This window comes from Miscanthus floridulus, chromosome 2, assembly GCF_019320115.1.
Source record: "Miscanthus floridulus cultivar M001 chromosome 2, ASM1932011v1, whole genome shotgun sequence".
In the NCBI taxonomy this organism is placed as follows: Eukaryota; Viridiplantae; Streptophyta; class Magnoliopsida; order Poales; family Poaceae; genus Miscanthus; species Miscanthus floridulus.
Window position 1 is genome coordinate 35,726,869 of NC_089581.1, and position 72,089 is coordinate 35,798,957.

Below are 72,089 nucleotides of genomic sequence, written 5' to 3' on the forward strand. Positions count from 1 at the left end.
TATGCCCAGTTAAGGACTTTAGGTGGCTTAATTAAGTACTGACTGGGGTTCTTGCATCATATTTCTCTTTCGTCGCTCATACGGCGTGCTATTGTATGAGTGCCACTTGTTTGAGTGGTAATGAATGGATCATTTGCCTCTACGCCTCGGTAAGTGTGAGTTGTGAGAGCATGATCGGATACACCGCCGATCTAGGGTAAATGCTTATATGATGCTGGAGTAATTACATGTTCTACGCATGTTTTACAAAGATATCTCATGTATGGGTCTTCCGTCTGTGGAGGCGATGCCGTCAATAGGACGATGGTTCGGGTAGTTACTACCGTTGTACACGTATCTGGGGATTCATGTAGAGCGTGTAGATAAAACTTTACTGCTTTTATGCATTCATTGGGAATTGGGCTGAAATAAATCTTCTGCAGGTACATAACAACGCTATCGTGTAGAACGTATTAGCTACGTATTTGAGAGATCGTTGTTATGCCACCGAATTCGTCGTTAGAAATTATTTATTTCCTAAGTTTGTGAGAACGTACGGCACGTACATACATCATGCTACTTGTGCATTTCATGCATGTCATGCATTCCTCCCCTTATAAATTGATTATCTCATTTTGATAAAAGTTGTATCATCTAAAATATGTTTCCCCGAGGTAATAAGAGAACTTTTGCTACAGATGGCCCGCACGAAGCAGATCGCCCATAAGTCCACCGGAGGAAGAGCACCTCGACGTCCGTTGGCCCTGAGGGAGCACCGCACCACGGACACCTTCTTGAGCGAGTTTGGCATGCCAACTTTGCTTTGGAGAGTGCTCCATGATGTGGGGTACCCAGAGGGTCAAGAGCCGGTGTACTCTTGGAATGAGAACCAGTTAGCAGATGATGGACTTGCAGTGGTGGAGATCACGGTTCCTGCTCTCAGTGATGCTCCAGATTGGGATGGTTGGCATTTGGAGTTTGAGGGTCGCACTCCAGCTGAGGGTGCAGAGGGAGCAGCCTTCCGTGTCATCAGGGACATTATGATCAGATTTCCCAGTGAGCTTGCAGCAGCTTTAGCTGGTACTTTTCCTAGGGATGATCCTCGTGATGCCATTTGGGTTCAGCCTCAGGGAAGTGCATTGGTCAGAGGTCCAGCTGAAGGACAGGCTAGCGACAACCAGGCGATGAGTGCTATGTTCGCCGCCATCAGAGCGTATGAGGGTCTCGAGAGTACCTACTGGACTTTGACTGGCTTGCGTAGTGAGGATAAGCTCAAAGGGAAGAAGCAGGAGAAGAGACAGGCATGAGCTATAGCTAGCTTGCAGGAGCAGTTGGCTGATATGAACTTACAGCGAGATCAGGCGGTCGAGAGAGGTGATAGAGCTATGCAGCGAGTGCATACGTTGACTCAAGCCAACAACAATGCAGACCGCATGATTGGACAGTTGGTTCAGGAAAGGGATGAAGCCTGGAATGCAAGAAACCTTCTGTTGCAGAGAGTCGATGAGCTAGAGGAATACAACGGCAACCTACACGAGGAGTTTCACGCGCTCTACAATGGGGTTGGCCCATATGCTCCACCGAACGCCGCTGGCATGGACATCGACGACGACAACCAGAACGAGCCTGTAGTTTCACCGGGAGGCGATGGTGACGTCTCCGATCCCGACGATGGCCCCGAGGAGTAGGCTAGTTGCTTTACGTTAGTATCTATGTCTTGTCGCGATGACCTTTCTTTTGTTGGCATGTAATCTATCGTATGTTGCTTCGAACGTATGAGACTTGGCATGTGGTTGGAACTTGAGTTTCAAATGCGATATCTGAACGCATAAAAAGTCCAGTGTATGTATGCTGGCAATGTGATTTTATGGACGCGATGTTTGCCGTTTAAGTATTTCGATTAAGTGCTGTTGTTTTAATTGGAATTGCGATTGTTGTGCCTCTGTTTTATTGTATGAATTTATTCTCTCCAGTAAATTCAGTATGGCATAAGTTTTCCTTCACTCGCAATTATTACAGCTTCACTCAATCGTTACTTGTTGCTGAAATATGCAGATGACAAACACTCGCCGAACCACGTATGAAGCCGCTGAGCCCGGTGCTAACGGTACGGGGACTGGTGGTGGTGGTGGAAACCACGGCAACAACAATGAACCTCCCCATGAACCGCATTTGCCACCTCCTCCCCCGTTTATCCTCGAGATGTTTCTCGCACAGCTGCTCGGGAGTCAGCGCAACACGGAACAATCCCAGAAGAACATGGAGGATTTTCTGCGCACCATCGCCAACAACGTTCAACGTGGTAACAATCAAGGCGGTGGCATGGGAGTAAACCAATATAGCAGCTTCAAAGATTTCATGGACACCAGGCCACCCGTATTTAAGGAAGCCACAGAGCCACTCGATGCTGAGGAATGGATCAACACGATGGAAGATAAATTCCGTGTGTTGAGGATGACTGAGGTTCTAAAAACAGAGTATGCTGCACTTCAATTGCAGGGACCGGCGGGAATGTGGTGGAAGCACCATCGCACCACCTTTCCTCCAAATGCTCAAATTTCTTGGAGAGAGTTTGCTGAGGCCTTCCGTGGAGTCTATATTCCACCAGGGCTGACCGAGATGAAGTTGGGAGAGTTTCTGGCATTGAACCAGGGCACCAAGACCGTGACACAATACCTGCATGCTTTCAACAACTTATGTCGCTATGCTCCCGACATGGTTGACACAGATGCTAAGAGAATAGCCAGCTTTAAGAGGGGTCTCAATCCAAAAATGATGAAGCATGTTGGTACCAACAACCGCGTCAGATTCAATGACTTCATCAGCGACTGTCTAAAGCAGGAGAAGAATAACAACGCCAGCACCGCCGCCAAGACGCGCAAGAGAGCCTTTAAAGGTGGGCCGTCTCAAGCTAGTGCACCTATGGGAGGTCGTCCTCCTTATCGCCCATCGGCACCTGGCGCTAGATTCAGGCCACCTCAGCCAAGAAGCCAGAATTTCCGTGGACCTCAAAAGCCGTACAAGATGGCAGTACAGCCCAACAGAGCAGCCGCAACTGCGGTGCAAGGCAGTTCTAAGGGAGCTGTGGGATCTGCCGGGACAGTAAGAGGACCCTGCTATAACTGTGATCAACCCGGTCATTTCTCGAAGTTTTGTCCGTACCCGCCTAAGAAGAAGCAGCAGACTTATAATGCTAGAGTGCACAGTACAACAGTGGATGAAATCCTAGAGGGAGAGCCCGTCACTGCTGGTAAGTTTCCTATCAACGAAAACCCTGTAGTTGTTCTATTTGATTCTGGATCATCACATTCTTTTATGAGTCAAGCATTTGCACAGAAACATGAACAACTATGCACAGAATTGGGTTATGGTTACTGTATAAGTTCAGTAGGGGCTGATGTTTTGACCAACCGGATGGTTCGAGGGGCAACCCTTGAATTAGGTAGCAGGAAGTTCTGAGTGAACTTGATAGTTATGCCTGGGTTAGTCTTGGATGTCATTATAGGAATGAATTGGATGAAGGATTGGGGAGCAGTCATAGATACGGGAAGTCGAGTACTTACCCTTAAGGATCCACTAGGTGAGGGTACTTTCCAAGTACCATTGCCTCGAAGAACAGACCTTATAAGTGTTACATGTGCTACGGCAGTCATTCCTATTCATCAGATTCCGGTAGTGTGTGAATTCCCGGACGTATTCCCGGATGAACTACCTGGTCTTCCGCCAGATAGGGAGATTGAGTTTGGAATTGAGCTAGTCCCCGGAACAGCTCCGATTTCAAGGAGACCCTATCGGATGCCTCCAGATGAGTTAGCTGAGCTAAAGAAGCAATTAGAAGATTTGTCAAAAAAGGGGTTTATTCGGCCAAGCAAGTCTGAATGGAGATGTCCAGCTTTGTTTGTGAAGAAAAAGAAAGAGGGCACGTTGAGAATGTGCGTAGATTATAGGCCACTCAATGCTGTGACCATCAAGAATAAATATCCCTTGCCACATATTGATGTTCTATTTGACCAATTATCCAAGGCCAAGGTGTTCTCAAAAATAGATTTGAGATCCGGTTATCATCAGATTAAGATTAGGCCACAGGATATACCAAAAACTGCATTTTCCACCAGATACGGGTTGTATGAGTATCTTGTCATATCTTTTGGCTTGACGAATGCTCCTGCATATTTTATGTTCTTAATGAATACAGTTTTCATGCCAGAACTGGATAAGTTTGTGGTAGTGTTTATCGATGACATTCTGGTATACTCCGAGAACGAAAAAGATCATGAAGAGCATCTGAGAACTGTCTTGACCAGACTTAGAGACCATCAATTGTATGCTAAGTTTAGCAAATGCGAATTCTGGTTGAAGGAAGTTCCTTTTCTTGGTCACATTTTGTCAAAGAATGGGGTTTCAGTTGATCCAAGTAAGGTGCAAGAAGTCATGAATTGGAAAGCACCGACCACAGTTCCTGAGATTAGAAGTTTCTTAGGATTAGCGGGTTATTACCGTCGCTTTATACCAGATTTCTCAAAGATCGCCAAACCGATGACGAGTCTCCTACAGAAGGATCACAAGTTTGTGTGGACAGAGGAGTGTGACGCAGCTTTCCACACTTTGCGGAAACTGTTGACCACTGCTCCGGTTCTAGCACAACCAGATATTGAGAAACCATTTGATGTGTTTTGCGACGCATCGAAGACTGGATTGGGTTGTGTTCTTATGCAAGAAAGGAGAGTCATAGCTTATGCATCACGTCAATTGAGAAAGCACGAGGTCAAGTATCCAACACATGATCTTGAACTTGCTGCAGTTGTGCACGCCCTAAAAATTTGGAGACATTACCTACTTGGTAATGTGTGCAATATTTTCACGGATCACAAGAGTCTTAAGTATATCTTTACCCAACCAGAGCTAAACATGAGACAGCGTAGATGGTTGGAATTAATCAAGGATTACAACTTGAATGTGCAATATCATCCTAGTAAAGCCAATGTAGTGGCCGATGCTTTGAGCAGAAAGTCACATTACTTGAATGTGCAGCCATTACTTGAAGATGGGTTCGATCTAATGCATCCTGCTGTGTTACATAGTATTCAGATTAGTTGCTCTTTGGAGAGTAAGATAATAGAAGGCCAGAAAACTGACAAGGGGATATTCCACATCAAAGAGAAAATAAAAGAAAAGCCATCTCAACACTTTAAAGTGGATGAACAGGGCGTGTTGTGGTTTGACAACCGTCTTGTGGTTCCCAAGGATCGAGAGCTTAGAAGTAAACTCATGGATGAAGCTCACCTTTCTAAGCTATCTATCCATCCCGAAAGTAGTAAGATGTATCAAGAACTAAGATCTCGTTATTGGTGGACCAAAATGAAGAAAGAAATTATAGCATATGTTGTCAGATGTGACATATGTTGTCGAGTGAAAGCCATTCACATGAAACCTGCCGGTATGTTGCAACCCTTATCAGTCCCTAGTTGGAAGTGGGACGATATCAGTATGGATTTTATCACGGGTTTGCCCACTACTCAAAAAGGACATGATTCGATTTGGGTAATTGTGGACCGTCTTACCAAGACCGCTCATTTCTTGCCTGTCAAAACAGATTATCGACCACCTCAATATGCCGAGAGATATATCACAGAAATTGTGAGGTTGCATGGTATACCAAAGACCATAGTATCTGATAGAGGCTCACAGTTCACGGCCTACTTTTAGGAACATTTACACAAAGGCTTAGGAACTAGTTTGATTCGCAGTACCGCTTATCATCCTCAGACAGATGGTCAGACTGAACGAGTGAATGCTGTTTTGGAAGATATGTTAAGAGCCTGTGTATTGTCTTCTAAGGGATCATGGGAGTCATGGTTACCGTTAGCTGAGTTTTCTTATAATAATAGTTATCAAGAAAGCATCAAGATGGCCCCATTCGAAGCTTTATATGGTAGAAAATGTAGAACACCATTGAATTGGGTCGAACCTGGAGATAGAAGGTATTATGGCATTGACTTTGTAGAAGAAGCCGAGAAGAAAGTTCATATTATTCAGCAGAATATGAAAGCTGCCCAATCACGTCAGAAAAGCTATGCAGACAAAAGAAGGAGACCCCTTGTATTTGAAGTTGGTGACTATGTTTATCTAAAAGTCACACCAATGAAGAAGAAAATATTTGGAATCCAAAGAAAGCTTGCCGCGAGATTCGTAGGACCATACAAGATCTTGGAACAAAGAGGTCCGGTAGCGTACAAGTTAGAGTTGCCTGAGACAATGAGTACCGTTTTCCCAGTTTTCCATGTATCACATCTCAAGAAATGTTTGCGTGTTCCGGAGGAAAGAATAGAACCTCAAGGTATTCAACTCAAATCAGATTTGGTGTATCGTGAACAACCAGTCCGAGTGTTAGACACTAAGGAACGTGCTACTCGGAATAGTGTGGTGAAAACATACAAGATACAGTGGGATCATCATGATGAGGGAGATGCAACTTAGGAAACAGGAGAGTATCTACAAAAAGCTTATGAAGAATTCTATAACAAATGGTTCGTAACCCAAATCTCGGAACGAGATTTTTATAAGGGGGGAGGGCTGTAACACCCCTGGTGTTATTCTTGCCTAATTTCACTTGCATTTCATATTCATGAGCATATATCACTTGAAACATGGGAAACATGACTTTGAAACAAGAGTACCATTTCAAGTGTTTTTCATCGTTTCAGTACCTTTAGTGCTTGTTTATTGTATGACCAAGGTGTGGTATGGCTAAATACATTATTAAACATCTTAGCTATGCTTAGAAAGTCATTAGGAGCAATGTTCATGTTGATCATTTTGCCCAATTAAGATTTCAAATCATGGTTTGACTTGTTTTGACCCTAGGACTTTTTGGTTTGACTGTTCAAAAAGTGCCACTTAGAATGTTTGCATGTTTGAGCAACCTAAAACAAAGTTGTAGCAAATTATATGAGGAACAAAAAGTATTTTGTGACCAAGTCATGAAAATGTGCACAACATGCTCAAAATGGTCCCACAAGTCAGAAATTGGGTTGATTTCAACACTTAGAAATTTCTAAGTATAAATTCCAGTTTTCAGTTTCTTGAACACGACTTTGGCACGAAATTACTCTCTGTCCTTTGCGAATTAGGTATTGATCATTTAAGATGAATTACAGATGGTACTTAGAGCTACAACTCTTGTGTAGATGGTATGAGCTAATACTTCACGGTTTAGTAGAAAGAACGTTGTCAAATTGCGTCGTCAGGCTCTGATCGCGGGTCTGATGGTCGTCTTCGTCAGGCCGAGTGGCCGACCGCCGTCAGGCCAAGTGCGCCAAGTGGAGTCCGTACGCCGTCGCAGCCCCCGCAGGTCAGACCATCGCTGCCACGACATCGCCACGCGGCTGTTGGCTCGTCTATTTGCCTCGCCTACGCCGTGTCTCGCCTCGTCAGAACCCGTGGAAGCCGAGCGCAGCGCCCTCTGATTGCCGCCGAGAGCGTTGCGACCACCATCTCCCTCGCCACTGCATCCTTGCCGCCTTCAGCTACCCCACAGCGCTGCCGTAGTTGCCTTTAGCGCGTCCACCTCGCGGTTGAGCCGGTGAGTCTTAGTTGAGCTCGCATTTTTCTTCCCCGCGTCGAAATGCCATTGCCGCCGTGAACTCCGTCGAGCTCCCGTGCGCTCGCCGCTGCGTTTCACCTCGCTACATCTTGCCCACAGTTTTCCCACCATCTCCTGTACCTATTCCTCCCCATGGTCGAGCCTATCGTGCTGTGTCGTTGGCGCTTACGCCGAGTCCACAGCCGCCATGCTTCGACCTCACCGGAGTTGGGCTCACCGTGGTCGGAGCATTGGGGGCGTCTCCTTTCTCCTTTCTCTTCCTGGATAGCGTCACCATGACCCCGTGAAGCTCATACCGAGCTTGGTCTGGGCAATGGGGACTCGCCGTCACCGGAGTTCCGCAGCGACCTCGCGCGCAGTCCACCATTGCCGATGCAGTCATAGCTAGAGAGTGGTAGCGGTCGGGAAAAGGGTATGGGTAGGTGCGCATCGTTACTAGGAGCACGCCGGTGCCATCGGGTTCGCCGGGGGAACTCGCCGTCGACGAATTTCGCGGCTGCCGCGCCGGCGGGTGCCGTCTCCCCTGTTTTGTGTCATTGACACGAGGGTCCCGCGCGTCAGTCGCTGAGCCGAAGGGGGAGCCAGGCTTGGGCTGCGCTGTGTCATGGGCCGTCGGGTCCCTTTGGGCCGGCCCAGTAACGCTTAAGAGAATTGATTTTTTATTATTCTTTATTATTGGAAATCTGAAATGGTTTGAAAAATATTTGGATGGTCAAACTTGCTCCAAATTTGTTGAAACAAATTTTGCTAGGTTCCTTATCATCAGATCTACTTGGAAAAAATTATTGCATGTCATGTTTGGGATACTTTTCTGTAGGATTTTATTTAATCATGGATATTGCTGATAACTTGAAAAATATGTAGAAAAATCCATAGTCTGCAGAAAAATATGATTTCAAGTTTGTTAATCTTCTTAGGTCATGTACTTCCTAGGAAAAATATGTTTCATGCATGTGCTGTGGAAAAATTTTGAGGTGTAATTCAAGTGCCTTTAATGGCTGATTTTTGTTATTTTTGCTAGAGAGCAAACTTTGTATAAAACATGCATGTGATAATTTTTGGACAGTCATTATATGCTATGAAAAACCTAGGAAAAATATTAATTCTGTTGTTTGACACTTTTCATAGTACAAAGTAATTTCATGCTCATTTTTATGCTATAGCTTGTCATTTTTGTGTAGGATAGTTTACTTATCCAAATGCCATGAAATTTTTATGGTAGTCTGTTTAGGGTAGTATTATGCTACTGTAATTTTCTTAGATTTTTAGGAGCATCAGAAATATAGGTTGCTACTCAAACCTATTATTAATTAGGGTTTAAGCAAGTGTTGCTTTAAGTGTGATTAAGAAATTAGTAAATCTTTGGTGTATCTTTGAAGCATTTCATAAGATAGGTTAACTTAACATATTAGTAGTAGAAGAGAATGCAGTAGATGACATGTGCTTGTAGTATAGTTTCTTGGATGATGTTGACTACCTTGCATTTCAACATATCTATTGCATTCATCTCCTTCGATGCACCGTTTGCATAATCACTTACGCGCATTGCATCATACAGGATCGCAAACCGAGAACCCAGTCGTCATACCCGAGGAGCCAGAGGAGCAGCTCGAGGTGCGGCAGCAGGAAGTGCCAGAAGCCGACGAGGAGGACGTTGAGGAACTTCCGGAGTGCCCCGATCACCGTCCGAGCTCCTTCGAGAGAGGCAAGCCCTGGAGCATTTTTTTTCTCCCGGTTTGCAATGATTTAATTAAATGCTTTAATTGATGCATTACGTTCAGGAGTTGTTTGCAACCGTTGCTGCATTATACCTTGCTTACCTTTGTTATACTATATCCTTGTTACCCTGGTATCCGCAGTCGAGTCAATGCTTAGCTGGCTTAGACCGGTAGAAGTCGGGTGATTTCCTGTCACCTGCGAGCTATAGGTGGTTACCTAGATCTGCTTGGATGACTATGAAGTCATGGTATAACTAAGTGTTAAATGAAGTTGAGACCGGACGGAGACTTGCAGAGTTTTGAACTGTAGTGTTTCCGTCTGTGTCGATTAAGGACCGACCGTTGTTGGGCTTCGAGTCATGTTGAACGCATGCCTTACATTTAGCTGGCCGGATAAAGTACCTTCCGACCGCGAAGCTGGGAGATTTTTCGGGCTGAGTGGATTGCCCGCAACGCACTGTGCCGGAGCAGGTGTGGTAGGACACGGGGGCGGGATGATAAGGCCAAAGTGCAGTCGGTCGGCCCCCGGGTACATGTGGTTCCTGGCAAACTCGAGATTCCTGGAAAGTTGACTCGGTGATCAATATCTCACTTTAGCGGGTGAGTGAGGTTTGTGTAAGGAATAAATCACCAGCTGGTTAGGAATCGATTCGAATCGCCATCGCTCCTAGATAGTGAGCACTTGACTTGAGTTACTTCATCGTAGTAAATGTTATGGAACACTGGGACAGTTATAATGAATATGACAGTATGGAAGTTGTTTAATGATCATTGGTTATCATTATCTGCTTAATCACATGGTTACTCTAGTATAGGTGCAAATCTAGTCGACAGGTTAATAATAATTAACTTAGCAATAATGCTTTTAGAAAGGTTCTTGAAATGCTAAAAATGCTTCTTTTTGCAAATGAGTCAGCTACCCTACTATAAAGCCCTTCATAATCCTTGGTGTCATTTATTTTCGGTTATGTCGGGTAAGTCTAGCTGAGTACCTTCTCGTACTCAGGGTTTTATTCCCACTTGTTACAGATGGGCAGATGTATTACGGCTACTGTATCAACTGCCTGTATCCTGCGATGGGTGATGCTTAGGACCATGGGCATGGTCATTCCTTACGTCTCATCTGATGCTTTTGTTGGAGATGATCATTCGCTGGCACTATATTTAAACTCCGCGTGAGTGTGTGTGTGGTTTGAACAAATGACTTTCGCTACTTTTATTCGAACTGGTTTTATAATAACTATGTTGAAACTCTGATGTATCCGTGATGCAAACTTTTATGTAATATGTGATGGTGACCGCTAAACTTATTACGATCATGGCTAGGACACGAGTTGGTTTGAAATCCTTCGTGATTTCACGGACTACCGGGTTATACGGGCTTAAGTTTGCTCAATCGTCTGCTCTGGTGGATGATTTTCTTACTTAATTTCGTATAATTGGTCGGTTCTATTACATGAACTAAGTCATGTATGGATGTCAGGACTCACTATTTATTGAATACTTGCAGATTTAGTACTCACTATTTATTCTGAGCTGCTTAAGTTATTTTGAATGGTGTCACTACTAACTATTTCATGTATCCAATTTGTCAGGTACTTGAAACAACAATGGATGTGAGCAGCTCAAGCAAGTCAAGTAGCTCCAGCAGTTCAAGTAGTTCCAGCAGCTCTGATTCAAGTGACGATGAAGTAACCAGCATGCTTGTGGATGATGAAGGTTCTCATTTAACTAGTGGTATGCTTCTTTTTGCTCTGCATACTGAAAAATATCTATCTAGATCAGAGTTCAGAATACCATTGGTACCTGGGATAAAGTGGGTAGAGAGAAAGCTATCAAACAGAGAGAGCTGCTACAAAATGTTTAGGATGACCCTAACTTTGTTCTACAGACTCCATGAAAAGCTAGAGTCTTATGGCCTGAAATCCACTAATAAGTGTTCCTCTATTGAAGCATTAGGAATGTTCTTGTGGATGGTTGGAGCACCACAGTCAGTTAGGCAGGCTGAGGATAGATTTGAGAGGTCACTAGGTACAATTCATAACAACTTCATGAAAGTGTTGAAATATGTTTGCAAGCTAGCTGCAGAAATCATCTGCCCAAGGGACCCAAGTTTCAGTGATATGCATCCTAGATTGCAGAATCCTAGATTCTCTCCCTTTTTTAACAATTGTATTGGAGCAATAGATGGCACTCACGTACCGGTAATCGTAGAAAAGGATTTGATGGTTCAACACATGTGCCGCAAGAACATTACAACCCAGAACGTCATGGCTTGCTGTGATTTTGACATGAGGTTTACATTTGTGCTTGCTGGATGGCCTGGTTCTGTACATGACATGAGAGTATTCAATGATGCTATGGACAAATGGAGCAATACTTTCCACATCCACCATCAGGTACACATTGTTGTAGTTGAGGTAGTTCTGTTTCCTATTTGAGTTAATGGAAGCTAACCACAGTTCATAATTATGCAGAAAACTTTTACCTAGTGGACTCCGGGTACCCAAACCGTCTGGGATACCTTGCACCGTTCAAGGGAACCAAATATCATCTTCCGGAGTACCGTGACGGCCCGGAGCCCGAAGGTAAAAATGAAATCTTCAACTTCACACATTCATCGCTTAGGAATGTGATAGAGAGGTGTTTTGGAGTACTGAAAATAAAATGGAGAATTCTGCTAGGGATCCCTGCTTATCCTCCACATGTCCAGACCAAAATAATTGTTGCTTGCATGGCACTACATAACTTCATTAGAGCTAGTGGATTAGTGGATAGGGGTACGTCCCACCTGAAGCGTCATACTCTCAGCCACGAACTACTCCGGCACCGTCAAGGGAAGATGCAGAAGTGATGAATGCGTTTCGTGAATCGATCGTTGTTGGGCTGTATAATCGTTCTTTGTAATCGCTCGCTGTTGGCACTTTGAACTTGGTCTGTTAGCAGTGTTTGTGAACTGTGAACTGTGTAAAACATGTGTAAAACATGTGAACTGTGAACTGGTTTATGAACAATTTAGTACATATGAAATGTGAACTGTGTTTGTGAAATGCCCTTTGTGAACTGTTAAGCTGTGGTCGAATTTTATCAAAATTGTTTGATTTGTGGCATGGAAGAAGGCAACATCGACATTGTGAACTGTAGCTTTGTGAGCTGTTGATTGTTGACTTGCATGGAAGAAGCAGCATGCATGCTTGCATGGAAGAAGCAGCATGCAAGCCACTGTGAAGAAGCAGCAGCATGCATGGTGCATGGGGATGAGGGCAAATCTGTAATATTTGTATTCTGAATTCTGGATTTTGGGTTGAACTAAACATATGTATGAGATTTTTTGGATTCTGAAAATTGAATTGCCAAAAAACCAGAATTCTGGATTATGGATTCCCACCGGAAGTAAACAGGCCCTTATCTTCTTTCCATTTTCCCGCGAGGATTGACATGTGACTACAATCAACATTTTGTTACTGCATATATGAGGATTTGAATTTTCTTTGGATACAAATATATCTGAGCAGAATTTACGTTTCAGACTGCTAAGTGGTCAGGCGCTTTTGAGGTCTCTTTCGAAATACAGAAGTTTCTCCCAATCCTGAGGGGATTAATTGATTTTCAGTGATAATACACTACTGCAGAAAACCTTGCTCAATAATCTGTGTTCTTGTTTGTTGCAACTCTGTCGTATGTTTGCTCATATATGCTCGTTTCCTCGGGCTTATCGAATCTTCTTTCTCCAAACAATAATTTGCCGCACACGAATAAACAGAAATCTTCAGATTCCTTTTTCTCATTTTTGTAACACTCAAACACGAGTACCACCCGCAGAGCGCGGGAAAAAAAAAAATCAAACAACGGTTAGGCCCACATTCCCCACACGTCATCAGCCAAGCCGCCCAATCCGCATCTGCCTGCCAGCTCGGACCCACATGTCATAGCCTGCCGGCTGCCGTCCTCCAGCTTGGGGCAGCGCAACTACCCGCACAAGCCTCCCTCGCCCCTCCTCGCATCATCCGCCGGCCCACCTCCTCTCCCTCCGCCGCCTCCGATTCTTCCCCCACTCTCCGCAAACCCTAACCCCAATGGCCGCCTCCGCCAGGACTACCAGCTCGTTCCCCTACCTAGTCGCCGCCTCCTCCCCCGCGGCCCACCGCCACGGGGCCAGCCACCGGATCCGCGCCTCGGTGGGGGAGGCGGCGATGGACGTGGTGTCGGAGGCGGAGCTGCGGGAGAAAGGGTTCATGGGAATGCGGAAGACGAAGCTCGTGTGCACGGTGGGGCCCGCCTGCCTCGAGGCGCTGCCGGCGCTGGCGCGCGGCGGGATGGGCGTGGCGCGGGTCAACCTCTGCCACGGTGGCCGCGAGTGGCACTGGCACCGCGCCGCCATGCGCGCCGTGCGGAGGCTCAACGAGGAGGAAGGCTTCTGCGTCACGCTTATGGTCGACACCGAGGGCTCCCAGCTCCTCGTCGCGGACCACGGAGGCGCCACCTCAGTCAAGGCCGAGGTAGGTTGGTCACTTGGTCTCCGCTACTCTGCATCTGCATTGCTTCTCATGATCTCATCCAGTTGTTGCATTGTGTCATTAAGGTCCCCCGCACCACATCTGATCATGATCGTGATCTCGTTTCATCTATTGCATACACGATTTCTGTACTGTCTTTGTTGTTGTTGACCTATGACTATGTGGTTGTGCAGTGAACCGGTTGTAAGTGTGCACTGCTTTCATTGATGTGAGTATGTGACCCATACCCATTTGTGCGATTAGATTGGAATCATCCCCCGTTTGGTTAGGATGGTCATATTCTTGAACTGTTTTGCTTCTTGCGACATGATGATAAATTGATAGTGGTACAATGTGAGCCTTATCCTGTTCCAGTTCTTTTGATGTTTGATTGGATTCTGTTTGAGGTCCACTTGCTTTTTATAAGGAATACCATATATATTGATGGATCCTTTTTGTTCCATACTAAAAGGATTTCTCATTTCTGTACCTGCGTGATTCTGAGATACTTGGACTATTACTGGATTTCTACTAGACTGACTGCTAATGAAGCAATGATATGTTGAACTTGACAGTACAATTATGCTGAGGGTATTTGATGTACTTGATGTTTTGTTATTCAAAAGTAATTGCTATTTTTCTCTGTTCCTAACTGCTTATACTTTAGTATTGATAATACATTGGTTCACCTTCATCTTGATCTTTTTTTTTTAAACGAGAATTAACTCTGCTTATAATAAAGCAACAGGTAACAAGGTCTGCTGGGAAAACCAGCCACATTACAAGTCCAGGCTAGCCAAAGCTAGCAACCACAATTAAGGAAAAGTATCACTACTCTCGCAAACAAAGAACTAAGCCACTAGATTTCAAACACATCAGTCGCCGTCGTCGTCTTTGGCTTAAAGTTCTTCATCCATCCCAGTATAGCTTCCAGCTTCATCTTGATCTTGCTCAGTCATATTTTAGAAGTTTTGCACACAGACATTAATTCCCAGAATCTCACTCAAGAGATCAGATGTTTCTGAATCCTGACAAGTAGTGGGGAAATAGCAACCTGCATACATGTTTTGTTTGCTCCTGCCACACCAAAAACGTGATTGGTGAATGGTGACTGGAATGGCCCAAGTGCCAGTCCTGAAACCATTTGGTCTAAGTAGGTAGCTTTAGCTGTCAGAATATTGGGTTAGTATTAAGAATTATTATTTTTTGGTAATTACTGAATGTGGGGGCTGGCAATAGTAGGTTGAGAAATTCTCGTGGCAAAGAGTTTAATAAAGGTTTATCCAGAGTATACTGTCTTTTTTAATCCAGAATATTTTATCTTTATTATAAAGTATAGCAATATGCATGTACATTTGGACGTGCATCTTTCATCTATACCACCAGTTCGTGTCAATCACATGTAGAACCAGACCCCACAACTCATTGGCATAGCTTGGCAGTATATATGAAAAGTGCACTGAAATGGTAGTACAGATGAAAATTACCCTCTATTAATATGAATGTCATCCAATATCTATTGAGATATATTGGAGCTTTATTTTTTGTGAGGGAGATATATTGGACTTGTATCCTTATCCATTGCGTATCATGATATGGAATTGTGGACATTACACTAAACTAAATTACTGAGGCTACTATATAGTAACTGTGACACCATTCCCTTGTCCCTGAACTATATTACTGTACACACAATAAGGTTTTAATTAAAAGATACTCTTCACTGATTTGCCAATCATCTTCTTGGATCTGCTGAGAATTAGTAAAAGGATCATAGTATCTGTAGTGGTATGCTGCATCTTTGAGAAAAAATGTGATAGTTTTTCATCTTTCCGTGGTACTGCAGGATGGGTCAGAGTGGATATTTACAAACAGAAGAGCTGATGAAGCCCATCAGTTCACAATGCATGTGAATTTTGATAAGTTTTCTGAAGGTCTGAAGATGAGAAAAGCTTTGTTTCTCGTCTGTCCATAATATGAGTTCTAAACATTGCTCATTAGAAAACAACTTTCTCCACATTTGCAGGCATTTCGGTTGGTGACGAGCTTGTAATAGACGGTGGAATGGCAACATTTGAAGTTACTGAGAAAATAGGAAATGATTTGCGCTGTAAGTGCACGGACCCAGGTTTGCTTCTTCCTCGAGCCAAGTTGTCATTCTGGAAGAATGGAAAATTAGTTCAAAGGAACTTTGGCCTTCCTACGTTGTCAACAAAGGTTATTTTGGAAGAAAAGACTTGATATTCCTGCAATTCATGTATTAATTTTTTTATAGTTCCCTTCTGAAGCAACATTTTTCTTGACATATTAAGAATGCAGCAGCTGTTTCATGGACCATTCTTTTTTTGACTTATGGTCCATAGTTAAAAAAACAAATCCTTTTGACATGATGAAATTTCTGGCTAACTTTATGTGAGTAATATCATCTAATACCTTCCCAACTTGCTTGGCATGAAAAAGTTTTGTTGTTTGTGATATGTATATAATCTCCTAATCTCTCTATCATTCATTGGCCACAACTATGTATTTGCTGCTTGCTGAGTGCCCGTATTATCTTGTAGGATTGGGCAGACATCGAATTTGGGATAGCTGAAGGAGTTGATTGCATTGCTCTATCATTTGTAAATGATGCTAATGATATAAAGCAGTTGAAGGCTTACCTCTCTAGAAGATCATTAGAGTGAGTAGATAGCTGCCACTTACTTCCTAATGCTCTAAAATATTCATAGAGTTATTTGTTGCTTGATAGCTGCTTAAAATATACATAAGGACTGTAGAATGTAGGTGGTGTCTGGATGCTGAATACAAAAATGCTTTGGTGAATTAAATGAAAACTCATGTTTGCTATAACCTACCATTACCGAATTGAAATCTAAACAAAGAAATGTAAGCATCAAGTATGACTTCCAACAAATAAATGATCCATTTCGTATCTAGTGAACACTGCATCTAATCTGGAGAATGTGAAGCTGGTGTAGCAATATAGTTTAATGTTATTGCTATAGTTAGTTGTTTACAAAATATACAACTGAATACTAAATTGAAAATTTTACCTGAAATTTTGGCTGATGTATCTGTGTCAAACTTAGCAAGTGAAACCACCTCTTCAATAAAAACTCAGGAATAAGGTTTAGATATATTTTGTGACTGCAGCTTGTACTTGTATTACTGTTGATATTATTTAAAGCTGCCAATCTTATGCATCTGGTTGTATAACAGGCACATCAAAGTATTTGCAAAAATTGAGAGTCTAGAATCTCTCAAGAACCTGAAAGACATCATAGAAGCATCTGATGGAGTTATGGTAGCACGAGGGGATCTTGGAGTTCAGATTCCTCTAGAACAAATCCCAGCCATTCAAGAGTCGATCGTTAAACTATGTAGACACCTGAAGAAGCCTGTGATAGTTGCTTCTCAGCTTCTCGAATCAATGGTTGAATACCCAACACCAACTCGAGCAGAGGTAACCTAACTATAATACATCAGAAGAAGCATAGATCTCAACACATGTTTTCATTCCATTTAACTTTTGCCTTCAGCAATCCACCTGAGCCTTAAAACCAAACTTTGGATCCCGTAGTATCTAGTAATATTACTGCTACTGATGCTTTTTTTTCTCTCTTTTTTCCCCTTTTTGTTGGTGCCTCATGTTGGGTTTCATCTATAACGACCCCTTGCTTGGGGTAGGCTTCAATCGTTCTATCTGACCATTTCCTATTTACTTCTTTATGAAGGTGGCCGATGTTTCTGAAGCAGTGCGGCAATATGCAGACGCTGTGATGCTATCAGCAGAGTCAGCTATAGGTGCATATCCCCAGAAAGCACTATCTGTACTTCGTGCGGCCAGTGAGAGGATGGAATCATGGAGCCGTGAGGAAAACATGCAGAAACTTCTTCCACAACATCAGCTTGCAATTGCTCTGCCTGACCGGATCTCAGAGCAAATTTGCAACTGTGCTGTAGAAATGGGTACTTAATTTTTCTTCTCTTTCAAAACATTGACCTTTCTATTGAATTCTCACAAACCTTATTTATTCTGCAGCAAACAACCTTGCTGTGGATGCCATATTTGTTTACACAAAGCATGGTCACATGGCATCACTTCTATCACGCAACCGGCCCAACCCCCCCATATTTGCATTCACTGATAATGCCAATTCAAGAAAGAGCATGAACCTCTACTGGGGAGTGATTCCGCTTCATATACCATTGTCAAACAGCATGGAAGATAACTTTAATAAAACCATCAGCCTGATGAAGTCAAAGGGTTCTGCGAAACCTGGAGACACGGTCTTGGTGGTCAGACTCTGATCTAAACCGATCTTGTGCTGCCACCTCGGTGTTCCAATCCATTCAGGTCCGGTTACTGGAGTAGGTTCCGTGTAAGATCCTAATGTTCACGTCTTGTTTCAGTACGGGGGTTGCTGCAAATGTCTCATACGTGTCTCCATTCTTCAATAGGGAGAGCCATTTGACTGTTATACATAGTAGTCCATGTAAATGATTACTGCCTTTGTCGAAGATCCTTTGTTCTGTATTGTGAAAGGATAATTGAAAGGAGCCAGTCATGTTTGAGCTGTGTGCTTAGCAGTAAGTATATCGTAGTAATTGTTTTCCAATCTCACGTCGACACAAACGGAGCATGTGGTCAAGTATTATTGATTATATTTGCGATGTACGTGCAAATGTGCAATCACGCTGTGAAAATATGGAAAGTTAGGTACTAAACATCATGGCAGCAGTATGCAACTCTGGATCCCCACAATATTTTTGGAGTGAACAAATTTAACATCAGAATATATTCTTTGAGAGTTGGATGCATATAAAATTGCTATGAATTCTATATGTTTTGGTAAAAAAAAAAAGGGAAAATAGTGTTCTTGCCTCTTACAGAGATGTGCAATTGTGATTTTGCCCTCGTTTTTCTAACTTTGTGATTTTGCCCTTAACTGTTCACAAGTCAACGCGATTTTGCCCCTGGTCAACGCGAATTTGCCCCTGTTTTTACCGTTGACCAGGGGCAAAATCGCGTTGACTTGTGAACAGTTAAGGGCAAAATCACAAAGTTAGAAAAACGAGGGCAAAATCACAATTTCACAACAAAGTAGGGGCAAGAACACAAGAGCCCCAGAAAAAAAGATTACTCGACTTCAGTTTTTCTATTGCCAGCATTCCTTTTATCCTACTCCCTCCAGTCACAAAAACATGTTATTCATGATAAGATTTGGCCAAACCTTGTAAATACTAAAAACATCATTGTTTTGTTTGAATTTTGAACATGTAGGTTTGTATTCACATACTTGCAAAATCTCATAGGTTTGAAAGATTTTAAGAATATACTCAAAAAGTTGGTGATAAAAGATTGCAATATTGTGATAAGTATTTTGGCCGGAGCTAATGTTGTAGTCGTACTTCAGAAAATGTAAATAACAGGCTAAGTTTAGAGATCTAGTCACTGAAGCTTTCGTAGCTCAGTTGGTTAGAGCACCCGTTTAGTAAGCGGGAGGTCTTGAGTTCGACTCTCAACGAAAGCAGTTTTTGTTGACTTTTTTTAATTTGTATCACTCAGCACTTTTTTTATTTACATCTTCTTTCTCAACTTGTATCATTGCCTGGTTTTCTTTGTTTTTGTTTTTTTTTCAATTTTTTCTTTATTTGAATTGAATTTGTATCACTTAGCAATTTTTTATTTAAACCTTCTGAGCTTGTATCACTGCCTGGTTTTCTTTTTCCTCATTTTACCAAGCTCGCACTCTAACAGGGTTTGTTACTAATTCATTTGTTTCTGGTGAGCACTTCCTTGTAAAAACATTAGTGAGAAATCCTTGTCTGAACTTCGGAGGCATGGCAATGTGTTTTTTCCTTGCTGCCAACTACAGTAACAGCACACATGTAGTACTAGCACTGCTCTTTGATTGCAGATGCCATAAGAGCAGATAATAATTAGCTTATAGCCAAACAAATATTGACGAAGGGAGAGAAGAGAGAGAGAGAGAGGGGAGCTCGGTTCTAATGCGAGTAACAAGCTAGTGACAGAAGCTTATACAGTGGCGGAGTCATATTTTAAGTGAACGTGAGGAGGATTAAAAAAGAGAAGGTGAGACATAGATAAAAGTAGCAATAAAAAAATTTATAGACAAATAAGAGACTAGTGTTGTATAACTTAGCTAATAGCCAAACAATTAGCTCTTTTATCGAGCTTACTCTAGTAATTGCATCTGTTGCCTGCATATTTGAGAGGACAGCGTGCTCCTTCAGCTGCACAGGAACTCTGGCACAAATGGCAAGTGGCCGTCCCATAAAATTGGTACTTCCCTCCGTCTACAAAAGAATGCAATTCTCGTTTCTTAAGAAGTCAATCAGTTTGATCTTTGACTAAAATTATATTAAAATTTACTAAAATTCCTAATATAAAATTAGTATCATTAGATTAGTCGTAGAATATATTTTTATAATAAATTTATTCAGAGACATAAATATTAATATTATTTATTATAAATTTAATTAAACTTGAGCTACTTTAACTAGCACGGATCTTATAATTATATTCTTTTTTAATGGAGGGAGACTACCAGTAAATCTGAATCTCTATCGTCTGACCTGTTTGTCGGAACGGGTGGTTGAGGCTGCATGGCCCAAAAATAAGTGCCCTGTCAGCATTATATTGTCTGGTGCGGAAGGCATGCATGCATGCTCCACGCACTGCCACTGACTGAGACTGACCCCGGTCGATGAGCGAGAGCGAGCCGAGCCACTGCATGTGTGATGTGTCTCCGCCCGATTGCTGTTGGCACAGTACCAGCAACAGGAACAACACTTGGCGTGGGGTTGCAGCCAGTTGCAGACCGAAGCCCCATAAAGTGCGCGGCATCGAATCTTGAGGACACTTGTCTCCTCTTGTCTTGGGACAATGCCATGGTGTCGGCTTCAGATACTGAATCCAGCAATGCATCATCATGGAGTGTATGTATACTGATAAAAAAAGTCCCAGTATCCGTATACATGGCAGGGCTTTCGTGGACGAAATGTACTGTATATTTGAGCTAGCAAGCTGTTTCTGTCAGCGGATATCGTTCGAAAGGAACGTGGAACGTGAGTGTTTATTTTGTCGAACCAATCGCAAGAAACTGCGTCCTTTCACAGTCAGCAAAAAGATGCAGACACACGCGTGCGCGCTGCGCCCAGCTGCGACAATGCATCAAGAGCTCAGCGGCACACTTGCAACTAGAAGATGCTGAAATCTTGTTAATATATATAATAAAACCCCAACTTGGACTATTGAAATGAATGCAGGATAATATCCACGGAACAAGCTGCTGATGAAGCCTTTTCGAAATGAAATATATATAAACCCCATATGGACTAGTTAATGCTATAGCTGCAACCGTTGTGATATATGCATGTTGATTTGTCTGAGGTCGACATCATATGCTGCTGCATTGCCTACCAAATCCGATTTGCTACCTTTCCTGTAGACAGAGATCGTGCCAACTTCCATCTTCTTCTCTATTCAATGAAATTAATTGATAAAAATCTGGTGCAGGTTGATTCTTAAAAAGAGTGACAACTTTCAGCGAATCAGCTCAGAGATAATCCTTTGGTTCAAAGCGGGTAATTAAATAAATAGAATAAGATCAATATGTACGTAGGAGTATCCTCTTAAACAAACCAGAATAGCAATCAGAAGGAGACAGACAAGCAATGCAATGCAACGTTCTCACTTCTATATAAAAGCCATTATTTCACAACTGTTAAGGATTACTTCAGGAGGACCTTATCAATAGTGCTTTGATCCCTGCTTAGTGTTTACAAAAGATACTTGGAAAGGTTGGTCTATTTCTTCTTTATCTTTGTACATGCTATTGCTTCTACAATTCACACAAGTCATTTCTCCCCCCTCTGAAGGTTCACTCCAGGTTTTGACTTAGTAGCCCCGAAGTCAAAACTACCATAACTTCTTTCTTACAATCCGATTACTACTTGATCAAGAGATAGGCACATTAATTAATTGTTCAAGAGATTTACTAAAGTTATCAAGTACATTAGTGTTATCTTCTAGGTGCAAATATGCAGTGGCACGTTTTTTTTTTGAGAGACTTAGCAATTAAACTATTACTACACTTAGTTGTCTTTTAAGTATTACTAACAATCTATAAGGTCAGTCTCCGTGGAAGTTTTATATCCTAGTTTCCAACACTCCCATATATATTATTTAGAATTAGTGCAGAAGAGTTTCATCCCTATGAAACTCTCTCTACTCCCATAAAACTTTTATCATCGATCTCTCTTCATAAATACAGTGCCAGGTCAGCATATTTAATGCTCATTAAAACTCTATAAAACTCTCACTGACTATGGATGTGTGTACTTCCTTTAGACAATGGTCAAGCTATTGATATATATGCGACACTTTAGGCTGATGTTGCAAAACAGCTAATGCATCATTTAGTTTTGTACCGCAAGCTTTATCAAGGTACTTTCATGATATACTATTTGTAGTTTTTTTAATATTCTGCAATAGTGCTAAAAATGTACGATCTCCAGACCATCATGTTGATTTCCAAAATTGTTGCTCAATGTACTACTCTCTCCATTTGAAATTGTAAGTTATTCTAGTTTTCCTAGATATATAAGTTTGTTATTAGAGTAAAGTCCATTAGCAGGTCCTTAAACTTCTTTCCTATGTCATCCCATCCCTAAAATTACGAATTGACTGTTTAGGTCCTCAAACTTATTCATTTATGCCATCTCGATCCCTAAACTCGTAAATCGACTAGTTAGGTCCTCAAACTTATTCATCTGTGTCATCCCGGTCCCTAAACTCGCTAAATCGCTTATTTAGGTCTTCAAACTTGTTCGACTGTATCATCTAGGTCCCTAAACTTGTCAAATCACCTGTTTAGGTCCTCAAACTTATTCAGTTGTGTCATCTCGGTCTCATAAATATTGTAAATACTGTAAACTTATAAATTCAATATATATTTATAGAGCTGTCCAAAAATTATAAATTTAATTTTGTTAGACTCCTTGGTAACATGTACTTCAAATTAGAATAAAAGAAATCATCATATACTTTTTATTTTTAACTATATAGTTAAATGACTAAATAGGCACGTATATTTTTATAAATCCTAAAAATGCATGTGTCTATTTAGTTATTGAACTATATAGAGTTAAAAATAGAAAGTACATGGTGATTCATTTTATTCTAGTTTAAAGTACATGTTACCATGAGTCTATCAAAATTAGATTTATACAATTTTTGGACAGTTCTATAAATATATATTGAAGTTACAAGTTTACAGTATTTAGGGACCGGGGTGACACAATTGAATAAGTTTGAGTACCTAAATGAGTGATTTGCATGTGGGACCTAAATGATACAGCCAAACAAGTTTAAGAACCTAAACGAGCAATTTGAGAGTTTAGGGACCAGGATAACACAGATGAACAAGTTTGAGGAACTTGAACGGTTGATTTGCAAGTTTAAGGATCGGGATGACACAGCCGAATAAGTTCGAGAATGGGTGCACTTTACTCTTGTTATTACTATGTATTTAGGTATAGTATATATTTCTAGGTAAATGGATATATAAAGCTAAGCACCTAGAAAGTTATAACGACTTATAATTTGGAACGGAGAGAATATTTTTCAATAATTTGCAGAGGAGGTCAGGTTGATGCCCGCACCAGCAACTTGTGCAAAGAACATATATATGAGCTCTAACATTTTCGCGGAAGCAAGAGAGACATGATCAATTTGACTTGATCGAGCAACGAGAATTGACAAGTTTGAACAAACTAAACTCGGACCGGCCAGATTAAATAAGCTAATACTACTAGCTTCAAGGTGTGTGTGTGCAGTGGTGCAGAAACAAACGTTCGACACACCAAATTATTCACATCGAAGAGGACCTGCGTGCATGCATAAGATGCATGCGATAGGACGCCAAAGTACTTGTTGATGACATACACATGTACAGACCGGTCCAGAAATTATTAGGCGCCGCTAGTTGTTTTAACACAACTTCTTGTTATTTTGTGCACATCAATCTCTAACACGCTGGCCCACCTGCTAGCACTGCGTTAAGCCTCCCTACAATGTCATCCGCCGTGGTGTTGAAGCCCTCCGCCACCTGTAAAGAGAGGACACAGATCTCCAGGTTTCAAGCTTGATTCGACACGTGGCGCATGCAGCACCACTAAATTCTTCTTCGATGAAAAAATTTACACCACGTGTACTATCGAGTACACCCTTTACTACACTCATCAACAACTCGACATTGTCAGTTACGAACAGAGTAACACTATTTGTTCTATATACTCTTCGTTCCATAATAAATGCACTTCTAAAACTTTGATAAAAATAACAATGTGAGAAATTACAAATATATTCCTAGAAAGATGCAAAGAAAAAGACAAATGAAGTTATGGTGTAGTATTATATGTAGATGTGTATTTATTTTGAAAAAAAATTAAACTCTAGAAGTACACTTATTATGGAACTGAGGGAGTACTTCGTTCGTTCAAAACAAGTGTCGCTATTGGTGTCTGTGTTAGTCAAATTGTTCAAAGTCTGATCATATTTGTAGAAAATATTAGCAATATTTGTATCTCAAATAAATTTATTATAAAAATAGATTCAATGATATATCTAATGATACTAATTATTTACTATAAATATGAATATTTTTCTTATATATATTTAGTCAAAGTTAAATGTTTGACTCTTCAGAAAATAAGAACTATACTTATTTTGGGACGGGGTAGTATACTAAGTCAAACAAGAGGTCAAACCAAAGGCACTCTATTCGCGCTTTGAGGACTAGTAAGTACTCCATCCGTCTGTAAATAATTGTCACGGTTGGTGTATGTGCTGTAAGTTTGATTCGATTCGTAGAAAATACGTGTAAGATTTTTATGTTCAAATAAATTTACTAAAAAAACTAGATTTAAAGATTTTACAATGATACTAATTATGTATTATAAATATTAATATTTTTTAATATATATTTAGTCAAAGTTGTTTATCGGAGAACGAAAATAACGGATATTTAGGGACAGGGAGTAATCCATAAAATGACAAAAAAGAAGAAGAAATTGGTCATTAAACAAAAGAAAAAGAAAGAGAATGATCCTTCAGGCCATAACGGATCAGAGTACAACAATATAAAATCGGATATACGAGTAGACATCATAGCTTACATCTGCAAGTACGAAATTTATTATGCTTCAATTTGTTGCTATAGTAATATAGTCGTACATTTCAAATGCAACATTGCACTTTGAGGCACTTCTCATCAGCTAGTTAAAAATAATTAATTGACTACGGTCCTTTGAAATTCAGATGCAAATCTCCAACATCAAATTAAGTTGAACTAAACCCTAAAAAATTTCTAGAGCAGTACTCATTCAAACAAAAAAGCATGTCCTATACGTAACCGTGGATTGATCTCTTCAACGTTGGGGCTGGTGGTCGAAATCTATTTGTCTTTTCGTTCCGTTATATATTACGTACTTGAAATTAACAAATAAATCACACATTTTCATTTCGATTAGCACAGTGAAGTGAATTTGTCAATCTCCAAGATTAAACCTATCTAAGAAAAGGCTAATGGAGAACTTGCCTTTGCCATTATGTTTATGATGAGGATGCAAGCCGAGAAGGGCATGACATTGGTGTGCGTGATGCTGAGGCAGAGTCCCTCGACCTCGGCCAGCACCCTGACGAGCACCCCCTTGCCGTCCGCGCAGTGGATCCTCAGCATCACGACGTTGCCGTCGGAGATTCTCGCCTCGATCTCCGGCAGCGCGTTCCTGGTGGTCGCCGCCGCAGCCCCAGCTGGCGCGCAGGACGAAGGGGAAGGCGCTCCGCCGCCGCCGCCGCCGCCGTCCTCGTCATCCCCGGCCGCCGGCGCCGCGATGCGCGGCTTCTTGACGAGCACCGCCGACTCCATGCCGCCCCGGGCGTTGCCGCTGCCGCTGCAGTCTTGTTGGAGCGACTTGAGCTTTTCTTGGAGCTCCTTCACGTACCTCGTCGCGTCGGAGAGGATCGTCGCCTTGTCCATCTGATCGATCACAAAGTAACCGATCGATGCATCATTGCATTGTGAAATAATCTGGGTCAGAGAGATATTATATACATGAATATGATGATGAAATATGTATACAGTTCAGGGATTGACCTTCTTGAGGCAGGGGATGACTGCTGAGAGCTCAATGAAACGCTGGTTGATCTTCTCCCGGCGCTTCCGCTCCGCGACGATGTGATCCTGGGAGCACGGTAAAGACGAAGAAGCCGCCGACATTTTGGCAGAGGCTCTCCTCGTCGGCGGTGGCCCGTTGTGCACCATCTGTGGCTGTGGCACCGGCACTCCGCCACCGGCACCGCCGCTCTCTGCCCTTGCGGCGGCTGCGGCGGCGGCAGAGTTGGCCTGGGCTTCTTTGATTAGCTGCGCCGACGCCGAATTGAAGTTCCAGCTCACTTGCTGGTTGGTGCCGCTGCTGCCGCTGCCGCTGCTGCGGGGCGTGGCACAGTTGACCGAATTCTGCTGCGAAGACGGCGACCAGGCGGTGCCGCCGCCGCCGCCGCCGCTCCCGCTGTCGGTGTCGGCCGAGCTCCAGCTCACTGATGCGGCGGAGTATCCCAACGCCGGGATTGAGGAGAAGGCAGTGTTGCAGCCATTGTCGTCGTAGGCGGCGGCCGCCGCCGGCGTTGCCGGCGGGAGCTCGTCGTGCTGCAGCGTGCTCAGGGCCCACTGCAAGAACTGGCTCGAGTCCTCCATGTTGCCAGATATTGATTGAGCTGCCCAGTGAGATACTCCTCTCGTATATATAATTAACACGCACCAAATCAGAAAAGGATCGCTGTGCAGATCATCAAGAAAAAATGCAATCGATGCGACAACTCTAATTAGTCGAGTAACTGCACGGACACGTGAAGAGCTATTTGGCTATACGCAGTACCTTACTACTCCAGGATTAGTACTATCTAAGAACAGAAGACTGCCAATCCGCACAAGATTCGTCGTGTATCATGTTAGACAAAGATAAAGATGACTGCCAAATAGTGCCAGCAAAAGTTTTACAACAACCGTGACTCAAAATACAAGACATATTCATCCATTAGATAACGTTACAGGCAAATGATTTAATATCTATTTTTAGTCTTCTCCAACATAAGACTCAAAAGACAGCTCTTTCTGTAAACGAGTCTTCAGAAGAGAGGATACTCATATTTAGGTTATACCTCTCCTAACATCAAAATAGACCTTCTATATAGATACTCTATTAAAGGCTATAAGTATTACGTTGATATGTATTTTGGGTTTGAGTTCCACGATCTCCAATCGGAGACAACTTAATTGGCCAATCTGCTGCGGACTGCCAGATCAAAAGGGAAATTGAGAAAAAAACAAAGCTCGTGAAGCACAACAGAGAGACAACACAGAGGTAGGAGTAGACGGGACACAGGCATACTTGCCCCAGATCTTGGGTATACGACGGCAGCTCCAAAAATGCTGAGTTGCTGACTCAGCTACTGTACAAGATCCACATCATCATTTTTTCCTACGTGGAAAAGAGAGGGAGATGAAAGAGGAAAGAGCTAGCTCTTAATGATGAGATAGTCTCTTGCGCATCTATCTATGTTTAGTGTGGCTCATCCAATTATCTTTTCTTTCTTTGGGACCAAATTAGATTTGAGCAACGAGTACGTAAAAGCTAGGCAATTGGAGACATAATCCTTTACATACCTCTTGTTAAGATGGATATGACACATAGATCTTAGAGCTAGAAAGTAGCTCTAGCTATATTTGGGGGTGGGGTGGGGTGGGATGGGGGGGGGGGGGGGGGGGGGGGGTGCTCTGACCCACAACCACAATACACATCAGCTAAAATGATTTTGTACCATTAGATGATCCGCCGGTCCATGGTTCAGATAATTAAGGACATAAACAACCCTTATAAAAATATGAAAGCATACATAAGTCATATGCTACTACTCTATCCACTCGTTTTTACATGTCATATTCACTACTATATTTTTTCATAATAGAGGCGGCTGAAAAGCCTCTGAAGAGGCAGTTCTCCCAACCAAATTCATTTTTCTGTCTCTATAGATCGACGACTTGTAGAGGAGGACGTGTCCAACCGCTCTAGAAATAGGTTTATAGAGGCGGTTGTAAAAATCTATTTTCAGAGATGACTGAAATCCAGAGCCGCATCTATAAATAATTTTAACAGAGGTAGCTGATCTTTTGTCGATCTAGCATTCTTCTAACATCGCAGGTATATGACATTCAAGTTTCAGGTTGTTTAACTAAACATCTCATTACATAATCGATTAGGGCAATGCCATTTCGTGACTTTGTGAGGCCTGTACTAGTTATATGATTCAACTTCCAATTCATGCGTGCAAGGTTGATCAAAAATCAAAATAGTGGAGCTAATGAAGCTGGGAGCAAGGTGGGTCTTGGTGCGCAAGAACAGCATAGAAGCGTGCATCGCCGACTAGAACGCCTAGAGTGGTAGCCTCGGCAAAGACCGTTAGCAGACCATCGCCGCTCCTGATGTTGACGTTACCGGTTTCAATAGGTACTGCTGCATGACAAAGGAAGACATCATCCAAGCTTCTCCTCGACATGTTGGTGTGGTCAATCGTGGCTATACCCAGCTTGCTATACTCATGAGTCGGCGCGCCTCCCAGGATCAGGTGGATCATGGATGATTGCAGGTGGACTCTACTTCAAGCAAAAAATAAAAATCTAAGGGCGTGTTTGGTACGCAGCCTGAAGGGAGCTCGGCCTGCAGGCCAGGTGTCGGTGTTTCGAACAAACACCAACTAGTAAATTTATAATTGTTGCGCGTTAGGCTCGGATGGTGTATTAAAGGACACAAAGTTTATACTGGTTCAGGCAGAATATCCCAACGTCCAGTTTGCTGCTGCTCGTGTTATTAGTACCAAAAAAAGGTTCGTAGTAGGGGTACAAACGGTTGAGAGAGGGACATGTCCCAAGTCTCTGATGGAAAGGTCGAAAGGACGCCAAGAGCTCGGTTGCTGCTTGGCTGTGTGTTAGTGTGTGGAATTGATTTGTCGTCTTGCGTCTCAAAACCATCGGTCCCCTTAGTGGGGTGCCCTGCCGTCCCTTTTATAGACCAAGGGGGAAGCAGGGGTTACATATGGGAGAAAGAGGAAAAAACCAAAGGTAGAAAATGTCCTTTGAGGGAGCCGGGTCTTTCTTTTTCCCTATGCCTGCCCTGCTAACATGGCAGACCGTGTCAGGGATGACGTGTTTGCTGATCCTTATAGGGCCGTGCCCTGGCGTCTTTCAGCAAGTGGGTGCGTCCCATCCTACACCGGCAGACGGTGCGGCGTGCCAGAGAGCCGAGCTGTGACCCTTCGGGGAGTAGACGGGGAAGTGACAATACGTCCATCACCGTAGATGATGTGAGTTCTGTCTTGGATCGTAGTGGTTGTCATATGCTTGTGTTAGTATCCGTGTCCGAGGGCTGATGGCGGCGCCTACAACACTGTGGGACAAAAGTCGGTGCCTACAATGCTGTTCGGGCTCTGTCAGGTCGGAAAGGGCCTAAAGCGTCCGTCCCATCGTATCCTGACAGTACCTTCCTGCAGGCATGCAGGGCATGGCCCTCGGTATTGTGGTTGACTCAAATGTCCTGTCGTACCCTGTGCTTGCCTTTATGAAGGAGCAGGGTGCAGTCGTTGGGCGAGGCGGAGCCAGCCCTCAGCCGTCGGGCGAGGAGGAGACAACCCTCGGACGTCAGGCGAGGCGGAGCCTGCCCTCGGACATCAGGCGAGGCGGGGCCTGCCCTCAGCCGTTGAGCGAGGTGGAGCCTACCCTTGGATGTCGGGCGAGGCGGAGCTAGCCCTCAGCCGTCGGAGGAGGCAGAGTTTTAGCCCTTGGGGGTCGGGCAAGGCGGAACCAATCTTCTGTCGTTCGGGCAAGAAGTGTAGTGGCATTCTTGTCTGACCGGGAGCGTCAACGTTTGATGGTTATTAATTTCACCTCATTGGGTACCCCGGTATTAGGTCCCCGACAGTAGCCCCCGAGCCCTCGGGTGATTCGGATAGAATCACTCGGGTGGTATTTTGACTTGCCAGAGGGTGCGCGCGAGCACACCCGACGGGTGTAGCCCCCGAGCCCTCTGGTGATTCAGGCAGAATCGCCCGAGGGTTATTTCGATTCGCCAGAGGGTGCGCGCGAGCGCACCCGTCGGGTGTAGCCCCCGAGCCTCCAGGTGATCCGGATAGAATCGCCCGGGGGGTAATTTTGGACCCTTCGTGGGTATGGCTGTGAGATTTGGTTTTTGTCAATTGGACGGTTTAAAGGAAACCCTGGTATCCCGTTTGCGGGGATTCATCCAGGGTTAGCCCGGTTAGGACTTGATTGCGCATCGAGGTTTCCTTGAGGCTTGTGTGCCTGAGTTCTGGCCGCTCGTGGGCCCATCCCTCATCGGGACGGCCGTCGAGACTGTTGGGCCGGTACTTGAACTCCTGGGCCTAGGTGGGCTGGAGAAAAGCTTTTTGACCCGTATCCCCTCTGTGGGAAAAGAGTCCTAGTCTGCCTGGGGAAGGCGAAACGTCTGGCGCGATTTTGGTGGGAAAGGATAGGGATCGCGGACGTATATCCCACAACGTGACGCGGTGGTGTATCGTGGCTGGCTCGGAGACCTAGGCGGGCGGTTGCTCTTCTCGCATCCATCGCCCCTATAAAACCGAGGGGTTCACCCCCAGGGTTCCATACTTTGCCTCCTCGCCTTTGCATCGACAACCTCCGCCGCCAATCGCCTGAGCCTCCCGCACTCGCATCGCAGCCGCCATCAAGCTCGCATCCGCATCGTAGCCGCCATTAAACTCGCACCCACCCCCTCCTAATCGTTTCAATGGAGCCATGGTGCAGATCCAACATCACCCCTTTGTGCCTGGAGGGCCTCGTTCACCGTGGTCTCCTTCGCCCGCTGACCGCCGCCGAGGAGTGGCGGCTGCCTGGTAGTGAGGACGAGCTGATGAGCCCATGGCTCGTCAAGTTATTCAGTTTGGCTCATTTTTATTTGATGCAAAGATAAACAAGATGAAGGAAGGGATCCTAGCTAATACTACAATATTCTGGACCAAGTTTATTTTTCAAGGAATTAATTTCTGCAAGAGACATGAGGTTAAAATTAAAAGATTTATTCTGATTGGTGAAATGCATGTCGAGATGCCAAGCTGAAGGATTTTTGGGTTTATTATATTCATTTGTAGCCCAAAGTAAGCCCATGCTGGATATGTATTAGCATATTTTTGTTTAGTGTTTGGGAAAATAGAGTCCAGCTCATTTAGTTTAGTTTATTGGAGTCCATTACGTCTGGTGCTGCATGCTTAACGTGGAGTCAGTCTTTGGCTGGCCTGCGATCCATATAGCCTGGGTGCCGCACTTGTAACATGGTAGATTGGATTTTATTTGTGGAGTTATTCCTCATCGAGCCGTCGCTCGAAAAACCTTAGATGGTGTTCCCATCAGGTTCTTCGTCTTGAAGATTACCTTCCAGATTCTTGTGAATCTGCGTGGAGTACGTGATCAAGCTGCTATGGTTTGAGTGTGACGCTTGGAATTCTTGGAGTTCCCTATCTTCTGATCGTGGTTCATCGTGGCTACGGGTGGAAGAACATTGCTGGGGTTTAGATTGCATCTAATGTAAGCTGATTCCTCGTATCTTTTGGCTACATTGATTTTCGTTGCTGTTATTGTTTAAACGAAGATTATCTATCCTATCGTGAAACACCACCAGTATTTATCTAATTGGATTGTTGCTTGGAGTTTGCATCTGTGGAACTTTCTTGTTGTTGCCGCTGTCAAGTGTTGTCAGTACAAGCTAGTATACTGGAATACGGAGGTATCATTGTTAGTACAAGGGGTGGTCAATATTTTATATTTGATTATTCTGTGAATTGACGTGGTTGTTGGTGGATACTGTGATCATCTGAGAATACTATTGCTGCTTCGTTGGAGTTCTAATTATTTCAACATATTAGTCTGCAGTGACAGCAGATTTGGCCATAAGATTAAATCAGTGATTAAATAGCAAGAACTACTGTCATCTGACAGGATAATTTCACCGTGAAAGATTGGGCTTATTATTGGGCATCATAGGCGTGTCCTCATCAGTTGGTATCAGCTTCTGGGTTGCTCACGGTGCATTTGGATATTTTTTTCAATGACTGATTTGAAATTGCTCAAGAAAGTTCATCTTTTGCCAAAGTTATCTGTAGCAACACGTCTCAAGGAGTACTATGATTGGGAAGAACATATGGAAGATTTCTTCTGGGGTCATGGACTTGCATCGGCCCTAAAGATGTATTATGCAGAAGAGACAATGGCTAAAGATATTTCACATTGGTGAGATTGCTAGGACAAGAAATTTCCTTGTTGGACGTGGAGCGATATGAAAGCTGTGCTTCAGCGCCAATTTCGTTCTCTTGAGTCAAAGAAGGTAGCTACTGCACGTGCACAAAATCCCCAAGGCACTAAGGCAAATATGCGCTCATCATGGGCTAATTCTATTGCTAGAGATGAGTACCTTCCTGCTTTTAACCGTCCAATCGGTGATATTAATTCTTATGAGACGAAGCTGGGTTCTGGTGTTAGTTATGGCAAGTCTATGCATGCTGAATTTGTTTCTTCCGCTAAATTACAGCAAGCTACCTGTCACAATAATTATGGTGATAAGTTATCTGCTTGTGCTCGCCGTTCTCTTGGTCTCAAGAAAAAGTGTGTGGCAGCAAAGGAAAGTCAATATGTTGATAAAAAGTCAGAGGCTACTATTGCTTCTGCATTTTTTATTGCCAAGCAGCCCGAGAAGAAATGTGCTCATGTTACTGATATTATTCCTCATATTCTGGAAAACAAAAGGGTGTCTACTACAAAAGAAAGCATTACTGAACCTAAAGAGGAGTTAATTGTGCAAGAGAGAGATGTAAGCGTGAGTGTTGAATTTTTTTCCACACCAGAACAACAAGCTATGGACTCTTTCTTTTATTCTCCTATAGAGCCATCAATTGATATTGTTGATGATGCAGCAAGTGGCTTATCTATGCTGGCTCAAGAAGTCAAGCAGGATGGTACTGCTAGTAATGTGAAGAGGCAACGCTCTAATATATTTAAGTCAGAATGCACAATCCATGATAAGGTATGCAAGCTAATTATTGATGGTGGTAGTTTCACAAATGCTATTAGTTCAGATCTTGTGCATGCTTTGTCTCTGTCAATGCGGAGGCTTCCAATGCCGCGTTATATCCAATGGATGAACCAAAGTGGTACACTCAAAATTACTCACAAGGTGCGAGTTAAATTTTATATTGGAAATTATATGGATACAGTTGACTGTGATGTTGTAAAGATGAGTGCTTGTCATTTCTTATTAGGTCGGCCATTGCAGTTTGATCTTGATGCTACTCATACCGATCGTTCCAATAATTATTCATTTGCGCACAAGGGAGTTTGTCATGTTTCAAACCAATGCTTGAGAGTGCTATTAAGGTTGAGGCTTTTTCCAAGGTGCAAATGAAGAAAAGGGCTGCTGAAATTACCCCAAAGCCGAGGATGGCTTTGCTTCAAGAGGGAGAGAATGATGTGAATATTCCTACTCTTGCTATTGCTAGTGATGCTGCTAGTGAGTCCGTGATTCGCTGTAAGGAGCCAATTAAATCATCAATCCAATTTTGTTCTATCTCCAATAATATTTTTGGGAACAATGTGGCGATGACAAAAGGCACTCTTATTACAAAGGAGGTTCCCAAGATTAATGCTCAACTTAATGAGCCATCAGAGCATGATATAGCCATCAAGGGAAATTCTTCTATGATTATTAATTCTTTGGGTGAAGCTTCTGATTGTCATCGCATGGAGTTGAAAAATGCAGATATTGTTGCTAATAAATCTCCTATACAGATTGGCTCTCTATCTAATTTCGTGGAACATGAAGACAACAAGAAAGATGGAAATATAATAGTTACAAAGATGAAGAAGTCAGTAGAGATTATGGCAAAGCCGAGGACGGCTTTGTTTCAAGGGAGAGAGGATGATGAGCCCATGGCTCGTCAAGTTATTCAGTTTGGCTCATTTTTATTTGATGCAAAGATAAACAAGATGAAGGAAGGGATCCTAGCTAATACTATAATATTCGGGACCAAGTTTATTTTTCAAGGAATTAATTTCTGCAAGAGACATGAGGTTAAAATCAAAAGATTTATTCTGATTGGTGAAATGCATGTCGAGATGCCAAGCTGAATGAATTTTGGGTTTATTATATTCATTTGCAGCCCAAAGTGAGCCCATGCTGGATACATATTAGCATATTTGTGTTTAGTGTTTGGGAAAATAGAGTCCAGCTCATTTAGTTTAGTTTATTGGAGTCCATTATGTCTGGTGCTGCATGCTTAACGTGGAGTCGGTCTTTGGCTGGCCTATGATCCATATAGCCTGGGCGCCGCACTTGTAACAGGGCAGATTGGATTTTATTTGTGGAGTTATTCCTCATCGAGCCGTCGCTCGAAAAACCCTAGATGGTGTTCCCATCAGGTTCTTCGTCTTGAAGATTACCTTCCAGATTCTTGTGGATCTACGTGGAGTGCGTGATCAAGCTGCTATGGTTTGAGTGTGACGCTTGGAATTCTTGGAGTTCCCCATCTTCTGATCGTGGTTCATCATGGCTACGGGTGGAAGAACATTGCTAGGGTTTAGATTGCATCTAATGTAAGCTGATTCCTCGTATCTTTTGGCTACATTGATTTTCGTTGCTGTTATTGTTTAAACAAAGATTATCTATCCTATCGTGAAACACCACCAGTATTTATCTAGTTGGATTGTTGCTTGGAGGTTGCATCTATGGAACTTTCTTGTTGTTGCCGCTGTCAAGTGTTGTCAGTACAAGCTAGTATACTGGAATACGGAGGTATCATTGGTAGTACAAGGAGTGGTCAATATTTTATATTTGATTATTCTATGAATTGACGTGGTTGTTGGTGGATACTGTGATCGTCTGAGAATACTATTGCTGCTTCATTGGAGTTCTAATTATTTCAACATATTAGTCTGCAGTGACAGCAGATTTGGCCATAGGATTAAATCAGTGATGAAATAGCAAGAACTACTGTCATCTGTCAGGTTAATTTCAGAAATTGCTTGTGCTTGCCGTTGCACCGTGAAAGATTGGGCTTATTATTGGGCACCATAGGCGTGTCCTCATCATGAGCCGTCACCGCCCGAAGGGTATGTCGTATCCTTCGCTCACGTCCACGAGCGGGGCTTCGCCATACCTACTCACAAGTTTCTTCGGGGGCTGTTGGATTACTACCATGTGGAGTTGCAACACCTTACTCCCAATGGGGTCTAGCACATTGCGACGTTCGTCGCCCTATGTGAGGGGTTCCTAGGGATTGGTCCCCACTTCGACCTGTGGCGGTATCTCTTCGCCGTCAACCTATCAAAGAAGTGGGTTGGGAAGCAAGAGCTGAGCGTGCCGGTGGGATGTGCCAGCATTCATCTCCGCAACAACCGAGTGAACGAATACCCATCGATGCATTTGTCGACCTCCAACAAGGGGTGACATTCACAATGGTTTTATGTGAAGGACGACGTTGCCTCCCCCTTGCCAGCGTTCTCTGGGCGCATCATCGAAGAGGTCCTAGGGTCGTGGAAGTGGGGTGTCCCGGACAAAGACAAGAAGAGGATCAAGGACCATCTCGCCGCCCTCTAAATTCTGAAGGAGAGGGGTGTGAAGGGATCGGGGATCATCGGCGCCTACCATACGCGGCGGGTGGCACCACTAATGAGCCGTGTGCTTCCCCTATACCTGATGGCGCCCAGGGCATCGCTCGAAGGGACGACGCTTGTTGATGAAGCGCTCCCCTCCACCGAAGTGGCGTAGCGCATCAAGGAGGCGATGGAGCCTTCGAAGGACAATGCCGGCATTGTCCTTGATTTTGTGTATCCGGTGCCGGGGCATCCGCCAATGCGGCCGGAACCGGGGTTCATTGATTTTGTAAGTTCTCTTTCCCCGTGCCTCCTTTTTTCTTGAATTCCCGACCCCTTGATGCTGACCTCCATATAGCGGGACCAACCGAAGAGACTCATCCTCAGGGATAGCCCGGCTCCACTGCCGAAGGACTGGATCCTGGTGACAACGAATCACACCATGGCCGAGTGGGATAGGAAGACGAGGGGGCTCAAGAGGAAGAAGATGCTATGGAAGCAGCAAGCATGGGAGCGAAGAGAGGAGACAGGCAGTGATGACGACGATGAGGAGGAGGAGGAGTTTGATGAGGTAGTTGCCGACGTGGAGTGGGATGTCCTAGAGGGTGAGGATTTGCTGACAGGCACCCGCTTGTCCACGCAGGGACCCTTCCTGTTCCATGTGGGGGGAAGTGAGTCCGTGAGGCCGGTGGAGACGGGCCAAACCATAGGCCCATCCTTTGGACTGGCAGGAGCGGACGGATTAGCTGCCACACCTAGGGTGCCGGCAGAGGACCGATGGATGGGGGGAGGCAGATCTGCCGCCGCACCCCATGAGCTGATAGGGGTGGGCGGATCTGCCGCCTCGCTCGAGGAGCCGATAGAGGGGGTGGCACCACCGCCGCGCCCTCAGAGGCATGGGAGATGAGCCCCTCTGCCTGGGAGCAGGCGGTAGGCTTGAAACGGTCCTGCCCAGATGAGTGGGAGCAGGAATCTAGGGGTTCGTCCCCAAAACATTCCTACCGCCCAACAGCACCAGCGTAAGTCTCAGATTCCTCTGTTTTTCCTATTTTTCTGTTTTGCAGTGTGACCTTATGCCTTTTAACTCTTGTAGAGTCTTGCGATGGGGCCATTCTTTGGTGCTGGTGCACAAGAAGAGTGTTGCTCTTAAGGCGGAACGAGTGTCATCGCCTGACGTCGCTCCTATTTTGGGCTAGAGCGGAGCCGATGTTGCAGCCTCGTCGGCCGGTCAGGCGCCGCCCTCGGTGGCGCCCATGCCCTCGGTGGGTCAAGCATGTGCCGAGGCTAAAGAAGCGCCCTCAGGGGTTGCCGAGCAGACGACGGCGGAGGTGACTCCCCCACCTATGTTGGAGCGGACGGAGCTGCCACCCGTGCTTGTGGCGCCCTCTGTAGTGGGCACGGCGCCGCAAGTCGAGGCCTCGGCGTTGCAAGCAGTGGTGGCCATGACCGCACCAAGCTAGGAGCAGCTGAACGCAACCATGGTGGTGTCCGAGGGGGTGGCACAATCCGTGCCTCCGGCGGCCTAGGCGACGGAGCCCGAGGCGAGCTGGACGGAGGGGGACATGGCCGGAGGGTCCTCGGGTGCCATGGCGGTGGTGGAGAGGACTAGCGGGAGGTCGCCCTTAGCCCTGATGTCGGGGGGTAGCCGCTTGCCCACGCGGGGTGAGCTGCCGCTCTAGTGGATGGATCCCCGAGATCCAACTTTGACTCTTTTCTCGCTCGACGATGCTACCAAGAGCATAGAGCGGGGGAGTCTTGACGAAGGGATCTCAGCGATGTTGGATGTCCTGAACTAGGCCAGGGGCATCCTGCGTGACGTCATCATTCCCAATGGCCGGGTACCCGCTCGATCTTCTCGCTTTCCTCTTTCTTCATGTATTTTTTTATTTTTGACACTTGTCTTCTTTTCAGTCCCTCATTGCTCATAGCTGGGAGAAGTCTTGGTTCCTCCATGAGCAGAAGGTGGAATGGGATCACCTCATTGAGGAGGCTCGGCTGCGCGGAGACATGAGCGCCCAGCTTGCTACCGCCCAACAGTGGGAAGCCGAGGCGCGTCGGGACACAGAGGAGGTCCATGGGATGTTTCAGGATCTGTCGATGAGGGTACAACAGGACGAGGAGGCAGCCGCCAAGGTCCAAAAGGAGCGGGATGAGCTGCTCTAGAAGGATGCCGAGGCCAACCAGCGGGCCATTGAGCTCCTGGAAGAGCTAGAGAGGGAGCGGAACCTCAAGCTGGAAGCCGAGGAAAGGTCCATGGCCCTGTAGTAGAGGGCGAATCAGGATGCTGAGGTGATCGCCTGGCTGCACAGGGAGTGAGACAAGCTACGCCAGACCATAGAAAGACTCCGCTCAGAGCATGGCATGGTCCACGAGGAGCACGACCAGGCCGTCTGAGAGCGTGATGAGGCATGTTAGGTGGTCAACTCCCTCTGGGTGGATCTTGGAGCCATGGTGACCTGAAGGCTGGAGGCCGAGAGCATCTCTGTCAGGCTGGGCATGAAGCTTGCCGAGGTGCAGGGGACTCTTCAGGCCGAGAGTGACAAGCATGATCTTCTGCGCTCCGCTGTCGGGGAGGTCTTCGATGACCTAGGGGTGGCGCGGCCGGAGGAAACCAACTCACTTGCGGCCCGTGCCGTGGATATCACAGCGCGGGTGGGCTAGCTTGAGGAGAACACCTTTCACGTCGGGATCACCCAAGCCTTTGCTGTTGCCCACTCTCATTATGATCAGGAAGTTAACTTGGGGGTAATGACCTCGGCTTCGCGCCTGGCTATGAAAACTCCGAGCTGGATGAGATTGAGAAGGCGGTGACTCCCATTGCATGGAACCTGGTGAATAGGCTAAAAGACATAGTTCTCCCTCTGAGGAAGTAGTTAGTTGAATAAGTTTGATAAACATTTATCTGTAATATGTGGACAAGTGTTGGTACTTTTGTGTCGAAAATAGATTCGTAATTTCATTTTGCAATTTTGTTTCGTTCGTTTGAGCTTACTTTTGTCCCTTTTGCATTCAAGAAAAAAGGTTTATGTGATCTGATCTTTCCGCTCGTTAAGACTGTAGTGCCCAAGGTGTATAAGGGGAAATTTCAATTGTGCTGGTGAGCAAAGTTACCGTAGCCATCGGGGCATGGGCTTTTTGCAGTCTTACCAGACGTGCTCGTTTATCTGTTCCCACAAACCTTGCCACCAGTCTTGACATGAGGAAAAGGTCTGATGCAATGACTGTTTCGAAAAAAGGAGGTATTCGTACCTTTATCAGCCCCTGAGTGAGATCTGACCCCTTGCGGTCGCTGGGGCCGGATGTTACTGGAGACCGGAGCGAGGGTAGCGAACTTACTCTTGTATTTGCACGTACCCCTTACTTAGGATTTTGGCGATCGTTTCATGACCATGCGTTTGGTCTTATTGCTGGCCCGGCCTTCCCCGAGCCCCCGTGTGTGGTGGGGGTTCGGTCAAGGGTTGGCTTGTTTTGTGACTGTTGCCCCGTTCGTGGTTTTCGCAACTAGGGGGGTTGAGGCGATGTCACTTACCTTGATGGCTCGAGTGACGTGCCTGATGAGCTCACTAACGGGGATGTTCGAACGGAGTCCGATCCTGTTGCTTTGCAACATGGTCGGCGAAGCCCTCGGGTGGCGTTCCTTTGCTCCTTGACCTACCTTCCAATAGATTCCCCCTCAATGGGGATTCTATGGGCTCGGTTGAAGGCTGGATTGAACTACAAGGTTGAGATGACCCTATCCGCCTCAATGCGGGTTGGGCAAAGGCCACTGAGGCTCATCTGCATTTTCTCCCCTGGCTATTATTTGACGCGAGGTGGTCTCAGACCCTTCGCGGGTTAGCCTTCGAACCTCAGTCTCTCAATCTCAGATCGAGTGGCTCGAGCCCCCGAGCCCCTTAGGGTCTGATAGGGGTCGGCCGTGTTTCACGCGTCACCCTGTCCTCGGTTTCCGCAACCAGAGGGGCTGAGTTGACGACACTTGCCTCGATGGCTTGAGTGTCGTGCTCAATGAGCTTGCTAACGGGTATGTTCATGTGGAATCCGGATCCATCATTCGCTGATGGGGTCTACAGAGCCCTCATGTGGCATTCCACTACTTCTTAACCCGTCTCCTAGCAGATGCCCAAGCCGTTCGATAGGCTCAAGTGGCCCATTAGCCTCTCCTCGATGTAGATTCTGTGGGTTTTACTCAAGGTTAGAATCGAACGAGAAAGGTCGAGATGTCCCTGTCCGGTTCTGAGCGGGGTTGGGCAAGGCCGCTGGGGCTCCTCTTGGTTTTTCTCCCCTGGCTCTGTTTGACGCAAGGTGGCCTTGAGCCTTTTGTGGGCCGGCCTTCGAACCTCGATCAGTTGCTGCTCATATCGAATGAGGCGGGTGCTGCTTCGTGGCGTGACACGAAGTGTTGAGATGCGACGATCGCATATGCAACGTTTGGATGTATGGGTTTAATGTACGATTTAATTGAAATGAGAGTGGGGCTCGATAGTGTTACCTTGGCGGTATGAGCGATGAGAGGCTCTTACCAGACATGCTCGTGTGGGGTTCGAGTCCGACGTTCGCGATGGGGCCGGCATGACCTGCACGAGCATCGTAGTTTTTCATTTCTGTCTCTTGGTGGCGATTCGAGCCGTTCAATTGACTTTAAGTGACCTGATAGCTTCTCCTTGAAGGAGATTCTGTAGGTGGACCCCTCCGAACCCTTCTGAAGAATCGAGTCCGACGTTCGCAATGGGGCCGGCGTGACTTGCACGAGCATCGCAATTTTTTGTTTTCGTCTCTCGGTGGCGATTTGAGCCGTTCGATTGACTTTAAGTGACCTGACAGCTTCTCCTTGAAGGAGATTTTGTAGGTGGACCCCTCCGAACCATTCTCGAGAAGGCGGATGCAAAAGCCTAGGGTACGAGGAACTGTGAATTCTATTATGCTGGTGAACAAAAACTCTGTAGCCGCCGGGGCATAGGGTATAGTGGTTCGTCCAGTTTTACCTAAAGTTTTACACCCGCACCCTATGTCTCTAGTTTTTAAACATAAGGAGGGGTCATGCGATGAGGATGTCTAAACAAGTAGACACTCTCGGCAGCCCCCAAGCGATGTCCGTGCCCCTGCCATTGCTGGGGTCAGAAGCTCGGTAATGAAATTAACACGTAAAGTAAGTAAATAGAGGCGCTTATCTTTCAGCGATCGTTTGTTTGTCGTTTTACCTAGGCTATCCATTGACCTAGGAGGCCTGTTGGCCCCCCCTGGATGGGGGTTCCGTTGTCAGGTCGTTCCATGGTCCTGCCTGGGGAAGCGGAGAGTCGCCTGCATGTGGATGCGCCCTAATTCTCGCGCCCGGCATGTGGTAGTGGTGGGCTATGCCCAGGCAATGTCCTATTTGACCAGGCGACATCTCGTCAACCAGAGCGTGTCCCGTCGGTCCAGGCGTGTCCCCTCGAATTTCTGTCTGCATCGATTTCCCATCTGCATTGAATAGGGGAAGGGAGATGGTTTTTTGTCCCAACCTTTTGCCTTTCCTCTGCTACTGTATCTCCTCTTAAAATATGGTGAGGGAGGGGGTTCTCATCCCCATTCCTTCGCCTATTCCTGAGCTACAACCTCCTCTCCTTCTTCCATCTCACTGAATGCGTTTGTGCGTCACAGCGGCTCCTAAGTGAGAGAGGGTAATGCTAGGAAGAGAAAAACTCACTGATCCGTTTGTGAATTCGGAGCACGAAGTCGAGCTGAAGGTCATCCAACGTAGATGAGATGGTGTTGGCCGCCTTACCGAGAAGGGGTCGCTTCCACCGAAGGAGGAGGCGCACTAGAGGGTGCTGAGCGTCGTTGGTTTTGTCGTAGTTCGTGAGGCCTTTGTCGGGATGGAGCCGTACGGGAAGCTCTTTTGGTGAATCTTCTCTGAGCGAGTCTTATCGATGGGGAAGCCACCTAGGACTGCGTCGGTGGGGGGCTTTGCCCTTACGGCCACTCAGATCGGCCCATTCATGAAGCTTGATGAGATGTCAGAGACATCCATCAGCCATGGTGGCATTTCTTCAGCAGGAAACGCCCCCCGTCCAGACGTCATTGTTAGGGTTGTGGCTGATCACGATGGCGTAGTCCCTAGACACCCCAGCGGAGGTGCCATTTTTAGGGTTGTGGCTGATCACGATGGCGCAGTCCCTGGATGCCCTAGCGAGGGCACCACAATTGCCAACATGGCGCTCGACGTTGCTGATGACGACGCCCTCAAGGATCCCGCGGAGCGGTAGGATGTCGCCGATGGAGAGCGTGGCGTGGCGACCGTAGTAGTGCTCATAGTAGAACTAGTCAGAAACTATAATCGAATAAGTTGTGGGGGAGCCCCTAAGTGAATAGTCTTTTGTATTTATGAATACATTAGTCCTTTTCGTGATGAAATCACTTTGTAAGCGATGAATTTGTGCAAAAAATGAACAAGTTTTCAACTTTCGTTACGACAAACAACTTTTTAGCTCTTCTCCCTCCTTTTGTAAAAGGCGTTTGGTGCCTTTTGACCCTTCCCATAGTTAAGGTCGCAAAAAACTAGGAGTGCGGGCGAGCCAATTCTAACCACGCTGGTGAGCAAGGAGGCCGTAGCCACTGGGGCGTGGGTTTCCCACAGTCCTACCAGTTATACTTAGATTTTGTTCCCAAGTCCTAGCCCTTAGGACTTGCCATGAGAAAAGAGGGAAGACTCAGAGAATGTTTGCAGAGATAACACATAGAGTGTTTACAAGATAAACGTACTTATATCAACCCCCGAGTGAGGTTCGACCCCTCACAATTTGTAGAGGTCGGATGTCACTAAAGATCGGGGATTCTTGAAGACAAAAACTGATAAGGAAAAGTATGTTTTTATTTAAGGGTAAAAACAACGTAGCTGCTCAATGTTCCTGGCATTGGTGAAGACCTCGCCATCGATGGTTTTCAACTTGTAGGCACCTAGCCGGAGTACTTCTGCGATGACATATGGCCCTTCCTAGGGCGGGGAGAGCTTTTGACGGTCCTTGTTGCTCTGCACAAGGTGGAGAACTAGGTCCCCGATGTTGAAGGCTCAGTCCCACACCTGTTGGCTGTGGTACCGTCACAGCGTCTACTGGTACATGGCTGAACGGAGGAGGGCGATGTCGCAGGCTTCATCTAGCGGGTCCATGGTGTCTTCCTAGGATGCCTCAGCTCCCTTTTCATCGTATGCTCTGATTCTTAGCGCTCCATAGTCAAGGTCAGTTGGGAGGACGACCTCGAAACCGTAGACCTTAAAGAAAGGCGTATAGCCGGTGGCCCGACTGGGAGTTGTCCTCAAGCACCAGAGCACTGCAGGGAGCTCAGCGACCCAGTGTGCGCTGAACTTGTTCAACTAGTTGAAGATCCTAGGCTTGAGGCCCTATAGGAGCATGCCGTTTGCATGCTCGACCTGCCCGTTTGTTTAGGGGTGTGTGACGGTGGCCCAATCAACCCGGATGTGTTGTTCATCGCAGAATCGAAGGAATTTCTTGCCGGTGGACTGTGTGCCATTGTCTATGATGATAGAGTTTGGTACTCCAAAGCGATGGATGATGTCGAGGAAGAACAACACAGCTTGCTCGGATTTGATCACGGAGATCGATCGAGCTTCGATCCATTTTGTGAACTTGTCTATGGTGACAAGCAAGTGGGTGTAGCCCCTGGGTGCCTTCTTGAGAGGCCCAACCAGATCGAGTCCCCAGACCACATAGGGCCATGTGATGGGGATCATCTAGAGTGCTTGGGCCGGGAGGTGAGTTTGCCGAGCGTAGTACTGACACCCTTCATAGGTGCGTACGATCTGCTCGGCATCGGCTACTACAGTGGGCCAGTAGAAGCCCTATCGGAATGCGTTCCCAACCAAGGTTCTTGGCATGGCGTGGTGACCACAGACCCCATCATGGATATCGCTCAACAGAAGCCTCCCCAGTTTGATGGGGATACAGAGCTGTAGGATCCCGGTGTGGCTCTGTTTGTAGAGTTCGCCTTCTACAAGAATGAAGGACTTGGCATGATGTGTGAGCCATCGAGCTTCCATCTTGTCCGCAAGCAGCATGTCATGGAGGAGGTAGTCGAGGTAGAGTGTTCTCCAGTCATCTAGAGGGTCAGGCTCTATCGCTGGATCCTCTTCAAGCTCCATGACCTCGGGGCCAGACGAAGCCATCGGTTGGTCAGCCCCTGGGGTTGGATCAGATGGGCCATCATTGGCCTGCTCTGACCCTTTGTAGCGTACTGAGGGTTTGTGTTGGTCGCTGGCGAAGACACCCATTGGCACCAGCCCTCGACCAGACGCCGCTTTTGCAAGCGCATCGGCCACCTCGTTGAGGCGCCTTGGGATGTGATTGAGTTCTAGGCCATCGAATTTGTCCTCCAGCTGTCAGACCTCTGGGTAGTACGCCGCCATCTTAGCATCATGGCAGCTCGACTCCTTCATGACTTGGTTAACGACTAGCTAGGAGTCGCCTCAGATATCGAGGCATCGGATGCCCAACTCGATGGTGATTCATAGGCTGTTGATTGGCGCTTCATACTCAGCCACATTATTTGATGAGGGGAAATGGAGCCGAACCATGTACCTCATGCAGACCCTGAGGGGTGATACGAAGACCAGCCCCACGCCGGCACCCTTCTTCATCAGTGATCTGTCAAAGTACATCGTCCACTACTCTTGATCGATGACCGCCGGTGGTGTCTAGACCTCGGTCCATTCCGTGATGAAGTCAGCCAACACCTAGGACTTGATCGCCATTCGGGAGGCATATGTGATGCCTTGATCCATCAACTTGAGTGCCCACTTCGTGGTTCTTCCCATGGTGTCCTGGCACTAGACGACCTCACCGAGGGGGAACGATATCACGGCCGTCACGGGGTGTGACTCGAAGTAGTGGCGTAGCTTCCTCTTGGTGATGAGGATGGTGTATAGGAGTTTTTGGATTTGGAAGTAGTGGGTCTTGGAGTTGGATTGTACCTCGCTGATGAAGTACATAGGGCGCTGCACCTTGAGGGCATGCCCCTCTTCCTCCTGCTCTACTACCAGGGCGGCGCTGACCACTTGCATGGTGGCCGCTATGTATAGCAGGAGGGATTCTTCGTCGCTTAGAGGAACTAGGATCGGGGTCCTTGTCAGAAGTAGTTTGACCATGTCAAGTGCCTCCTAGGCCTCGGATGTCCACTCAAAGCGGTCGGCTTTCTTCAAGAGTTGATAAAGGGGGAGACCTCATTCATCGAGGCACGAGATGAATCGACTGAGGGTGGCGAGGCACCCTATGATTTCGCTAAACCCCCTTTATGTTCTGAATCGGGCCCATCCTTGTGATGGCTGAAATCTTCTCTGGGTTGGCTTCGATGCCATGCTCGGAGACGATGAAGCCGAGCAGCATGCCCCTCGGGTCCCCAAAAACACACTTCTTAGGATTGAGTTTGATGCCATTCGCCCAGAGTTTCACAAATGTTTGCTCAAGATCGACAACGAGGTGGTCAGCCTGTTTGGACTTAACTACCATGTCATCAATGTAGGCCTCAATGGTCCGCCCGATGAGGTCCCCGAAGCATCTAAGCATACAACGTTGGTACGTAGCCCCATCGTTCTTTAGTCCGAATGGCATTGAATGTTGTAGAACGATCCGAAGGGGGTGATGAAAGATGTCGTGAGCTGGTCGAACTCCTTCATCGTGATTTGATGGTTGCCGGAGTACGCATCAAGGAAGCAGAGGGTTTCGCACCCCAAGGTAGAGTCGACTATTTGGTCTATGCATGGCAAAGGGAACGGATCCTTTGGGCATGCTTTGTTGAGACCCGTATAGTCAACACACATCCTCTATTTCTCGCTCTTCTTTCATACAAGAATGGGATTAGCTAACCACTCTGGGTGGTATACTTCCCTAATGAATCTGGCCGCCGAGAGTTTTGCTATCTCTTCATCGATGGCCCTGCGCTTCTCCTCGTTGAAGCGATGCAGGCATCGCTTCACTAGCTTGGAGCCTAGATGGATCTTCAAGGTATGCTCGGTGACCTCCCTCAGAATGCCTGGCATGTTCGAGGGTTTCCACGCAAAGATGTCTTTGTTGCCGCGGAGGAAGTTGATGAGCGCGCTTTCCTATCCGGAGGAAAGTGTGGTACCAATGCATACTATTTTACCCTCGGAGCTGCTGGGATCTATGAGGACTTCCTTGAAGCCCTCTGCCATTTTGAACGACCTGGTTGATTTCTTCACGTCAGGCGCTTCTTCAAAGACGCCCTCCTTGAGGGCCGCGAGTTCCCCAGAGGCGATGATTGCTGTGGTGTGGCCGCAGCACTCGACCTCGCACTCATAGGCTCGCTGGAAGGAGGTGCCAACGGTGATGACCTCATGGGGGCCCGACATCTTCCGCTTGAGGTATGTATAGTTGGGGATGGCCATGAACTTCGCGTAGCATGGACATCCCAGGATGGCGTGGAATGTTCTAGGGAACCCAACCACCTCGAAGGTGAGCGTCTTAGTCCTGTAATTGAACTAATCCCCAAAGGTGATGGGCAGGTCGATCTGCCCTAGTGGCATGGCCTATTTCCCAGGCACGATGCTGTGGAAAGGCGCTCGGGTTGGGTGGAGGTTCGTCCGGTCAATGCCCATCTCATTGAGCGTCTTGGCGTACATGATGTTGAGGCCACTGCCTCCGTCCATCAGTACTTTGGTGAGTTGCTTTGGGCTGACAATTGGGTCAACAACAAGCGGATACCTCCCCGAGTACGGGATGGTATCCGGATGGTCGGTCTGATCGAAGGTTATGGTGGACTCTGACCATCGAAGGAAGGGAGGTGTGGCCGGTTGGGCCGTGTAGACTTTGTGGCATGCGACCTTCTGACGGCGTTTGGAGCCATAGGCTGTTGATCCTCGAAAGATCATAAGACAGCCATTCGGTGTTGAAAAGCCATCGTGCTTCTCCTTAGCATCATCTGCAGTGGGGAGAGGGTCCTTCCCCTGCTCCCCTTTATTGGAGCCTCCGGACAAGAACCGCCGCATGAGGCTACAGTCCTTGAGCAGATGCTTGACAGGAAAGGCATGGTTCGGGCATGACCCTTCGAGTAATTTTTTGAAGTGGTTTGGAGTGCCCTCTGTGGGCATCTGACCACCCTTATGGTCAGCAGTGGACACGAGCGACTCCTCACACCGTTGCTTCTTATTCTTCCTTTTGGCGGAATGATTGGAGGGGCCTTCGTCGGCACCCTCGTCCCACCTTACCTTTCCATCGAGGCGATCGAAGATCACTCTGACTGCCTCCTCTCCTGAGGCATGTCTGGTGGCGATGTCTAGGAGTTCCTTGGTGGTTCACAGGCCTTTACGTCCTAGCTTATGAACCAAAGGCTCACAGGTCGTACCGGACAGGAAGGCTCCTATCACGTCGGTGTCGGCGATGTTAGGGAGCTCGTTGCACTATCGGAAGAGGCGCCGGATGTACCCATAGAGGGTCTCACCGGCCTTCTGACGGCAGTTCTTGAGGTCCCATGGGTTTCCATGGTGCTTGTATGTGCCCTGAAAGTTTTCCACAAAGATCTCCTTCAAATCCGCCCAACTCTAGATTGCGTTGGATGGCAGGTGCTCCAACCATGCTCCCTCCGAATCAGCCAAGAACAGTGGGAGGTTGTGGATAATGAAGTCATCATTATCTGCACCACTGGCTTGATAGGCAAGCTGATAGTCTGTGAGCCAAAGTCTGGGGTTTGTCTCCCTAGAGTACTTAGGGATATTGGTAGGTGGTCGATACCTTGGTGGTAAAGCAGCATTGAGGATGTGCCGGCCAAAGGCCTGAGGGCCTGGTAGGCCAGGGCTTAGGCTCCGATCCTCACTACTATCGTAGCATCCGCCATGACGAGGCTGATAGCTATGGCGGGCTCCTTCTCTTGGGTTGCTGTAGGTGCATCTGTGGGCATCGATGGTGCTGCGTGCGTCATGGTTATGGCCGAGACACTGATGTATCTAGGCCGCAGCGTGCTGCCCACCGCCTTGTGGAGCCTGGTGGACTAATGCATCTCTGGTAGGACGCATCAAGGGTGAGCGCTAGCTGGTGTCGAGCTCATGTCACTGAGACAATGAGCTCTCCGCCTGCTGCACCGCCGCACACTCAAGCAACGTGTGAATTTCGTAGTGGGCCCAATGATCCTCAGGCGTTGCGGCCTCTGGAGGGCCATGGAGCAAGGCCATTGCGGCGGCGATGTTCTGGCTTGCCCAAGCAAAGCGAGGAAGGGTTTCATCATCGATGATGATCCTTCAATTCACATCACGAGCCACGGTGTGTGCGCGCCCACCGTCTCTGCGGCGTTCGATCTCCCGATCGACCTCCGCGTATTCCCGAACAAGCTATTGTTCGGCTTTGTTGATCTCCCACTTTTGGGCTCTCTGCTGCTCCACCCCTATGCGAGGTGGGGCCGCTGTATCCCCTTTAGTTTTGCCGCTGAGGTTGCCTACCAGGGTAGTCTCCTCCGTAGAGACACTTTCGATGTGTTCCTCAGGGTACCCGCCATGAAACATTCTCGGGAGAGGGTGATGGCTCCCCCTGCTCGAGTCAGAGCCAAAGTTCGACCCTAGCTCCTCTGTGAGGAGGCCATGGAGGGATTCTGTGATGCTTTTGATCATCCCTACGAACTCGTTGTTCATGGGGGATGGGATCATGCGCTGGGCCACAAGGTGGCTAATAGTCGCCGCGGCGTTGCGGAGACCGAATGGAAGCGCCATCGGGGTGCTTCGTGTGAAGTGTTCCGGAGAGAGGGTGAGGTGACATGGGTCCTCCTTGGATGACTGAGGTCCAAGGGAGACACTGGGCTAGCACTCAAGCCTCCCGTAGTTGAAGTCGATGGAGGGGAGAGATTGGATGGCGACGTGGGCCAACGCCAACTCTCCTTCCACCGTGACGATGAAGTCCAGGTCACTAAAACGCACATGTGCACCCGGGACCTAGCTGATTGCATGGCTAGCCATCCGAGGCCTGATTTGGAATGTGCAAAGGCCCCTACCTAGCACGCCAACTGTCAGTGTTTCGAACAAACACCAACTAGTAAATTTATAATATTTGCGTGTTAGGCTCGGATGGTGTACTAAAGGACACAACGTTTATACTGGTTCAAGCAGAATGTCCCTACATCTAGTTTGCTGCTGCTTGTGTTATTAGTATCAAAAAAGGTTCGTAGTAGGGGGTACAAATGGTCGAGAGAGGGACAGGTCCTAAGTCTCTGATGGAAAGGTCGAAAGGACGCCAAGAGCTCGGTTGCTGCTTGGCTGTGTGTTGTGTGTGGAATTGATTCATCATCTTGTGTCTCAAAACCATTGGTTGCCTTAGTGGGGTGCGCTCCCGTCCCTTTTATAGACTAAGGGGGGAGCAGGGGTTACAGATGGGAGAAAGAGGAAAAACCCAAAGGTAGAGAAGGTCCTTCGAGGGAGCCAGGTCTTCCTTTTCCCCTGTGCCTGCCCTGCTAACATGGCAGACCATGTCAGGGATGGTGTGTTCACTAATCCTTATAGGGCCATGCCCTGGCCTCTTTTAGCAAGTGGGTGCATCCCATCCTACACCGATGGACGGTGCGGCGTGCCAGAGATCCGAGCTATGACCCTTTGGGGAGTAGACAGGGAAGTGACCATATGTCTGTCACTATAGATGATGTGAGTTCTATCTTGGATCATAGTGGTTGTCATATGCTTGTGTTACTATCCACGTCCGAGGGCTGATGGCGGTGCCTACAACACTATGGGACAAAAGTCAGCGCCTACAACACTGTTCGAGCTCTGTTAGGTCAAAAAGGGCCTAAAGCACCTATCAAATCATATCCTGATAGTACCTTCCTATAGGCATGCAGGGCATGGCCCTCGGTACTATGGTTGACTCGAATGTCTTGTCGTACCCTATGCTCGCCTTTATGAAGGAGCAAGGTGCAGTCGTCAGGCGAGGCGGAGCCTACCCTCAGACATCGGGTGAGGCAAAGACAGCCATCAGTCGTCGGGCGAGGCGGAGATAGCCCTCGAACATCAGGCGAGGCGGGGCCTGCCCTCAGCCGTCTGGCGAGGCGGGGCCTACCCTTAGCCATCGGGTGAGGCGGAGCCTGCCCTCGGACGTTAGGCGAGGCAGAGCTAGCCCTCAGCCATCGGACGAGGTGGAGTCTTAGCCCTTGGGGGTCGGGTGAGGTGGAACCAATCTTCCATTGTTCGGGCAAGAAGTGTAGTAGCATTCTTGTCTGATCGAAAGCACCAACGTTTGATGGTTATTAATTCCACCTCATTAGGTACCCCAGTATTAGGTCCTCGACACCAGGCTGTGGCCAGCCACAGCCGGGCTAAAGTGGTGTAAGGCCCCTTGTTTGGTTGCCTGTACCAAACAGACCAGGCCCAGAGGAGATTGTGTTTGATTCCACATCAGGGAGTCAGGCCCAACACCAACTAACTCCAACTACCATAGGGAGATGGTGTTTGATTCTTGGCTAGGCCAGCAACTAGGGAGAAGACCACACAAATGAACAACATATTGGATATAGGTAAGAGGAATCCAACATCACAAATAAAATTAGTCTTTCATTACAAATAAAATATAGGATCCAACATGCAATTAGTGTTGTGGAAATTAACAGGCCTCAAACAAATTAATTAATTAACCGTGGAGTCATAGCTACTCAAACTTTACAAAATACCAGTCAAGCCAGGAAAAATACCAACATGAACAACTTAAGCAGTAAGCACCAGCATTTCAACAACAAATAGGAGATAGGTAACAGAAATGGATTACAGAAATTAGTAACACACTGAAGCAGCTCATCCATCATCTAGTTGTAGTCATCATAGGCCTAAGTGGGATAGTTGTGCTACCCAGTCTTGCTCACCTCCATCCATAGTCCAAACAGCAAAATAACAAGTGAGATGATTAACATATTCTTCCAATAACTAGCCTTACCATCAGCTTGTGGAATACCTTGAGAACAAGCATCTTGGGACAGATTAACCAGAGGTGCATTGAAATCTCTCACTGATGCATGAAAATCTACAATAGCCTGCTCATAGATATTATATTTCTTGTATATAGCAATTTTAAACCCAAGAACTTGTTTACTGCACTCATGCCATGTTAGGTAAACCCTAGGATTCTTCCCCTTGAAAACCACATAGCAAGTGCCCATTTCTGTGAAATGAAATAGTGGTTTAGCCTCAGTCAAAATGAATGAATGAAACTTTCCATGAGTGTAGAACTTAAAGATCTATGGTTTGTGATGAAACAAATCATTGATCTTAAGTCCCTCACTGATGACCTGCATCATTAAGTTGAAAGCAACAATTGTGATATCATAGGCATTTTATAAAAAAATTGGCCTTAGCTTTTGAATCTGGTGGAGTAATTCATTAGTTAATTCATTGGTGGCTGCCATACAAATAAAAATCTAGTAGAACAACAAGGTTAAAAATGCAGGCAACATAAGATTCAAACAAGTGCAAACCCAATGTCATGGCAGCATGGAACCTATCTGGCCATCCATTCTCTGCCATCAGCCTTGTGGAGTTGCATGAGAATGGATGGTTCCGATAGATTTGATGATAGTCATGAAAACCATCAAGAAGAATCCATGAAAACCAACAACAACATTCTCAGATGTGCAGCCACCTCTTTTTTGTTGATAGTTTGCATCATAGGCCATTTATATTTCCCATAGTTGCCACCAAAGCAAAGAAGCAAAACCAACATAGTAATTGGTGAGATGCTGCAAACTCAAGCTCAACAGTTCAAAAGTGAGACAATAAACATCTAAAGGTCTCAAATAAAGTAGCCAACAGAGGCTAAAAATAGTGCCTTACAACAACAGGTTCTGCCCAACAGTTCAGGGCTCAAATGCCTACCATGGTGCCCTCTAGCACATATAGTTAGCCACCCTCCTAGCAAATAAACTAAAAGGATAGGTGTGAGTCAGCCAAGTAAGCTGCACAAAATACCTACATCAAAGTGTGCTCAACTATAGTCAAAAGAAGAGATAGTGGGTGAGGGAGGTGGAGGAACTATACATCTCAACAGTCAACCCCGTCATTAGCCATGCAGCCTAGCAGATAGTGGAACTACATGTAGTAGTTCTTAGCTAGATAGTTTCTAAGCCAAATGTCCCTATGGCTATCACTCATGCCAACAAAGCTCCTGCCCTGGGCCTTATTGTCCAGCACATAGGTGTAGGCCACTATTAGAGCCTCCTCAGAGAAGCTAGGGGTCTCCATAACAGCATGGGCGGATTTAATGGTATTCCTAGGAATACCCAACTTTTTTTGTACAAGTTTTAGTAGATATGTATGTATATTCATATATATAAATGTATAACGGTGTATTTCTGTGATCTATTTGCTATTTTAGCTCAAAATGGCCCAAAAAATACCTTACCTCCCTTCTCCCCTCCCAGGCTCGCATCGTAGGCCGGTCCATGAGGCTCATCTCGCTCACTGGCTTTTTCTAGGAGACTAGGACTCCACCACGGCACACCATCACCGCATCGAAATCCCCCGCACCGATCTCGGTCTCCCTCTTTCACCTTCGTGCTTCCCTTCTAAAACTCTAAATCCCCAATCCAGCAACCCTAGACCCTATCGGCGTCGGTGAATCGAGCGGGCGATGGCGAATCGGCGTGGCACCGGCGCACCATGGTGCAACGCATGCACACGGTCACCCGACAGCGGCTAGACGGGTGCTAGGCAGGCCCGTGGGCATGGGGGAGGCGGCGGGCGGTAGGGGGCAAGGCCACGGGGGGCTAGGCGACCAGCAAGCCGATGGGCTGCTCTGCTCCCCACGACAGTGTGACTGCTCCACTCCCTATTGAGCAGCTGAGGTAAGCTGTCTACTATCTGCACAGATTTGTTGTACTCAGAATTGGTGTCGGTTGATGATTTACTTATTTGTATACACAATTACTGAATTACAGTGCTATTGGTATTGGTTTGCAAAATGAAGAACTAAAACAAATCAATTGATTTGAGGACTTTGTGGGATAGAGTAGCAAAGACAAGGAAGGTGGAGTTAGGTTCTTCATTAGTGCCACAACCAGTTACTATGGAGAGTGATGCCTAGCCTCAAAATCCAGTTGTTCAAACTTGTATGCCTATAACTAATGAGAGTCAAGTTCATAATGAGTCAACAGAACCTAAGACTGAGATAGCCAGCAATGATCCTAATCCTAACATACCAAGCACAAGGACATAACCTGAGATAGCCAACAATGACCCTAACATACCAAGCATAGAACCTTCTACTTGGTCCTCTATTAGAGATGGTGATGACTCAGAGTATGAAATTGATGAAGCTGTTTATGACATTGACCTTCTTTCTCATGATCCTGGAAAGAGGATTCCCATCAAGAGACATAGTGTCAATGAACAGAATTATGTGGTCAGGGCATACGTTGCATTAGGGCCTTGTCAACCATGGAATCATGATTTTCCTATAAGGAACATTGGAGGTAAGCCTCGATGCTTCTTGCCTAATTGGTTTGATGAATTTAGATGGCTTGAATATAGTGTGGAAAAAGATGCAGCATTCTATTTTGTTTGCTATTTGTTTAAGCATAAACTTAATAGTTCTAGTGGAGATGCTTTTGTGAATGGGGGTTTAGAAATTGGCATATGAAAAATAGGCTTAGTAGGCATTGTGGTTCTATGACTAGTTTGCACAAAATGGCTCAAGAGAAATATAATTCTTCCATTACACCTAAGAGATCAATTGCTGATAAGTTTTCTAAGATAAATGAGACGGACAAGATTCAGTATATGTCCCGTTTATCCTATTCTATTCAACGTGCTAAGTATCTTCTACAACAAGGTTTGGCTTCTCATGGACATGATGAAAGTGAAAGTTCACTTAACAAAGGAAATTTCTTAGAGTTGTTAAATATGCTAGCTAAAATTTTTGAAGAGGTTGCTAATGTGGTTTTGAAAAATGCCCCAAAGAATTGTCAGTTGACTGCTCCTCAAATTCAAAAAGATATAGCCAATTGTTGTGCCAAAAAAACAACTAAGCTTCGCATGGAAGACCTTGGTGGTGAATATTTTGCAATTCATGCTGATGAATCTAGTGATGTGTACCAAAATGAACAACTTGCTCTTTGTTTGCGGTATGTTGACAAAAAGGGAAGAGTAGTTGAGAGGTTCCTAGGTGTTGTTCATGTCGATAACACTACTTTGATTCTTAAAACTGCAATTGAGAAATTGTTGATGGAGCATTAATTGAGCTTGTCTATGGTACGTGGACAAGGCTATGATGGCGCTAGTAACATGAAGGGCCATGCTAATGGTCTAAAGAAACTCATTATGGATGATTGCCCACCTGCATACTATGTTCATTGCTTTGCACATCAACTTCAGTTAACCCTTGTGGCAGTTGCTAAGGAAAACCCAGACTGTGTTTAGTTCTTTGATCAAGTTAGATTTCTATTGAACCTAATTGGGAATTCTTGTAAGAAGATACAAATGCTTTGAGTAGCACAAGCTCAGAGAATTGTAGAAGCTCTAGAATTGGATGCCACTGAAACTGGAAAGAGTTTGAATCAAGAAATGAGTTAGGGAAGTCCTGGAGATACTCGTTGGGGATCTCATTACAAAATTGTTATGCATCTTATAGCTTTGTATCCTTCAATTCAGAAAGTTCTCATAATGGTTGGCAATGATCGCTCTCAAAAAATAGAGTGTTCACAGGCACAAACAATGATGACAATATTTAAGTCATATGAGTTTGTTTTCATGGCACACTTGATGCAAACAATACTAGGGTTCTTGGCGGACTTGAATGATGCCTTGTAGAAGAAGGATCAAGATATTGTCAATGCAGTCAAACTCATTTCTTTGACCAAGATGCAAATGTACGCCTTGCGAAGGATGTTGGGTGGGAGGATTTCCTTAAAGAAGTGGACTCATTTTGTGTCAAGAATAAAATCAAAATACCTAATATGAACACATTCTACAAGCCTGTTGGAAGAGATAGGAGGTTCTTTATCAAGATCAAGAATCTCCATCGTTTCCGTGTTGACATGTTCTTCAGTGTCATTGATAGGTAGCTTCTAGAGCTTAATGAAAGGTTTGATGAGGTAAACATAGAATTGCTTATTTGCATGGCTTCATTCAGTCCTATCGATTCATTTGCTGCTTTTGACAAAGACAAATTGGTTAAGCTTGCTAGATTTTAGCCTAATGATTTCTCAATCTTAGAGTTGCTCCAACTTCCCGGTCAACTCAATTTGTACATTACTGACATGCGCAATGATGAAAGGTTTAGAAATGTGAAAAGTCTTACTGAGCTTTCCATTAAGCTTGTTGAAACAAAAAAACATGAAAGACAAAGTTGTTTACAGGCTTCTTAAATTCATGCTAGTGCTTCCAGTAGCAACTGCAAGTGTTGAAAGAGTCTTTTCTGTCATGAATTATGTCAAGAACAAATTGAGAAATAAGATTAGGGATCAATACTTGAATGATTGCTAAGTTACATTATTTGAGCGGGAGTTCTTTCTACAAGTTAAGGACAATGATATCATCAATCGCTTCCAAACCATGAAGAACCACAAGATTAAAGTAACATTATAGTATTTTGTAAGTTCGCTTTATTACTTTTAGTTTGTTTCTGCATATCTTAGAGCTGATTAATTGAACAATTTGTTATTTGATTATTTTTGTGACTTCAATTATCGGTAATCGTACTACTCTAAATTGTATTTTAAACCTATGGATTTGAATTTTTTTGTGTGAAATTGGGAATACCCAAGTTTTAAATCCTAGCTCTGTCACTACATAACAGCAAGGTAGAGTTTAGCATCAACATGGGCTAGTCTAGTCTCCCTAAGTGCATTGGCAATATTATTCACTGTATCAGACATGTTGGTGAGCATGAGCATCTTATCCTCAGTGAAGTTCCCTCTCTTCCTCTTCCCACCCACAGTAGATTACAGCAGCTCTGTCGCCTTGCTTGTGATAGAACCACCCAAAATAACACGCTTTTAGAGGTGCTCGTCTTCCTATAGACACTAAGCACCTCAAAAGTGAGCTACATCGGACAGTTCTATCGAGCACACCCCAAGAGAGAACTCAAACAATCCACGTTTTACATCGAGAATCCAATAATGAGTACGAGCTTATAATACTTAGTCCATTTCATACAACAAGAGTTCTTAGAAATTATTTATTACAGTACCAGTGTTCAGAGTACGATAATTAAACAGTGAAATGAAAATAAACATCTAGCGGAAATGATACAAGGATCCATCTGTGCCCACTAGAAGAATCCTCCACACAAGAGCTACTCCTCAAGCTGCACCTGCAACAGGGGTAAAATAAACCCTGAGTACATAATGTACTCGCAAGACTTACCCGACTAGTGGGAATAGTTTCTCGACTCTCAAGGATATGATAGGCAATATGGGTTTGCTGTTTTCTTTTTGTTTGCGGAAAGCATTACTAATAGTTCATCCTTACAGTCAAGTTTTATTAGCAATCATGATTACTTCATTAGCTAACCATTCTAGGTAAGCACCTGTTCTACTTTCAAGCAAGGGTTAAGCAATCAGAACCATTTCACCTTCTTTCATCTTCTAGTTCTTACTACGATGCTAGACCATAGCCAAGTCGTACCGTCTCACAAAAATGACGATTCGTGAACCAATGTAACCTAGCTAGGTACCCCAAAACACATGCCCCATTTGTACCCTAGGCACAAACAAGACCAATCCATTCCACTCCTATCACAGGGTCTAGGTCCTCGTCCAAACTTGGACTCCAAGCCCCCACACTTGAGACCCGGTCTCAACATGGTGCTTAGACCTCCACATTTCCTCACCTCCAATCAGTCGGTCCGGAAAGAGCCGGAACCCACGACAAGAGTGTAATGAGCCTTTTCGCTACTATAAGCAAGTATGTGCTCAGGATAATAAGTAAGACTCTTAGGACAGGTATATCTATGCATGTGGTTTCCATAAAATTCCTATAACATAAATGCACAACACATATATATATACGATGAATTATAAAATAGAGGCTATGCACCGGGGCTTGCCTTGGGCAGGCACGGTGTCAGCTGGGTCAGTTAGTGGCAGCCCCAAGATCTCCTCCTACACGAGAATCTCCTCCTCATACTCCTCGACGATCTCCTCGAACTCGTGATCACCGGTGGTCACTATCTCCGCCCACTCGTTCTCTACATGCTTGCGATAATGATGCAACACTTAGCATTTAGACAACATCAACTCTTAAACTAAGAATGCACATACCAAGCTACTAAACTAGCTCTAATGACTAAGATACTAAGCTAACTATCATCTTCATCAAGGAAGGTATTAGATTCAACTAACAAACACTCAGTTTTGCAATTTAAGGGTATATCTTTATTTCTACTAATGATTTAATGTATATTGAAACAAAGAGCATTTAACCATCCTAATGCTTAGTCTATTCTAAAGCTACAAAAATTACAGTGAGCACATAATAATATAATGAAACTGCTGTAAAAATTTTAGGATCGAAACTATCATCAATTCACCACAAAAATTCCTATAATAATTAACTAAATATTATTAAGCATTCTCAAATGATTTAATAGCTCCTAATGTCAACACATATAAACATGAACTAAATAAACCAACAGATAGAGCATAATTTTAGGAACCTAACAAAATTTGTTTCATAATTTTTAGACACCTACATGATTTTATATTAATTACCAAAGATCAGCTCATAAATTAAATTAGAAAAATATTTCTAATTCCTTAGGAAAACGAAAAGCGAATCTCCCGCGTGGCCCGCACGCATGGCCCGCACAACCCAGCGTGCGCGCATCAGCCCACTGGCGTGGCCCACGCGAGGTCGGTCCGCTCACGAGGTGGCCCGCGGTGGGGGAGTCCTGCGCGCGTTGGCGCTTATGCAAAAGAAGCCTTGCACTTCTCCCATTTTACAACTAAGTACTAACACTATTTTCTCCTCTCTCAGACCTTCTCACTTAACCCCTTGACTTTTCCATAATTCACCCACACGCACCCCTAGCGACTCAGCGCATGGCGGTGCTGCGGCGATGACACGGCGTGACCGTGCCATCCATCAGAGGCTCGCACTGGCCCATCGGTTGGGCTGACCTTCAACTATGGTCCAACCGCCTACACCAAGAAGCAACGCGGGGCGGTGGGATGCGCTGGAGCGAGCTACAGCGATGCACGGCCATCCGTGATGGTGGCGCGGCTGCCTCGACGAACCCGAGTACCTAAGAACCTAACTAGCTAGTGAGGGAGCATCAGTAACTACCATGGACCTAGCTGAGGTGATGGTTGGGGTGGAGAATGGTGGAGGAGGTGTGGCCACATGCGGCTGAGCTGTGCGGCGGTGCACCACGGTGGCGCGGTCACATCAGCGGCGATGGATAGGCAGTAGCGGTTCCACTAGCGTGCGCAAGGTGGAGAGGGAGGCAAGGCAAAACTAGTGGTGTAGGTGAATTGGCTCGGGAGGGACAGTAGGTGGGTTGCCCTTGTCCACAGCCGGACATGGCCCTATCAGCACGATGGTGGGAAAAACGCCAAATTGGAGCTCGACCGGGCACCATTCAAGGCAGGGTAGGGTTGGGTAGCAAGAGGACTTGAAAGGAGATGACCACTCGCTGGTCAATTGCATGGGGCGTGACTCCGACAGTGGCAGCAGAGAGAGGGAGAGAGAGAGACATAGGTCGGTAGGTGGCACAACAAGGCCTCGCCTTGGTGGGACAAGCTCGGTGCGACCGAGAAGCTAGGAAGGCATGCATGCAGACACAAAGGACAAGCATGCACATCCCCGACCGGCCATGGCCCGCGTGGCACAGAGCCATAAATGGCAAGGCAACAGCGAGCATGGCCACGTGCACGCAGCAATGGCAGCCTCGAATAGGGCCAGCAACGGCATAGAGGTGCCGAGATAAGCGCTGGCGTGATGGTGAGGCGACACCACCGATAGCTACTGTGTCGCGGTGTGGGGCGGGTCGAAAGAAGTTCTTGCAATAGCCATGATAAACTATACCATCTGCAACAATAGGAATAAAACCCTGAGTATAAGAAGGTACTCAGCTAGACTCACCCATCATAAACCAAAAATAAAGTGACTCCAAGGATTATGCAAGGCTTTATAATGTGGAGCAAGCTTGACAACATTTTGCATAAAAAGACACTAATTTAGCTATACATTTTATAATTCGGTCATCAAGTTAATTATAGCCATTCATCTCTAGATTAGCAACTAACCTGTGCCAAATATATGGTATATCATTTAGTAGCATAACAATAGTAACCATAGCCGGTATAATAATTCCATGTTCATCATAACCATCATTCCATAATACAATTACTATGATGTTAGTACTGGCCAAGTTTCTCACTATCCGGGAGATACGACGATTCGAATCGATTTTAGCTAGCTAGAAATTTATTCCTAACACAAACCCAGGTAGACCAGATCAACGATCACCTTAGGTCACCTTTGGTACAACTCAGGTCCACATTTCGTGGGTTCGATCAGCGCCGCACAATCAGGGACGACCAGCTATTAGGACGTTTAGGCCTGGCCTGCCCTTGGGCTCACGTCTGGCTCCCCGTACAACCTTACTATCATTCAGAGTGCGCACTCTTACAGAACGGGGCCTGACCTAAGTTGAACTACTCGGCTTCACGGCTAGAACGAGTTATCCGGCCAGCTAAGTGAGAGGCATGCATTCAATCTTGTCAGAAGAACCCAATAACGGTACGGTCCTTAATCAGCATAGATGGATTCACAAGGTACATCTTATTTTACTGAGTAGGCGCATATTTCTTCTCTAGTAAGTAAACAAATTCTAATCTAAGCAATTTTTCTGGACTGCAAGACAATAGCCACTTGTTTTGACCATACCTAGAGTTATACACATTTAAATAATATAGTTGCAGACTTTCTAAAAATCTTATGAAATTGTCTATAACTTTATTTTAATCATATAATAGTGATTCAGCAGTTACCTAGGTCAAACAATTCAATCTTTCAGATCTATCCAGAGAGCAAGCATTTCTGGCAGCAGACTTCTAACAGTTATAATTCTTAAACCATAAATCCTATGACTATGAAAATTTAACACAAGGTAGATAAGTAAGTTATATACAACTTTGTTATTAACAAGTTTCTCAGAAAAGGTAATTACCATCATGAAATATTACCACAACAGAAACTACACATGCAGCCATCTAAGTGAATTATAAAACAATAATTAGCCAGTTGTTTACAACCATTCATTCCTAAGCCGATCTTATAACATCAACAGGCTACATGCATCATGAACACCACATAAAATATCATGGTTAAGCACAACTAATTTATTTATTTTCATTTATTAATTTCTTTATATATCAAGGTGATTTAAAGGATAAATAATTTAAATAATCAATAAATTCTAAGAAAATTACAGTAGCCTACATATGACCCTAAGAGTCTACTTTATAAATTTCATGCCATTTGGATAAGTATAACCATCTCTACAAAAATGACAATTTACATATGCTTATTTTAGCAAAAATAGTTTAGCTTAGTGAAAAGTGTCAAGTATCAGATTTAATATTTTTCTTACTTACTAAGCATATGTAAATTTGCATGATCATATGTTATATATTCTTACCCCCATTAATTTCACTAGAAACTAGCAATTAATTAAGATTAAATAGGAAGACCATATTTTAATTATACTTACTATAGGTTTAATATTTTTCCTAGCTATATCATGTCAACACAAGATCAGCAAAATTGGTATCACAATTTTATCACCTTCCTGTCTCAAGTTATGCAATTTACAAGATAGAAACTATTTTAAAAGCACTTATCTTGCTAAATTTAATTCTCTAAGAAAAAATACCCTAATTAGTAGATTTCATATTTTCATCAAATAGTACTCTTCATGATGAATCCAACAAAATTTGGTTCACTCAATTTGGACATTCCTAGCTCTAGTTATAAATTTTTGAAGTTTGCATTCAAATCTGTGAAAATAAATCAAGAAAAACATTTCAAATACTGCCTGGCAGCTGGGACCCGCGGGTCAACGGGACCCACAAGTCAGCGACACACAGAGCAGGGGCACGGCTTGACCGACAGCAATTAAACTCATCGAGGTCGCGATCACCGACGGCGAGGTCACCGGAGTCGTGTTCCCCTCACTCTTGTGCACCTACTGGTACCCTAGGTTGGCCCAGCGGATCATCAGAGCGACCTCGCCGATGAGCATGGCAGCTCAGCAGTGGCAGACTCATTATCTTCGGCAAAGATGTGACCAAACAAGCATGGCTACGACTTCTACGAACCCTAGCAGAGCTCTACGGTGCGGATCAAGCCATGGTGCAGCGGAGGTGAGCTCCGGCCACGTGCATGGTGGCACGGCGGCGCTCAGAGCACAGCGGTGGTGTCATCGTTCCGATGAGACAGTGGCCGAAGATAGGTCTCCATCATCGGGGAAGGTTCTACACCTCTAGGCAACACAGTAACGGGTACCAGAGCGGGATAAGGAAGGCCGGTGAAGTCATCGGCGGCGAGCGCGTGCTTGTAGCCATGGCAGACGCGCACGACGGCGTCGCGCGTTCCCGAGTGACGACGGTGGTAGCGGTAAAATAAACGATGATGTGAGCATCTATGACCTAAGGCAATGATGGAACCAAGGAGAAAGAGGTAGGAGGAGTGGTGGATATGGCTGGCCACGGTCAGCTCGAAGCTCGGCATCGCTCCGTGACCATGGCGGCGACGACGACGTGAAATGTCGCATTACCTGGGCTTGAACAGTGGCACTGGCGGATAGGGGAGGTAGAGCGGCTGACAGCAAAGCTATGCACATGATGGGTTGGATGGAGATGCGGCGATGGTGGTGTGCGAGCTCAGCAGCAATGGCACGACGCACTGTGGCTTCGCTCAGGCGCGGTGAAGGCGAGAGAGAGGCAGAGCGTGGCGATTGAGAGCGAGTGAGGAGGGAGGGTGCGTCACTGCCATTTTGCTGCCCATGTTGGCCTAACGCATGGACCCAACACTAGCGGATGGCCTCCATGCAGCGGACACGGGCCGACACCAGTCGGCCACGACGCGCGCGCGGTGCCGATTCAGTCTGTCTGACAGTGCTACTTTGAGCTCCTAAATCTCCTAATTCGTGGCGATTTAGCAAAAACTTCTTTAATAGAAATTCTAGAGCTATGTGAGTACTACAACTTTGCTTTAATGATCATGGTCTAATTCAAACTGGTTTTCAAAGTACAAAGCTCTAAAATGAGGTACTTTGAAACTAAAATCAGCATTCTACACTTAGAAAAATTTTAGGTCACAAAACGACATTTTGTTGCTACTTTGAAGCTATTTTTGACCATGTTAGGCACTGATTCTGCTCATGACCCTTAAATAAAGTTTGTTACCGATGATGAGAACTACAACTTTTATTTAGGTCACACAGCCATGCAAATACTCTAAGCTATTGTTCAACTTTGGTCAAACTAGCATCATGAAAATGACATTTCAAAGTACACCCACACTTAGAAGCAAAATTGGTCCATGTCATGAATACAAAAGTTGTTCCATTCACCATTATAGATGTGTCTAAGGTATATTGGTTCCCTTACAACCATTTCATACATTGGTCATACATGATTGCAAGCATAAGCATATATACAAAATCAACATTTCATGTGATAAGGTATAAGAATGAGATGAAATTTTATATGCTCATGTTCATGAATGCTTGGATGATGCTTGTGCTCATTAAATGTAGGTGCCAAATGCAAAGCTTAACACTGGGGTGTTATAGCCCCTCCCCCATATAGAAATCTCGTCCCAAGATTTAAAAGACCTACCATTATTCATAAAAAGCGAGATAAACCTCACGTAAATAATCCTCCCGTTCCCACGTGGTGTCTTGTTCACTATGGTTATTCCACACCACCTTGTAGAACTTAATGACCTTGCTCCGTGTTACTCTTTCCATTTCTTCTATCACTCATATTGGTTTCTCTTATAAGTTAAATCCGATTGGACCTTAATGTTGGTGGGTGCAATGGCTTCCTTAGGTATGCGAAAACATCTTTTCAACTAAGAAACATGGAAGACATTGAATATCACACTCATCTCAAGAGGAAGTTGTAACTTGTAGGCAACCCCTCCCTTCCGTTCAATAATCTAGTATGGGCCTACATACCTAGGCGCAAGCTTCCTTTTTACTCCAAATCTCTGCACTCCCTTCATGGGTGATACTTTTAAGTACACATAGTCTCCCACTTCAAAAGTTAGTGGTCTTCTTCTTTTATCAACATAACTCTTTTGTCTAGACTGAGCTACTTTCATATGCTGTTGGATAATGCGTACCTGCTTTTCAGCTTCGGCGACAAAGTCAATGCCATTATATCTTCTTTCTCTGGGCTCAATCCATTTCAAGGGAGTTTTTAAATTCTGACCGTACAAGGCCTCAAAAGGAGCCATCTTGATGCTCACTTGATAAATGCTGTTGTAGGAGAACTCGGCTAAAGGTAGCCATTTCTCCTATGAACCCTTGGAAGATATTATACAAGCTCTCAACATGTCTTCTAAGATTTGATTCACTCGCTCGGTTTATCCAGAAGTTTGTGGGTGATATGCTGAACTTCTAATTAGTTTAGTTCCCAAGGCTCGGTGCAAGTGTTCCAAAAAATGAGCTATAAACTATGGTCCCCGATCTGAGATTATGGTCATTGGTACTCCATGTAGCCTCACGATCTGGGAAACATACGGTTCGGCGTACTTCCCAGCTATGTTGTGTTAACTGGTACAAAATGTTCTGACTTGGTAAGGCGATCTACAATGACCCGTATAGAATCATAACCTTGCTGTGTTATCAGAAGGCTTGTAATAAAGTCCTCACTAATTTCTTCCCATTTCTAGCCTAGGATAGGCAACGGCTGAAGTAATCCAACAGATTTCAAATGAATGGCCTTGACTCTACTGCAATTATCACACCTAGCGACATATGCGGTGATTTCCTTCTTCATCTTGGTCCACCAAAAATGGATCTTCAATTCTTGATACATTTTGCTACTACCTGGATGGATAGATAACTTGGATGAATGAGCTTCATCTAAAATTTAATTTCTAAGCTCACGGTCCTATGGTACTACCAGTCGGTCCTCAAACCATAGCACACCTCTTTCATCCAACCTAAAATGTTTGGTTTTATGTTCTTTCATCCTTCTCTTAATGTGAAATATACCTACATCCATCTTCTGTAGTTCTATGATTTTGCTCTTAAGTGAGCAACTGACAGTGATATTGTGTAGCACAACAGGATGTAGCAAATTAAATCCATCTTCCAATAAGACTTCCAAAGTGTTGCAATGAGATTTCTGACTAAGTGCATCTGCTATAATATTGGCTTTTCCTAGATGGTAGTGCACTTTCAAATTATAGTCCTTGATCAGCTCTAATCATCTTCATTGCCTCATGTTCAGCTTAGGTTGAGTGAAAATATATTTGAGACTTTTGTGGTCAATATATATGTGACATATGTTTCCCAACAAGTAATGTCTCCATACCTTCAACGCATGAACAACTGTTGTGAGCTCTAAATCATGTGTAGGATAGTTGACTTCATGCTTTGTCAACTGTCGAGAAGCATATGTAATAACTCAATCTTCTTGCATGAGCACACACCCCAAACCGATACCCGATGCATCACAGAATACATCAAAAGGCTTTTTAATGTTAGGTTGTGCTAAAATAGGAGCTATAGTTAGCAATGTCCGTAGGGTGTGAAAAGCGGCTTCACACTCTGGCGTTCAACTAAACTTTTTATCCTTCTGAAGTAGTCTGGTCATGGGCTTAGCTATCTTGGAGAAATCTGGAATGAAACGATGATAGTAGCCGGCTAGCCCTAGAAAACTCCGAACTTTATGAACCGAAGTTGCGGCTTTCCAATCCATGACTTCCTGTACTTTTGATGGGTCTACAGATATTCCATCTTCAGATAAGATGTGACCTAAGAAGGGTACTTTGCTCAACCAGAATTCACACTTGCTAAATTTGGCATATAACTTATGTTCCCTCAATCTAGATAGAACAACTCTCAGATACTCTACATGGTCTGATTCATTCTCTGAGTAAATCTAGATGTCACCGATAAACACGACCATGAACTTATCGAGCTCAGACATGAATACCGAATTCATCAAATACATGAAGTAGGCAGGAGCATTTGTTAGTTGAAAAGATATGACCAAATACTCATACAAGCCGTACCTAGTGGAGAAAGCTATTTTAGGTACATCCTCTGGCCTGATCTTAATCTAATGATAGCCTGACCTCAAGTCAATCTTAGAGAAAACCTTTGCTTTTGCTAGTTCATCGAACAGGATATCGATGCGAGGCAAAGGATACTTATTCTTAATGGTCACAACATTAAGCAGCCTGTAGTCCACACACATCTACAAAGATTTGTCCTTCTTTTTTACAAACAAGGCTAGACAACCCCATGGAGACAAACTAGGTTGAATGAGACCTTTGTCCAAAAGTTCTTATAGCTGAATTTTAAGTTTGGCTAACTCATTTGGTGGCATCCTATAGAGTCTTCTTGAGATAGGTGCCATACCTAGCACTAACTCGATCTTAAATTCCACATCCCTATCAGGCGGTAAACCCAGCAATTCATCTGGAAATACATCAGGAAATTCACAGACTACTGGAATATCGCATAAGGTAGTGGCTTGAATAGCACAAGACAAGTTTTGAAGATCAAAACTCCGGGAAAGTGGTACTAGAAAAGCATTACTCCCCTTTGGTTCTCTCAACATAATTGTTCTAGTGGTAGTGTCAATGAGAACTCCATGACCCCTCATCCAATTCATGCCCAAAATCACATCTATTGTTAGTCCTGGCAATATTATAAGATCCGTAGTGTAACACCCCTGGTGTTACGAGCTTGCTTAGGACCAAGATTTTGACCTAAGAGGATTTACCGAAATGATTTTCTCGGATTTTAAAATTTAACTTATGTTTAAAAGAGTCAATTTTGGTGAATTCTGTTGAACAACGGGTTAATTAGTTCCAAGATGTTTTGTTTTTACGAGTTAGTATGACGTAGTGCTTAAAAATGTCTGGTAGCAAATAAAAGGGCAAATGGCTTGTTTATTTGATTAAGTATGAAAAGCAAATTTTATAAACAAAAATACGATACGACTGGTATATAGTACTTAAGTAAAATTCAGAGCATGATTTTTGTTGCATTTAAAATATCGAGTAACAAACTTTAGTGCTTTAGTCGTGTTTGAAAATATATATAGTCGGCTTGGAAAATGAATATTTGAGAGCTAAAATGATATATAATGTGGGTAGAAAAATTATACCATCAGTAAGGTAAGAACGTCATGAGTGTGTTAGTATGTTTGTTTCGAGTATTGCTGTGATGTTTGTTAGTTTCAAAATTAGTTTGTAAAGGAACAAAAATGAAAAACGCGTTTGTAGTTTGTGTCGATACATAATAGTCAACATGAAAAGTGATTTTTATAAAGCAATAATAATATAGAACGTGTGTTTGGGGTTCTAATAAGAATTGAAGTACAAGTCGAGTAGATGAAAGTGCAACTTGGGTTTTGGTAAACAAATGCTATTGCGCGTTCGTAGCCGCTCGTTTCACCTGCCCTGCCGCGGCCGGCAGAGCCACGCGATGCCCTTGTGTTTGGCCGCAGCGTGCTCCCTCGCATCCTTGTGTGGGAGCGCTGTACCGGATGTTCTGCCAAGCTGGCCGCCTTCGTGTCCTGCCAGTTTTGTGCCATCTCGTCCATGCCACTGTTGTCCTGCGCCCAACGCCATGTGTGAGCGTCCTTGCTGCTGCCACACTGCCACTGTCTTTTGCCTTTAAGAAAGATGGCGGGCCTGCTGCTCGCATCGTCCCATCGCTCTGTAAAGCTGTCGAAGCACGCTACGCTGTCCCTGCATTAATGAAGTTGGCCGAACCCTCGCATTGTTTTCCTCCTTCCTTTTCTATTTCTGCTGCCGAAGGGAGGTACCCTAGTTCCTGCTTGCCGCCCCGCTGGTCCTCTCTCTATCTCTCTCTGCTTGCTTTCTACCATTGGAGGCCATAGTCGCCGCACCTCCTGCCCACCCGCAGCGCCCTGCCGTGGCCATGCCGCTTTCGCCCTCCCCTTTTCCCCTCATGAGCACGCACGTTTCTCCGGTCTCATGCTGGACCGCTGCTCCTCGGTGCGCCCGTGCTACAGCGCCCCACCGGACCGTGACCTGCCCGCTGCCCGTAGCACGCTATGGCCACATCCATCATTGCCCTACCCCCTCGCGTGTGCGCATGGGCATGCGCGAGCTCCTCGGCCCACGATAGAGCCGTGGCCCTAGCTCCTCCTTTCCCCCCACGCCGCTCGCCTCCTGCTCACTGAAGCCTGCGCGTGGCTTCGTCTTGCCTCGCTCCTCCACACCGCCATGGCCGCTTCCACCACCGCCAACACACATGCGAGCATGCCTTGTTCGCCATGGAGCCGCCCTGCCAGCGTCGTAGTATCACTGCCGTCATCCGCGCCGGCCCACCTGCTGCCTGGAGCCGGTGAAGCGCCCTCGCCGCTGAGCCACTTCACTTCTGTCACCGTCGCCCCATGGCCACCCACCTGCATGTGTGGTCGCCATGCCATGGGCCTCCTCGGGCCATGTCGTCGATGACCACGTGCATGGCTAGGTCCGTTGCTGCCCCTGTGCCGCCTAGTCACCGTTCCACCAGCGGGAATCGGCCAGAGCCGGTGCTCCTCTGCTTCGCCGAGGGAGGGAGAAGGGTAAGAAGCGAAGTAGAAATTTTGTTCTAGGTTCTAGGTGTAAAATACGTGACTTATTTAAATAGTGCTCTGGATCTCGGGTTGAATAGAGAAAAGCACGGGGTAATTTCTACAAAAATGCGTGCCGTGCCTGGGCCATGTCGCGTGGGCCAGCCTGTTGGGCCGCTTGCCCGGTGCCTCCACGGTCTAGCCTACTCCGCGCTCGCCCCGCCTGGGCCATTCGCGCCCACGCGCTGGCCCGGTCTGGTGCCGCCTGCGCTGGGCCACATGTGCGCGCTGTGCACTAGGCTGCCGCGCTGTTACCATGGGCCGCTGGGCCATTTTGGTGGCCGCTGGCCCCTTTAGTTTTCTAAAGCAATTGCTAATTCGGTTTTGGGAATAAAGTTGTAAAATCAATATAAATTTATGTAGTTGTCCAAAAATTATGAAACCAAGTTTGTTAAGTTTCTAAAATCATGATCTATCTAATAGTGTATTTTGTTCGCATATGTTCGGTATGTTTTACGGTTGCCATAATTAATTTAAATTGCTTAGTTTTAATAAGACATAAGTTCGTAGGAATTTTTGTTGGGAAATGACACCTTTCTCGATGATGTTGATACATAGATTAGTACGTTAGTCGTTAGAACTAGCTCGTTAACTTGAAAGGTGTAAATCGTATTTTTACGAGTCACGGTTGTAGTTGATTAATTACGTCTTTGCATCGCATTGCATATCATAATTGAGACGATGATGGATCGGGGAGTCATCTGGATTATCAGAAAAGATGGTGCCTTGATGATCATGTCACAAAGATGGAATACTGACTTTTGGTTATATCTTACCCAGGCGAGCCCCAGTGCATAACCCCTACTTTTCTGCACTTTAAATTATATTTGTGCATTAAGTTTTAAGGAGTTGAATGAAACCCACTTGCATATACACACACGCGCGCGCGCGGGCACACACACACACACACACACACACATATATATATATATATATATATATATATCCTATGAGTCTTACTAGTATGATAGGATTGTGTAGATTGCTATGCTACAGGACTCCGGTAGAAGTCGAGTGATTGCGTGTCACTCGTGAGAGATAGGAAATATATTACTGTATTATTATCACTTGGAAAATATAAATGATGGAAAGGAAAAATGGTGATCGGGCAGGGATATGGTTTGGGTATTGGTGGGTGTAAGAGGTTGTGTCCTGCGGCCAATGGGACATAGCTTGGTTATACTGTTTTCCCTGTCTGTGTTGGTTAAGGACCGGCCATTGCATTGGACTCTAGGCAAGTCACATACTTATTATTCTGAGCACATACTTGGGTATGGGTGCAGGGAAGACTTGTTACTCTCTTGTCATGGGTTTTGACTCTTTTCGGATCGACTGTTAGGGTGGTTTTTTGGTAGGAGGTCCTTGCACCGCACTGAGTCTAGGACTCAGGGGCTAGGACTTGGAGTCTCAGTTTGGACGGGGACCTAGACCCCATGACACGAGGGTAGTGGGTTGGTCCTGCTTGTGCCTGGGGTACAAGTGGGGCGTGTGTTTTTGAGGTACCCAGCTGGGGGCATTGATTCGAAAATCACCGACGTTCCGGTATGACTTGTCTAAACTCTAGCACCGTAGTAAGAACTAGAAGATGAAAGATGGAAAAAGGAAATCTAATTGCTTACCACCTGCTTGAAAGTAGCATAGGTGCTTACATAGAATGGTTGGTTAATGAACTAATGTGACTGCTAATAAAAATTGAATATAAGGACGCACTTTTAGTAATGCCCCTGCAGATGCAATAAACCCATAAGCCTGATAGCCTTGCATATCCTTGGAGTCTTTTCTATTCTCCTATCGGGTAAGTCTTGCTGAGTACAATTGAGTACTCAGGATTTCATTTCCCCCTGTTGCAGGTGACAGGCGGATGCTAGAGATGACTCTTGTGTGTGGATTTCTCCTAGTGGGCTCAGAGGGGATTCCTTTACACTGTGATCATAGCCTTTATTTATAACTCTCACTAAATGCTTTATAAATAGAAGTTTATTAATCTATTGTCATTATTTATATATCCATGCCTCATCATGTCATGAATAGACGTTTATTTCCACTATAATTTTGTTCACATGTTTATATTCCGTTGTTAACTTAAATTATGTATAACTCTGATAACATGATCATATTCCATTGTTATAACAATAAATATTATACTCTAATGTTGTATTAAAAGTGATGTAAGAAATTGTTAAGAATGATGTAAGCTTTATTCTTTCATTTATGATCCTGATGGAAAAATGTAGAATTTCGGGTTCTCCCTTGGGGTGTGCCCGACGGAACTGCGTAATTTGGTGTCCTCCTTGAGTACTTAGTGTCTAATAGAAGACAAGTCCTCCTGGGAGACATTAGATTAGGCAGTTCTGCCACATGTAGTGTACTCCCTCTCTTGTATAGAAATGAGCACATCTCTCACTAATTGATTAGTAGAAATAGTGGCCTAGCTGAACTTATACTATAACCACCCTTGTCTACCTCAATTATCTTCTGATCATACTTAGATGCAAATGCTTGGCTCATAAATGAATGAGAAGCTCTAGAATCAAATAAAACAATGACGGGATGTTTGTTAACAAGAAACATACCGGCGGTGACAACTTCTTCTGTAGGGATTTCTTCAACAACTGTGTAATGCACGTATCCAGGATGTGCCTTTGGATTTGCCTATTTCTGATTACCCTGGTTTTGATTGCCATTCTTCTTGGGATGGGGGCACTCCTTAGCCCAATTGCCCAACTTGTTATAGTTGAAGCATGGCTGATTGCTCCTTGGTCCTACTGAGCTTCCTTGCCCTCCGTTTCCCTTGGGTAGGGCAATGGTGAACGCCCTGTGGAATGTCTTCTAGGGGCGATTGGCCTGAGCTTTTAGTGGAGGAGGCCTAAACTTAGGGGCTGGTGGACAAAACTGTTGCCTAGCCACCACTAGAGCTCTAGACTAGGAAGATCCTAAGGCGCCTACCTTAGCTGCTCTTTTGCGGCCCTTCACTGCTACGTGCAAGTTGTTCTAGTTCTCCTAGGTCAAGGCATCACTGAGGAACTCATTGTATGTGGTACACCTCGAGTTGGCCATGGTCTTCATTAGCTTGGTACCAAGGCCTCTCTTGAAGCTCTCTATTTTCTTCTCTTCTATGTTGACAAACTCTAGGGCATATCGAGAAAGATTGTTAAAAGCATGCATGTACTCAGTGAGGGTCTTAGTCCCTTGAGTAAGTTGCATGAACTTAGTGGCTTTCATGTGCACTAGCCCCAGGGGAATCTGATGTCCCCTAATGGCTAAGTTGAACTGCTCCCATGTGACCCATGTGTTGTCAGGTAAAGAGGGCAGGAAATGGGTCCACCATATCTCAGCCGGTCCCTACATTTGATTGGGCGCATATTCAGCCTTCAGATGCTCAGTAACCCTCAACAGATGGAATTTCTGCTCTATTGTGTTAAGCCATTCATCTGCCTAGAGCGGTTCTTCGGCCTCTTTGAAGATAGGAGGCTTGGTGTATTGGAAATCCTTGAAAGAGCTATATTGATTTGGCTGAGGTCCTTGATGTTGCTGATAGGCATGAGCGGTGTTCTGCGCAATGAGGCACAGTGTAATCCTCCATGGCTCTCTGATTACCCAGGAACTATGCGAAGAATTCATTCGCAGACGGTGACGGCGGTGGTGGTAAGTCACCATCGTTGCCACCTTGGCTGGTGCCTGCCCCAGCGCTAGTGCGAGTCATCTGCAAAGTTGCAACAATAAGTGATTATTGGATGATGTAAAGAGATTGCAGATGAATTGTGTAATCATGCCAAACTGAAATTACTAGAGAGAATCTTAAATTCATACAATAAAGCAGAGGCATAATCATCCATTCTCGCAACATGACATCACCAATTAGATCACTTATCATACTCACAATGCGTTAATATGCATGTCATAATCCACCAGTAAAACAAAACTAGAATTTCATCAAAGCTCAATCCATAGTGAGACAACATGCAAAGTGCCAATATTACACCGAAGTTAAATCATGAATACTAAACTTCAAGCTACAAGTCCATTACATGAATAACAGGGATACATCTAGCGCTTTAACTAGTCACTAGGTGAATCTAATCTTCAGTGTGTTCGCTCTAGAGGTCGGAGATAGCATCGTCCTCTTCCTCTAGCTCCACTTCTTCTTCCTCCCAATTGTCATCTTCGACCATCATTTCTGGATCTTCTTCTTCCTCATCAAGGATCGGGTGCAGTTGGTTGTTCAGAAAATGCACCTCATGCTAAAGATCAACCACCATGTTCTGGGTGTGCGCAAGCTACTGGCATAAGTCCCTTTCGACACGGTCCTACTATGCTGCTAAGGCTTTGGCTCTATTTCATGCTGCTTCTGCCAGAGCTGCAAGGTTGTTTGCTTGGATCTACTGGCGCGTAGCTGTGAGTGCCTCGGCACGAGCGACCTCTAGCTGCTCCCATAGTCCTACTAGCACTGCCTGATCATCAATTCTTGCTGCTTGGGCGGTAGCTCTCTGCTGATCAACTTGCTTCATCTAAGTGTGGAGATTTCCCAATGCTACATATGCCTGATCAGTTTCCCATCGAGCTTCACTTGCTGCCATTTTATGCTTGCGCACATGCTTCCTCAGCTTATGTTGTGCAGTGTAACACCCCTGGTGTTACAATCTTGTTTAGCACCTTGATTTAGGCCTAAAAGAAATTAATTAACCAAGCCGTCGTGTTTTAAAGTTTTTAAAACACATAAAGTGATAAAACAAATTAT

At 45.2% G+C, this 72,089-nt stretch overlaps 1 protein-coding gene, 1 non-coding gene and 2 pseudogenes across 2 annotated transcripts; 3 read left to right on the forward strand and 1 right to left on the reverse strand.

The window, feature by feature from the left end:
• Positions 1 to 13,272: 13,272 nt before the first annotated feature.
• LOC136538447 (pyruvate kinase isozyme A, chloroplastic-like) lies at positions 13,273 to 18,377 on the forward strand (annotated as a pseudogene).
• An 879-nt stretch (positions 18,378 to 19,256) lies between these two features.
• On the forward strand, positions 19,257 to 19,330 carry TRNAT-AGU (transfer RNA threonine (anticodon AGU)). Its single transcript has one exon. It is a non-coding gene; the product is annotated as a tRNA-Thr (tRNA).
• Positions 19,331 to 23,572: 4,242 nt separating this feature from the next.
• On the reverse strand, positions 23,573 to 26,601 carry LOC136538448 (transcription factor bHLH18-like). Its single transcript, XM_066530418.1, has 3 exons — positions 25,982 to 26,601; positions 25,424 to 25,864; positions 23,573 to 23,932 (listed from the first exon to the last, which is right to left on the reverse strand). The coding sequence occupies exons 1-3, from the start codon at positions 26,579 to 26,581 to the stop codon at positions 23,852 to 23,854; spliced, it is 1,122 nt and encodes a 373-aa protein (XP_066386515.1). The 5' UTR covers positions 26,582 to 26,601; the 3' UTR covers positions 23,573 to 23,851.
• Positions 26,602 to 52,473: 25,872 nt separating this feature from the next.
• Positions 52,474 to 55,097, forward strand: LOC136538450 (uncharacterized; annotated as a pseudogene).
• Positions 55,098 to 72,089: the final 16,992 nt, after the last annotated feature.

Excerpts from the sequence above, each read along its gene's own strand:
- LOC136538448 (XM_066530418.1), bottom strand. The coding sequence starts at position 26,581 with ATGGAGGACTCGAGCCAGTTCTTGCAGTGGGCCCTGAGCACGCTGCAG. Across the intron at positions 25,865-25,981 it reads TCATCCCCTGCCTCAAGAAG|ATGGACAAGGCGACGATCCT; the intron begins GTCAATCCCTGA and ends GTGATCGATCAG. Across the intron at positions 23,933-25,423 it reads TCATAAACATAATGGCAAAG|GTGGCGGAGGGCTTCAACAC; the intron begins GCAAGTTCTCCA and ends CTCTCTTTACAG.